The sequence below is a fragment of the Dermacentor albipictus genome, unplaced genomic scaffold (assembly GCF_038994185.2).
Source record: "Dermacentor albipictus isolate Rhodes 1998 colony unplaced genomic scaffold, USDA_Dalb.pri_finalv2 scaffold_59, whole genome shotgun sequence".
In the NCBI taxonomy this organism is placed as follows: Eukaryota; Metazoa; Arthropoda; class Arachnida; order Ixodida; family Ixodidae; genus Dermacentor; species Dermacentor albipictus.
This window is the reverse complement of record NW_027225613.1, coordinates 431604-503692: the sequence shown is the minus strand read 5'-3', so window position 1 is coordinate 503692 and position 72089 is coordinate 431604. Positions and strand designations below refer to the sequence as shown.

General features: G+C 46.6%; 1 long non-coding RNA gene across 2 annotated transcripts; it reads right to left on the bottom strand.

Annotated features, from left to right (window-relative positions):
• Nucleotides 1-29034: 29034 nt before the first annotated feature.
• On the bottom strand, nt 29035-55300 carry LOC139053042 (uncharacterized). 2 transcript variants are annotated; one of them, XR_011510182.1, is made up of 6 exons: nt 54839-55300; nt 51787-51886; nt 49068-49205; nt 46710-46984; nt 30473-30574; nt 29035-29170 (listed from the first exon to the last, which is right to left on the bottom strand). It is a non-coding gene; the product is annotated as an uncharacterized lncRNA (long non-coding RNA). The 2 variants fall into 2 exon arrangements; XR_011510181.1 differs by lacking the exon at nt 30473-30574 and having other exon boundaries at nt 54839-55269.
• Nucleotides 55301-72089: the final 16789 nt, after the last annotated feature.

The window sequence follows — 72089 nt, the reverse complement described above, 5'->3', positions numbered from 1 at the left end:
CGGTCGTCTTCTTCAGGCTGGGCAGCATCCATATGTTCCAGCGCACAGAAATGGCGTGGTGCGGTGTGGTGGTGTGGGGTGTGTTGTTGGGCACATGCACTACACTGATATTAAGATTGAGGCCACCTAATATGCCGGTCGCCATTTCATGATTGCATCTACTCTCCATTACGGGAGAGCCAGCAATATTTTATGCCATGCATGATTTTTGTTTATAATTTCTCTACATTTTTCTGTTGTAGATTCCTGTACTCCGTCCCTCAATAACTACCACTCTCGCCCCAGACAGAACTGTAATAAAACGTGTATGTAAGTATACAAATAAAATAAAATATTTGGTAAATAACGGGCTTATTTTTTTACCAGCGCCTTTTATGAGAAATAGTTTCGTACCTTACGACATTACATGCTATGTAATGTTTTACGACATTACATGTTATAGTATTTCGTTTTATTCGCAGACCTTTAAAAGAAATTTTATGTCGAGTTTATGTCGAATTTTATGACGACGAAGTGTCTTTTGATACAGCGCTGTTCTTTCTAGCTCCGGGTTATTTTTGTGAAAACCTAAGTTCATCCCCTGGTCCTCGCTCCCTGCTCAGTCGCAATGGAAGTGGACGACCCCGCACGTCTGCCGGCGACGGCGGCGTCAGCGGCGGCCGCCTCCAGGAAGCGGATCGGTCAGCAGAGCGACACCGAGAGCGTGGACACCCATGTCTACTCTCTCAGCAGTGAGGACACTTCCGATGACGACTTCCACCTTGTGCAGAGCCGCAGAGCGAAGAGACGGAACACCAGGACGTTCTCATCGTCAAGCACGCAAACAGTGAGACAGACACAGAGGCCGGACGCCAATACCATCATCTTTGTGCCCCTGCTTCCCAACGTCAACATGAAGCTACTTAACAGGCAATCTGTGTCGATGTCACTGGAAGCCTTGGTGCCAAATGAAATACCGGACATTCGAGTGAACACCCGAAAAAATCTTCTGGCGGTTGATGTCCAGCATGTGGCTGCTTTGACCACTCTACGCAGCGTAACGGACCTCGATGGCATTCAGGTGCGCTCTTACATCCCTCTGGGATCTGACGTAGTCACCGGCGTTATCTACGACGTAGACGTCGCCATCCTTAATAACGACTTGCCGATTCTTATCAAGCCAGCCAATGATGAGGTCATCGTTGATGTTAAGCGGCTCGGCAGTTCACGCTGCGTGAAAATAGCATTCAAGGGCAAACATATACCCTCGCATGTCAAGGTTGGACACTTCAGACATGCAGTGCGGCCTTTCATTGCGAAACCTCTCCAGTGCCGCAAATGCATGAAACTGGGACACGTGAGCAGCGTCTGCGAAAATCAGACAGCATGCCCCCGCTGCAGAGAGCCCCACGCTGCAGATAAATGTGGCGCGACTGTGGTGAAGTGTTCAAACTGCGGAGGATCACATGAAGCTTCATCGAAGAAATGCCCACATATTAAGAAGGAAATGGCCATCTTGAAAGAGATGGCGAGAGATCATTCATCTCATCGCGAAGCCGCCGAAAAAACCAGGAAGCGACGTTCACGTCACCGGCGCTCCTCAAGACAGGCTTCTCAAGGAAGGCGCATGCCACTTCCTACAACACCACCTCCTCCTCCACCGCCTAGGCCAGACAATGTGGAAAGGACCGCGAAGAGCAAGTCCACTGAGAAGGCCACATCTGCCGAATCTTGGCCGGCTCTACCAAAACGACAACATTCACCAACAGAATCACAGCAAACTTTCGCTGGACAACCCCCGACGTCTACTGTCGGCGATGTGTGCGACCATGACAGGCAGGTGGCTGATATGCTGCAATCACTAATTAATACAATGCGCATTATACTGAACAAGCTGCAAACACCAGCAGCTCGAAGCGCTCTGCAAATACTGGATGCACTAAATCCAGTGCTTGCTAGCATCGTTTAAGCACCTTGGCTCGACCAATAGTCCCCTTCCGCACTGAACTTAAAAGTGCGTCGATCTTTCAATGGAATGCCAGGGGTCTAAGGACCCGTATATCAGACTTTCGCCAATTCATTTTCACAAATCGCTTCCCCATACTGGTCATTTGCGAACCAAATACATCAACTCCACTCAGACTGTCCGGTTATGAATCTTTCGTCTCGTCGACATGCGGTGCGAGCACGAAAGTGATCATCTACATCCGCACGGACTTCACATATGTCGCTAACGCAATAGAGCCTCATGACGACAACCAATATGTCTGCCTAAATGTCCAAAAGAAGAATGTGTCATTTACACTAATTGGTGCCTACATATCCCCAGCGAGTCACATTGACGGCGAACGACTTAAGAAAATATTACTAATGAACAATGGTCCCTGGGTTATCACAGGTGACTTCAACGCGCATCACCAGCTATGGGGAAGCACTAAAATGGACTCCAAAGGCAGGAGCCTTGCCTCCTTTGCTGCCGACCATGATTTGTGCTGTGTAAATGACGGCAGCCCTACATTTCTGCGAGGCACGAGCTACAGTAGCTGCTTGGACTTGACTTTGGTGTCACGGTGCTTTGCCTCGAGCGTCCAATGGTTTACAGACGTAGAAACACGTGGAAGCGACCATATTCCAACATACATAACGATTAGAGGAATTGAGCAACGCTCCTCTACTGTGTTGCGTACAGTTGATTGGACAAAATTTAAGAAGGATATGGATGACACTTGTCGGGAAGGCCTCTCACACACTATCGAAGAAACAATCGCAGAGGCATTGAAAACGTCCATGTGCTCGCTTACAAGGTCAACAAGGCGAACAGACTTGGACGTAGAACTGGATAGGCTGCGTGCGGCACGCCGACAGGCGGAGAGGAGGTATCGGCGCACGAAGTCCGTCTTAGATCTGAGGGCTTCACGACGCATACAAAAGAAAATCCAGCGTCGCATGGATAAATTGGAAGATAAGCGATGGAAAACATTCTGTCAGTCGCTTGATCCCCGAAAATCGCTCTCACACATATGGACCTGATGGCATCACGTATGCTGCCCTATGCCACCTTGGACATGAGGCACGTGATGAGCTTCTCAACTACTACAATGAGTCTTGGCAGAACGGCGCCGTTCCTAAACAATGGAAATCGAGCCGCTTGATCCCCATCCTGAAACCTGGAAAGTCACCGCTTGAGATCTCATCATATCGTCCAGTTGCGCTTTCGAGCTGCGTCGGCAAAGTGATGGAAAGAATGATTCTTGCCCGATTGGAATGGTACCTAGAACGATTCAACATCTATCCGAACGCCATGACAGGCTTCCGTCGAGGTCGCACGTCCATAGACAACGTGTACACAAACTGGGGTACAACGTGACAAACTGACAAACGTGACAAACTGGGGTACACCAGTCCATTCTATGTTGCAGCTGTACAGGGTTTTGTTTCTCGGACTCCTACGTTACAGCCTACCAGTGTTGTCAAATGCATGCAAGACGAACTTTCGTACCTTGGAGAGCATACAAAGTCAAGCCCTACGCACGTGTTTGGGGCTGCCTCGGTGCACGTCAACAGCAGCAACAATTGCCATCGCAGGAGACCATACAATCCAGACACATGTGGCTGTCGACTCTCTCAGAGCGCACATTCGCCATCTGTCAAGGATCCCCGACCACCATTTGGCCTCCCTACCAGCCGAGAGACCTCAAGCGACCTTTTCACGAGTGATTAACGCTCATCAAGAGTACATACCAGCAAGTTTTACACCCGCGGCGAAGCCTTCCTCCCCCCTGTGGTGCCTGCGACAGCCTCAAGTGAATTTTGATATTCCTGGAATTACAAAAAAGTCCAATCATCCATCGCCGGCTCTGAAGCAACTTACGCTCCTATTACTGCACCAGACGTATCATGACCGCATACACATATATACCGATGGTTCAACCTCACCTACCAGCTCAACTGCCGCATTCGTCGTTCCAGCCAAGACCGTTACAGTTAAATTCAAACTGTCGCACACGACTACATCTACATCGGCAGAACTAGCAGCTCTCCATGCCGCTATGATGTACATCACCGAAGAGCCAACAGAGAAGTGGGTCGTATTTTGTGACTCTAAGGCAGCCCTTCATAGCATCAAGTCCGCGTTACGTCACAGAACTTACGAGCAAATGACATCTGAAATCAGGGAACTGCACCACCATGCTCTGGAAAGAGGACACCACATTGTATTTCAGTGGATTCCTGCTCACTGTGGCATCGTCGGCAACAACCTAGCTGACAAGGCTGCCCGGTGTGCCCACGAAGATACAAAGACGCGTCCAACACCTTTGGCGAGGTCGGACGCTGCCAGAGAACTTCGCCTACTTGCGCGCAAGAAGTCCCAAGATCTCTGGACATCAAGTGGCTTCAATTGCAGATTACGTCAACTGGACCCCACGCTACGGCTACAACTGCCACCTAGCCTTTTCCGCGGCGAAGCAACCTTGTTGTGTCGCTTGTGGTTGGGAGTGGCGTTCACGAACGCATACTCCTACCGTATGGGAATGGCCGAGAGCCCGATGTGCGACTCCTGTGGGTGCGAGGAGTCCATCGAGCACGTATTGTGTACCTGCCCTCGCTACGATGTCCAACGCCTCTCTCTGCGGGCAACTTTACACAGACTAGACTGGAGACCATTCACCGAGTCAAAGATACTCGGACCGTGGCCACAGCCGTCACTGGCTCGAAAAGCGATTCGTGCACTAGTGCGGTACTTAAAGTGCACGGGCTTAAGAGACCGCTTATAGTGTCATTGTATAAGGTGTCCCTCCCACATGTACTCAGTGCTGACTCTCTCCCTTTCTTCCTCTTTCTATTCCCCTTTCCCCCACCCCCAGTGTAGGGTAGCAAACCGGATGCTGTTCTGGTTGACCTCCCTGCCTTCCCTACCCTTGCTTTCTCTCTTCTCTCTCTTCTCTATGTCGAGTGCCAATGTTGGGACACTTCGCGCGTAATAGCCAGAAGGGTTTGAAAAACATGTGGCAAATGAGAGACAACGTTTTTGTCAGAAAACCTGAATACTGGGGTGGTGTGTAAGCTTTAAGGGGCGCTCCTTTTCATTATTGAAAATTTTAATATAAAAGTAAGGAGCTAGTTCTAGAAAATAGTCTCATGGCTTCTTACCACACAGAAAATTTGGCTTTCGAAGTTAGCAGTTTCAAAATGGTCTTAGACGAACCTTGCATCTCTCTTGTGGCTCAAACAAAACAGGGCGACATTATAAGCGCTATGAATGTGGCTCCGTCATATGGATGTCTCTCAAGTTGCTTACAGGCATGAGAACACTACTATGTTGGTCGTTTGATCAAAGAAAATCGTATAGGTAAGGAGCGGACGCTCCTGTACGGCCCTGTGGTCGAGCTGCTGCACTGCCGCCAGAATCATGACCGGCTGATCAGACAGCTAATTTTGTCTTCCGCAATTTTAGGCGCATGGTCTAGTTCTGTTTTAGTTCCAGTTTGGATAACAAACCTTTCGATTCTGGTTTTACTTTGGCTCCAGAAGTGTTCAGTACGTCTTCGCTAGTGGAGGGCACGAGCTTCAATAATCCATTTTTAAGCATGCCCTACAAATTGACGTAATGAACTTGGGGATTGCAAATATTTCACTGAATAGCCGCCAAGCTATCGAAGAACGAGCAAGGCTGAATCAGCTATGCAGACTAGAAAACTAATGCGACCAGGCCTCTGTTTACTGCATTTCTGTTACCGTTTCTGAGCCGGTTTTCTCACTTGCACCCAATAGGAAGCAGTCGTTCTACATAGAAAAGTTAATTTATTCTTGTTTACATAGGGTGTTCGACAGAACAAATACTGCATCACAAACTTCATTAATGCACAAAGTACAAGAAGAATGTTTTATCAATGACAAGCAATGCGTCAAGTAAAAGTGGCACATGCGATTCAGGCCAGGCGCGTTCACATCCTCCAAAAAATGGTCCCCCATGCGTATTACGCTTCTCGAGCTGTGACAAATGAAACGTTTGTGCGATGGTACGGGTGAGGCACATATAACAAGTTCTGTGCTTTAAACAGAAGGCCGTGCGAATGACTTTTAGAAAATTACGCATTGGAAGTAATGGAAATTCTCGTCCGGGAGAGACGCGTGCAAATACAAACGGGTGGCTGGCTGCACGGTAAACGGGTGCCACGGCTCAGGTTCTACGCTACACGTTCAAAATACGCTCAGCCAGCATAAAAACGTTTTGCTAAGAATGTTCTACACGCAAGAAAGTGCAAAATTACCTCTGCAGAGAAACAAAAATGCCGCACGAACGAGGCGGCACGAGGAAAATTGCGGTAGGGTGTCCGTAACCCGCGCTATAGCGCCAACGCAGCCTCAACGTCTCTATGGAAATGAAATGCGTGGACGCAACACTGTATAGACGTATGATAAGCAGTCTACCTTTGAGGTAATGTGGAAGCGCAAATCGCTATGCCTCCAGGAATGCGGTCAGACCCTTACTTGCTTGGCCACAAAACGACTCGAGTTTCCACTCTTTAAGAGGGGATGATTCTCTATGGTTTCAGTGTTTTAGCATAGAGCAAGAAATTCTGCAACAGCGGACAGTCGGAAAAAACTGGTAACAAGAAATACATTCCGCTGTACTTGTTTGCCTTCCTTCCGTGTGATGTGTTTTATTACATGACCGCACGTACTGCGTTAGTTGTTTCAGTAGACTCGGCTAAAACTGGCAACAGGAAATGCGTCCTACTGGTATTCACATCAGCTGATAGCGGACACGGGCATGCTCGCCCCCTCCCCCCCTCCCAACGAAAAGGCCTTGAAATGAAGTTACCAGACAACGTTTTATTTTACAATACGACGTGCTAACGGAGGGCTCCCTGCGCACATTGTCAACAGCGAACTTTGCAGCAACTCTTATTTTTCTGTGTTTATTATCCTAAGTTCCTTGCTTTATTCCCAGAGAATATAGTTGTAATCATTTTCAAGCGTTTAACCTATGTTTCAAGTTGTACAATAGCTGTTGGGAAGTCTTCGTGGGTCGATCGTGACACTAATACTCGACGCATGTATTTGACATTGTCAGAGTGGTGTGTTCTAGAAGATTAGAAACTGATCTGCCTACGAATGCAAAGGGCCTGCTCCGTCACACCAAGTACGTATTAGAATTGTTTCTAAATGGAGTTGTTACTGCGTCAAATAAACAGCTTTTATCATACAGAAAATTATCTAATCAAGAAACAAAATGAAATACAAACAAAATACAAAAATTACAAACAAAATTCACTAAACATACTCGTAAATTGAAATAGATAAGACACCGAAAACCAGCCCTGGGCAAGTCCATTGCGCTGTTGAGTGAATCAAATAAACATGCGATTTGCGAGCACCTCAATTGATTATGTTACGGTTTAGTGAAGCGAAATAGAATTTGCGTATAAAAATATGGAGATCATCCCGCATTTAAAATTTGATAGGTGTTTCAAAAGGTCATTCTGAAGAGAACTCAGGTAAGACTTAATAGCCTATCAAGTGAATAGGAGCTCGGGACTATTAGCAATTAGCGTTCAGAAGGAGTGAGGCAATAAATTTCATTCAACCAAGTCATCAAAGTCTACCTATTTGATGAAAAGACTAAATTAAAATGAGTCACGACGCAGTTTGCAGGCGCTAGGTCTAACTAGGCAATAACGCCAGATGGTGTTTAAATTCATGAGGCTTAATCGGAGACAACTGTGTGTAAAGAAGCTGCTGCGACGGCGTGTAAATGTGCACGATCACAAAGTGCACTGGCTGCTGACCCTAAAACGTCTTAGGAGGTCACTCATAATGTAGGTAAACGCTAGTATTAGGAATGCATATGCATTTTTTCTTGGTGATAATGACCTCGTACGTATGTACAACGTGCATACTTATACGCTGTTTCCTTTTTTCTTTCGTTTAACATTTTCTGCGTTTCTACTGGCGTGCTTGCCAAATCAATACTGTTTATCTTATGTTGTGTTTTTCTTACATATCTAACGTTGTGCAATACACTTCTTATGTGACTTCTGTAAAATAAAGTAACCGGCACCACTTGTTGATGCGAACGTCTGATCCACACGTCATTTAAATAAGAAATATGAAAACGGTAGGTGATCCGGCATCCGACGTACGCATTAGCGTTTAGAAAGCGTATTATTTCCAAATACTTCGAGCGTTGCTGAGTCCGCATCGAAGGCGTCTTTTTGTGGTTGCCGCCAATTCTTCCGAGATTTCATGTGGCCTGGCTTAGATAAGGACAGCCTGCGGTGGCAACAAATCTCACCACATAAACTGCAATTCACTTGTCATGCCTTGTGTGCCTTAAGAGGAAGCTTTAGCTCGGGCCCAACTCGAATGCAGCCTATTCAAATACATGTAAAACGCAAGAACGTTTTTCTGAGATAACCCTTGGCCAACTTTAATGAAATTTGCTTCATTTGAGAGAAAAGGTTAAATTCTAGTGAGTGTTGTAATCGTAATTTCGATTAAGGGCTTATATTTTCCTACAAGAGTTACTAAAATTCGAAAACTTGAAACAAATAGAAGCATGACGTTTACAAGCTAAGAAGTCTGCATCAAAAGATGTTGCGGTTCTGTAAACGGCATCCATTAGATCATAGAAAGCGGACAAATACAGTTTGTCATTTTATATTTTACATTAATTTCTTACGTTGTGTACAAGGGTTATGCAAAAGCTATATTTCCATATTACTAAATCTTTGGAGATTCATCTGTAACATACCGCTTTTGTCCTCTTTAGATGCACTATTAGATGCAATTCACAGAATTGCGGTATCTTTCTCATTGTTCAGTTACAGAGTTGTAAACTTCAAACTTCAACGTGAGGCAAAACGAATTGCATGTTAAAATTCTTCAAAATTTTTTTAATGTTCACAAAATTCACGAAAATGTCTAGATAATTGATTATTCATATTTGTAGCAGTAGACACTATAAATCCCAATTACAAGATACTTATTTCAGTTCAACCTAACTTATTAAAAAATAATGCTAATAGTTTCTTAACCACCCCCTTCATGGCCGACCCACCCAGATTGGGGTGCGCTATTTCCCTGACGAACAGAACAAGCTACCCACGGTGTTGCCAGGCTACAGTTTATGCTTAACAAACCACTTTTTTTTTATGCTGCGGGAGGCTTGCTTTCCTACAAGTGGTGCCGAAACTCACGGGAAGAGCGAACCACATCAACGACCCCAAGGTGATCGTCTTCATGTCTACCGACTGATCGTACCGACCTTTGGGTGCTCAGGGCGGAGTCAAAGCATCGAAGCACTTAAGCTCAAGCCCAAATCCGAGAGATCGCATATAACGCCACTTATTAACGACATCGAATCATCGCTTAGCCAAGACAATGATACGGAAGAACAGCTGGAAATGGAGTGGTATTCGAAATGGAATTTGCTGCTGATGTACCGCGCTCGCCGAGCGGGTGTGTGGCGTGGCGTTGGACGAGTCAGGAAGCGCTGCTTTACCTTCATGGAGGAAGGAAAAAGTTGAGAGAGAGCATTACGTCACGCAGCCATGGTTGGCAAACGAACGCTCCGTGAAACCGGACCTTTGCTCGGCGGCCCATCACGTGACCGCTTGCGTCGAGATCCCGGAGCAAGAATCGAGAGTTGCTGGGACGTTTGGCCGCGGCTGCTTCAGGTGCTTTCCTTCGTCTAACCAGGCAGTGCGCTCGGTCTCCCGGGAGTCTTTCACTGCCTGTCGAGTCACCTTCAGGCGATCTTCTTGTTCAAGCTGGGCAGCGTCCATATGGTCCAGCGCACAGAAATGGCGTGGTGTGGTGTGGTGGTATGGGGTGTGTTGTTGGGAACATGCACTACACCGATATTGCGATTCATCATCATCATCATCATCATCATCATCATCATCATCATCATCATCAGCCTGGTTACGCCCGCTGCAGGGCAAAGGCCTCTCCCATATTTCTCCAACAACCCCGGTCATGTACAAATTGTGGCCATGCCGTCCCTGCAAATTTCTTAATCTCATCCGCCCACCTAACTTTCTGCCGTCCCCTGCTACGCTTCCCTTCCCTTGGAATCCAGTCCGTAACTCTTAATGACCATCGGTTATCTTCCCTCCTCACTACATGTCCTGCCCATGCCCATTTCTTTTTCTTGATTTCAACTAAGATGTCATTAACTCGCGTTTGTTCCCTCACCCAATCTGCTCTTTTCTTATCCCTTAACGTTACACCTATCATTCTTCATTCCATAGCTCGTTGCGTCGTCCTCAATTTGACTAGAACCCTTTTCGTAAGCCTCCAGGTTTCTGCCCCGTAGGTGAGTGCTGGTAAGACACACCTATTATACACTTTTCTTTTGAGGGATAATGGCAACCTGTTGTTCATGATCTGAGAATGCTTGCCATACGCACCCCAGCCCATTTTTATTCTTCTGATCATTTCTTCTGTCAGTGGACGTTCCCTGTACCTCGTCACGGAGCTTCGCAGTGGACGGTCCGTCGAGCCTACCTTCATGGCTCCCGGCGACGCCAACCCGACCCCACCGGCTCCGACACCTGCTGCCACTTTGACGACCTACATCACCCTCTCCGCTCCCCGTGATCCTGCCGTATTATCGGCAAAAGATGGGGAAGACGTCGAGGACTGGATCAGCCTTTACGAACACGTCAGCCGCAATAACCGGTGGGACCCAACTATCATGCTCGCCAACGTCGTCTTTTACCTCGGTGGCACACCTCGAGTTTGGTATCGGACGCACGAAGATGAGCTGACCAGTTGGGATTCGCTTAAGCAAAAGCTTCGAGACTTGTTCGGAAACCCCTACGGTCACCAACTTGCCGCGCAGAAGGCGCTTTCCGGTCGTGTGCAGACGTCAACGGAGCCCTACGTCACGTACATTCAGGACGTCTTGGCTCTATGCCGCAAAGTTGACGCACACATGACTGAGTCCGACAAGGTCTCCCACATCCTCAAAGGCATTGCCGATGACGCCTTCAACTTGCTCGTGTTTAACAACGTGGCGACGGTGGATGCAGTTATAAAAGAGTGCCGCCGCCTGGAATTCGCTAAAAGCCGACGTATCGACCAACAGTTTGCCCGTCTGCCCAACACCCCAGCGACATCTTCCTGTGCCGACGCTCCTCGTCCCAACAACACTGGCGATGTTACCAGGATTGTCCGGCGTGAGATAGAGGCCGCCTATCCGGCTGCGTTCGACTCCAGCCCCTCCAATGCACCTGCATTCACTGTTTCCCTGATCCAGGCAGTTGTCCGCCAGGAGTTCGCCAACATGGGTATTCACACCATCTGCTCGGCCCATCGCCCTGATCCCCACCCGGCATCTTCGATTCCACCCCATCCCGCACCTTCTTACCCAGCACCTCCACCAAATATGTTACGTAGGAAGACACCGACAAAAAACTATTTACAAGTATATTTACAAGGCAATACGCCGCAGTTGACCAAGAGGCAACAGCCCGCGCTAGCTGCCAATCGTCGTCTTCGTCTTCTTCCTGCGCGGCTCTTCGTCAGTGGGAATACGATCCCGTAGCGATATCATCAGCGAATCGCAAGTTACTAAGGTATTCTCCATTAACTTTTATCCCCATTTCTTCCCAATTCAGGTGTCTGAATACCTCCTGTAAACACGCTGTGAATAGCATTGGAGAGATCGTATCTCCCTGCCTGACGCCTTTCTTTATTGGGATTTTGTTCCTTTCTTTATGGAGGACTATGGTGGCTGTGGATCCGCTATAGATATCTTTCAGTATTTTTACATATGCCTCGTCTACACCCTGATTCCGTAATGCCTCCATGACTGCTGAGGTTTCGACAGAATCAAATGCTTTCTCGTAATCAATGAAAGCTATGTATAAGGGTTGGTTGTATTCCGCACATTTCTCTATCACTCATCCAGTAGATCATTGAAAGCGGATCATTGAAAATACAGTTTGTCATCTTATATTTTACGTTAATTTCTTACGTTGCATACAAGGGTTCTGCAAACGCTATATTTCCGTATTACTAAATCTTTGGAGATTCATGCTTAACATACCACTTTTGTCCTCTTTAGATGCACTATTAGATGCAATTCACAGAATTGTGGTATCGGTTCTCATTGTTGAGTTACGGAGTTGCAAGCTTGGCAGTTTCGTTTTCTGAAAATTTGCGACTTATGCCAACCTTTAATAAAAATATTTACGGCCTAAATCGAAAATTTGAAACCAACATTCCCTAGAGTTTACGTTTTTCATTTAAATGCAGTAAACGTCACCAAATTTGGTGCAGTGGTCGCCGAGAAAAATGAATTCTCCTTTTACATGAATTTGGCTAGGAGCACCCAAGCTAAAGCTACCTCTAACTACTCCACACCGCTGAGCTAATATAGTGCCGTTGGGACACACAAGCTATTGCGTCTAGCAAATCATATAAATTACATCCCGCATGGACACAAGAGCGGGCTGTGCTTCGATGATTACCGCGAATCTACCGCGTGGTCCAAAGACGCATTGCGCTAAAGAATTTTCGCGATGGAAACAGTATTGTCCGCGCATTCCTGAACGTCGCAGTTTTGCCGATTCGGGCACAACACGGAATGTCAAACGATACAAGCGTGCACATAGTGCGCAAGTAGACGTATAACTGCGCGAAACTGCGTTGCCAAATGCGAGGCTACCATATATCGAATGTGCATTGCACAAGTAGGCAATACCCGCCGTGGTTGCTCAGTGGCTATGGTGTTGGGTTGCTGAGCACGTGGTCGCGGTATCGAATCCTGGCCATGGCGGCGGCATTTCAATGGGGGCTAAATGCGAAAACACCCGTGTACATAGATTTAGCTGCACGTTAAAGAACCCCAGGTGGTCGAAATTTTCGGAGTCCTCCGCTACGGCGTGCCTCATAATCAGAAAGGGGTTTTGGCACGTAAAACCCCATAATTCAATTTTTAAGTAGGCACTAGACGGCGCTCATGCTTTAATGCCTGCGATATGCGCCGGAAATGCCCACGATTTCCATGCGTTTCGCCGACCATGCGCGACACTTCTTGCAAGAAATCTACACTGATAGGCACCAGAAAAATGAAACAAACAAAATATCCATTGCACGGCACACGCTACAGGTGGGTATCCACCGTCGCTACACAAGTGGCATTCCTTTCTCATTCAAGGAGGAGTGTTTTGTTTTCTTTAACGCAGCCCTGTGTGCTCGAAATCCGATACACCATTCACGACAGCCCCGACGTGAGCTGCCAAGCGTGCAGCGATAGCAGTACCGCATTTTCCGCTTTACGATTCCGCTGCGTAGCATGCCCTGCGCTCATGCGTTCTGAGCGTCAACGCTTTGTTCTAGATGATATTGGTCCTTTTGTTTATCTCAAGTTCCTTGCTTTCTGATGTTCCACGTATTTCACCATCATTGTAGGTTTCTCTTCGGTATTCATTCTTGGTCCAAGCGCACCGCAACGTGTTATTCTTCAGATTTATTGTCACCATAGCACGGTATATGTACTATGTACTGTTTTGTTTCGGTTCGATAGTAAAACGAATTCCATGGAGCATGTAGCGGCGGTGGTGATGGCGGCGCAACCGAGCGAACGAGCACAACAGCGAAAGATGAAAGAGCGAACGCGGAGTGGCAGATGGAAGGCCGCGAGCCGCGAACGCCGGAGTCAAGTGAGAGCGGCCCCTTCAGTGACGTGCGCGCGCGAAACCGGTTTCACGCGGACCCACCCCACAGCTCGATGCGTACTTGTATCTGGTCTCAGCCGGACCGTTCGTTTCGTACTATCATCTGCTCGCGTGAGCTCGCACTCACGCTTCTTTTGTTTGCTTGGTGTAGTCTCGTTCACGTTTGCTTCGATTGTCATCGTTCGCCATTGTTTTGTGTGCAGACTGTATGCGCAACGCGAATTGTGCAGTACTTCCTGGAAGCCAAGTGGCACCAGCCATTAGATTGGAACATTCGGCAAGCCATGTATAAAAGCTGACGTGCTTGACACACAAAGCAAATTTTCGACGACTGCTGGCTTTGCTACATGTCTGTCTCGAATCCCTTGCCTCAATATATCACGAAATGAAAACATTTATAGAGCTACGCTCAAATTTTGCTATAGAGAATATCGTAATCGCCGATGAATTTTTGAGGTGCTTTACGATAAAGAGCTGGACGTTATTTTCTTGACAAATCGCAACGACAAGGGGAGCAACCAAAAAGATTCAATTATTGACTTTATCATTACTTGCTGTAGGGCAATGTTATAAATGCGAATTTCAAGGTGAGAAGTACTAAAATCAGGTCTGCTTAGCAGAAATTGTGAAGTTAACGCCACTTTAGATATATCCGTCCCCTGAATGAATGTGCGATGCTTAGTGGCTCAAGGGCCAGGCACGGCCAAATAGCGCCTTTCCAGTGTTAATGAGTGCGCAGCGGACTGATGAGTTTTGTGAAGTTGATGTGACGTGGCTGTAAAGCGGCCTAAGATAGTTGCTGCACATTGCTTGAAATCTACACTTAATAAGACTATGGCAATGGCTAATGACGTCTACTATGAGCATTAAAATGCATTGTGAGAGGATAATGCCATATACAAAATACATCAAATGCTGACATTGGCTAGAGCCCCACTGCCTCACCAGAGCCCTTGAAACATAAGGGCCTAGAGGCATGTGCTATATTAAACAACAATCATGGCTGCACCCTCTTTCCACAGGGCGCGCTACGAATTTATTGGGCTTATAACATGCCCGACAACATCATTCAAGAAAACGAGGACTGCTTCGGTATTAAAAGGCGGTTCTTTACCAAGAAACATAGCCGGATTAAGCGGGACACAATAGTGGTGTGCAAGAGGAAAATGTTTGTTCCGGTCTCTTTCGGCTGCCCGACACTCCAGGAAGACGTGGAGGATGGTCAGCCTATAATCACATCTTCCACAGGTTGGAGGCTCGTTTTCAGTCAAGCGAAAGTTATCAGTGCCAAATGTGTGTCCTACCCCGAGTCTAGGGAATGGGACATCTGTTCGTGTTTTTGCAGTTCGGTGCCAGAAACCTAACTTCGGCTTAATTACGTGAAGCTTATTTCTCGTTTCAGCATCCCACAAGCGTTGCCAGTGGCTTCGCAGTTTGTTTCTTAGGAGAGGCTTCATGTCTATGGCAGGGACAGCAGCAGAACGATTAACCTGTGAAGCTATTAATTTGGCCATCTCGTTGGCAAGCACATTACCCTCGATTCCTCTATGTCCAGGAACCCAGCATACTATTACATGTCTTCGAGAGAAATAAATGTTGCACAACATTGAGTAAAGTTAACTAAAAACTGAATTTGTATGCGTTTGTAAAAACATTAACGCTTTTACAAGACTTAACGAGTCTGAAAATTATGGCTCTGTCAAGTTTTATTTCTTTATATCTTTTACCGTAGACAGTACTACATAGGCTTCTGTTGTGAAGATACTTGTTAGAGGGTTCTATAGGTCAGATTTAGAAAAAGAGGGACGAGCAGCAGCATACGATACGCCAGCACGCGACTTTGACGCGTATGTGTATGCTAAAACATGCAGTTGCGTTTTTGTTAACGTGACCTGCCACTTGACGCAGGCTTGTGATATTGTTAAGTAGAACATTAGGATATTTTGTAGCACACTTTAAGGAGGATACTTTGAAAGTGATGCTAGCCTTCGTATTTATGCTAAGCAAACCTGATTTCACTGCAGATAGGTTCAATTTTGAAATTGCAAGTTGTGCCCCAATTTGTGCCCCAATTCACAGTAAATTCGTTAATTATTCACCTGGGCACTGCAATTTGTCGGACAAGCAACGTCCGACTCTTCAGGTAATGCACTTACACAGGCTGGATTATGTTGTCACAGGTGATCAAAATGCAACAAAGCGCGTTCGAACTGAAAAAAATCAGCTTCTATTTGATTTTAATTTGCTGGAAAAGGCCCTTCCACAGCTTTTCCCGGAAGCGTGATCAAATAGTTCCCGTTTGAGCTTGTTGTTTACATACTGAAACATTTTATGACGTCTCGTTACCAACTATGGCAAGTTGACGAAAAGCATGGCTCAGGCTAACGTAATGTTTCGCCAACACAGCACCTAGTTTCAGCAGATTCCGGCGCGTAAAAGACAGTGACCTATTGAGGCGTATCTTTTTGACTGCGTGAATATGACGCAACATTGCTTTGTCTTGCTGCGATAAGTAGTTAATTTTGATGTAGAATCGACTCATTGAAAAGCTTGAGCATTTAGGCGGAAGTGACCTACGAATGAAGAGTAGCGAAAGGTTGTGCGGTAGTCTTGTATAGCTAAGGATTCTTGACCTGTAAAGATTTACTTCTTTTATGTCGCTCGCCATACGATTTGGAGTTAACTTATAAAGTTCAGCGTTCCAAACTGACGGCCTGTATCAGGCGACGCAGTAAGCAGCTGCGGATCAATCTTGGCCACTAGGAGTTTGCTCCTGGCAAAGACTACTTGGCGCTACAAACAAGTGTCAATACATGGCCTAAAGACATGACACTTGTCCCAGGAATACACATGATGGCTTAAATAAAAAAAACTAAACAAGAAACGATATATTTTTTCATTAATCAGGGCCAAATGGCCGTTAGCCCTTTGTATTGATTGAATTTCCACCCAAGAAATAACCTAATGAGGAAACATGACAGAAAAATGACGAATACTCCTTTTGCAGAAACAAACTGGAAATGAGAACAGTATAGGCCAAGAATATTTGCATAGAATTGACCATCATCTTAGGAAGCGCTCCTGGTTGTCATTGTTGGCGCAAGCTTTTTTTTCTGTTCGGCGTCGCACCAAAATTGTCTCTTGCGTGAAGCAACTGAGTATTCCGGCTTTTAATGTGGCTCATGGATCTGCTTGAGCAGTATATTCAGAGCAAAGGCATAAAGAAGAAAGAGGACGGCAAGAAACATGTCTCGTGGTCCAGTCTTTTTTCTCTTTTGTCCTTTTAATTTTATTAGACTATAGAACGAGCCCAAAGTGTCACCCATCAGCTTTGTGCAGAGCGCACAGTGCAAAAAGTATGTGCACGCTTCTGTTTTATCATTGTTGCAGTGGGCATAAAGATAGGCTGCTGCTGGTGATGACGGTGGTGACGACGATCGTGATGATAATGATGATGATTATGCTAGGTGAAGCTTCGACAAATTATTCAGCTCCTAGTGAGCACCTTGTCTAGTGGTATTACTCCTTTCTTTTGTCATGCTAAAAAGTACTCACAATGAATGTCAACCGCCTAGTCCACCTTACGAGAGCAGTCTATAGTGCATTTATTTGGACCGACTACACTGCGTATGTTTTAACAGGCTTTATTTTTATTTCATTCACGTGACCTTATTGCTGGTCTGTTCATATGTCAAAAAAGGAGTAACAGGCAGCACCTTCAAGGGCCAAATATTGCTTGCCAAAGGGAAGAATGCCACGACGGAGAGATCAATACAAAATACAGCAGATACACTTAAAACTGCTTGCTTATGGGGATGCGAAAGCATTATAAACGCTTAGGCAATATGCTTTCGATTGATGTTTTCGATATGCATTAAAGTTCTTTCTCCTGGACCGGTATGTGTTTGCATATACGGCGACCATGAGGCTCGGAACAATGGGACTATTTTACTGCAGCACGGTGAGTTTTATTTTATGCCTAATGGTAGGTCTGTCGCGACTACGTTGTCTTGTGTGTTGCTTTGCTTCGTCCTGTGCGGCGTGCTTCGGTGGGCGACCACGTTTCACAGATACCGCTGAGGTAGACGCTTCGGAGTGCATCGCAATAGACACAGCACGGATAAGATCCGAAGAGCAAGTGACTCGCGGGAGGCAGAGACGTGACCTGTGCAATGACGCGGGCACTAGGCATGCCTCATTTTGTACACTCAGGATTTCACGTCAAGAGTACATCGCAGTAGTCAAAGCACCGATGAAATCCGAAGAGAATGCGACACGTGGGAGGTAGTGACGTAAAATGTGCAATGACACACGCACTAGGCGTACCGCATTTTGTACACTCATGATTTGGCGTCGAGAGTGCATCGCAGTAAACGCAGGACCGATGACATCCGAAGAGCGAGTGACACGTGGGAGGTAGTGAAGGAGGCAGTGACGTAACGTGTGCAATGACGCGGGCACTAGGCGTAACTTTATTCAGCCATAACCTGAAGACACCATGGCGTCCGGGAAGCTCACTCGTCTCCCACCGCCGAGTGCTGGGTTAGATTCGCCCCCCAACCATATTTACCTAATTTACTTTCCAAAGGCCTTAACTTGCTTTGTTTGCAGGAAACAGCCTGGTAAACTTGGCGTTAGTGCGAGCTTGTTTATTGCGTGTTTTTATTCTTTGCGCCGTCGGCCATTTATGCTATCGACGACAACGCCTGATTTTCGCGTAATGGAGCATATATAGCTTTCGCACTAAAATTGTGCCTGACTTGTTAGTTTTGCAAACTTAATCCTGCTCTCGCTGTGAAAAAAAACGTGCGTAAGTTTCTAGAAAGGCCAAACACATCGCTGATAAAAATGCGGTCTCTCCGCACTAAACACCATTCTTCTATGCAGCACGACATACGCGTAGTTCCTCACCGATACCGAGTTCTTGGTGTTCCTCAGATCAGGCGGCTAGAGCTCGGCTCTTTGTTTTCAAGTACCGTGGCACCGACGGCTTTCTGGCTTTCTGGAGACGCTACGGCGGCTTGTCGGCCGCCGTAGCGTCTCCAGAAAGAAGAAAGAGAGGTACACGTCGTCCCTCTACGTCGGCAGAGAAGTCCCCATTTGGGGAACTTTTTGCATCTCCCCGCGTCTACGTCCAATTGCTTGCGCGTCCTTTGTACCTGGGTCTCGTCCCCGGTGCCGTGGAACAGGCTGCGGTGGGTGGAGTCGAGAGACCATTGACGTCGCGGCGGGTTGGCTTTCATTACCAGTCTTTTCAGTTCACGGCATCTTCCACGCCCGTTATTCTCGTTTAGCTTTGACCTGCTTTGAATCCACGTGAACAGAGGAGCCTCGAGTCTTTTTGTGGTATTCAGCGTGCTGACATCTTGAGTCTTGTGGGAACATGGTGACGGCGACAACGACGCCGACGATGATGATGACATGACATGAGCAATGTTTACAGTAGTAGACTAACTATGGCCGCATAATTATAGCTGGGCAGTAGGTCGATCCTCTTTTCTCGGTATAAAGCTCGGGACCCGAACAAATGGTTGCAAATATCACACAAGCGTCATACAAATTCCTAAAAAAACTATTTACCTAAACTTGCATAACAAGCTTTCATAACACCGACCTATACAGGGGCCCTAATTCAAGCTGAAAGAGGGATAATTGTGACGAAACCACTGGACATGTCTACCGGTAAAATGTTGCTGTGAAGAAATCAGACAAAGAGAAAACACCCCTTTTCATTTAGGTACGTACAAGTGAGATTTACTGAACCAGATTGTTGTGGGTAGGGAAATAAAGTGGAAACAGAAAGCATACTGGGCATACGTACCAAACTAAATGCCGAATGAGGTATAGTGCGCCTCCTTTGTGACACCAAATTCAAGACATCCAGCATCTCTGCTGTCTCCCTTATGATTACTTCCTAAAGCCTTTTTTACCACTTCTCACGATGACTGAACTTTAATTGAGAGCAGACCAAGTGGTTCTGGTCGCCTTTCCTGCACGGGGACTTTTCAGACCGCGAAGTCATGTTACCTGACTACCTGCCTTATCCTGTTGACCAGCTAACGCTGGCCCACCGCGCCCCACTGCTCCCGTTTGGGGCGGGAGATGCGAGGGATATGGGCGTTTCTCAAAATATTCTTGTTCGAACAGTAGGAACGCAATGAGTAATGCATATCGGATTCACATAACAGAAATGCCTCCACTGCATTCGAAGATGTGCAGCGGTGATGCAACAGCACTTCACTACGATTTCGTGAAGCCACCTCGACGGCTCTCAACAAGAGACGGGGTGCCACGAAAAGAATTGTGGACTTCGATGCATTCATCAATAAGTACTGTGCTACACCAGGAGGGAGTTCTTTATTTACACGTTCGCGTGTTCGTAACTTATATTCAACGAAGTTTTTTTTCGGATGTGCTGACAAGCGGCTTCGTCGAAAATTAGCCCGTCGAAACATAGTGAGCAACGTGCACTTGCATATCGCAACCTGCCGACTGGAAAATACCCCGCGCTAACGACGTTCATTGGGTAACTGATTTCGCTATGTCACGAAATTCCAGCGAAAATGCCAATAAAAGTGTCCCATACAAGAAGACGCGTAGAAATAGGGTGAGAGCAGACTAGTAAAGGATTCTAACAACACAAAGATCTCCTCCCCTTACCCTCTTGCGAATTGTGGAGATTCAGCCTTATTCGCACGACATATTAAAATAATCTTTTTCTGAGGTATCTGTTTCATTAAAATAAAAAAGCAGCCTTACTAGATTGATAACTGAAGTAGTAGAAAATAACACTCCGGGTCCTCTGTGTGTCAGTGTCCCTCCTCTATCTCGGTCCAGAAAAACAAGTTAGTCTCCAAATGCTGCTTAGTGTGGGCATGCAGAATATTCTCCATCTCTATTCCGTTAATCGCTATACTTGTACTCTGTGTCGAAAGGAAACGTTTGTTTAAGTTGGCACGAGTACCATGTCCTTCCTCAGTCAATGTTTTATTGGCGACAACCCGCCGTGGTTGCTCAGTGGCTATGGTGTTAGGCTGGTGAGCACGAGGTCGCGGGATCGAATCCCGGCCACGGCGGCCGCATTTCGATGGGGGCGAAATGCGAAAACACCAGTGTACTAAGATTTAGGTGCACGTTAAAGAACCCCAGGTGGTCAAAATTTCCGGAGTCCCCCACTACGGCGTGCCTCATAATCAGAAACTGGTTTTGGCACGTAAAACCCCATATATTATTTTATTGGCGATAATCCTTGTGATTTATCTGTTTCTTGTTTCTGCCAAAAAAAAAAGCGCTATGATTATTTCGGTATACAATTTATGAGGCTAAAACGTGGAGGTTGCAGTTGCGTCCGAGATTTTTTTTTAAACGTACCAACGATCGTAAAAATTACACCATTGAAATAAAGAAGTCACATGGAGCACCACACAGTAACCTTCGAGTCGTCTTTCGCCCACTAGTCCTCAACTTGCACGACTACTGCCTCTTTCTTACACCATGTATAAAAAAAACGTGTCATTAATCAAATGCATCAAGTTTTTATAGAAGACTGGACGTACTGCGCGGAGATAAATAAGCCATATTGTTCCCAGTCGAGTATCCTAGCCCCATGTAAATTTTGTTGTTAAGTTCGCTCAATTAAACCATTACAATTATATAATTATTAAATTACTGCTTTGAATGCCTTCTGTCAATGAACACTTTGGAGGAAATTTGAGAGAAACTTGAAGCCGGCATATTTTCAGCCCTGACGTAAATGTTTTCCAGTTGTTATTGAAAGTCAACAAAAATTAGAAATATAACGTGACCAACCGTCCGCATTTGCTAAGTGCCAAAAAATCAGCTAATCCCAAGAAATTCTCACTGCATCAAAAAAGACGTTTGCGGGCGGCTGCACTATTCAACTGCGAAGAATACAATACGGGCTTCGTTATTTTCGCTTGGAATGTCCTGTGTGTGCGTGTTTTCTTTTTTTGAGGAAATACAATGATAGCTGGAACACCACGCATACGCACCCATAGATTGTGCGCCACATTCGCACATAACCAGAATATTTGAGGGAATACAATAATATCCCTCAAAAGAAAAGTATATAATAGCTGTGTCTTACCAGTACTCACCTACGGGGCAGAAACCTGGAGGCTTACGAAAAGGGTTCTACTCAAATTGAGGATGACGCAACGAGCTATGGAAAGAAGAATGATAGGTGTAACGTTAAGGGATAAGAAAAGAGCAGATTGGGTGAGGGAACAAGCGCGAGTTAATGACATCTTAGTTGAAATCAAGAAAAAGAAATGGGGATGGGCAGGACATGTAATGAGGAGGGAAGATAACCGATGGTCATTAAGGGTTACGGACTGGATCCCAAGGGAAGGGAAGCGTAGCAGGGGGCGGCAGAAAGTTGGGTGGGCGGATGAGATTAAGAAGTTTGCAGGCACGAGTGGCCACAATTAGTACATGATCGGTGTTGTTGGAGAAGTATGGGAGAGGCCTTTGCCCTGCAGTGGGCGTAACCAGGCTGATGATGATGATGATGAATGATAGCTGGAACACCACGCATACGCAACCAAAGATTGTGCCCCACATTCGCACAGAACTAGAATATGCCACATTTTCTATATGGAATACTTGTTTATTCGTAACGAACTTTAGGTTGAGCCACTTTTGCTCAGCACTGGTGAAATACGATGTAGCTGAGCCAAAACCTGCCGTTCTTTAGTCGCCCTTTCATTTCCCCGTTGAAACAGTGCAATGTTGCTCGTACGCAGTACACGAGAAGAGAGCACTTTCCAGAACTATCACATTGTCTTGGTCCCCTTCACAGACACACACACACACACACACACATACACACACACACACACACATACACACACACAAGCACACACACACACACACGCACACACACACACAACACGCACACACGCACGCACAAACACACGCACACACACGCACACACACACACACACGCACACACACACGCACGCACGCACACGCGCACGCAACACACGCACGCTTAGTCGGGACCCTCCGCCTTAGCCCATTGGATATGGAATTGTGCTGCTGAGTTCGAAGTCGCAGCTTCAATACTGGCTGCGCCAGTCGCATTGCGATGAGGGCGGAACGCAACATGGCTCGGTACCTTGACTTATGGTCAAAATAAAAAAAAACTCCAAGTCAAAATTTTTCCAAGAGTGCTGAGTATGGTGCGCCTCACTGCAATTCTGGTACGAAAAACGCCAGAATTGTGGTCCGTTCATTCTCATAAATTGTGTGAAGTGCAGGCTTTCCAAACCAACTATGTTCTTTTTGTCCTAAACAAGGATGCAGAGTAGAGACGCAGAGATGCAGAGTAGAAACGGACTGGACAGTAGAGACGCAGAGATTATATTGACGTGCTTTTCCGTTCCCTTTCAACTTAGTTGAACAGAAACAGCAACCTCGTAGTGCACTCGCAACCTAAATAAGTTTCGTCCAGTGTTTCTATTATTTGTGTTCTTACTGTTGTTCCGAAGGAAATCAACAACTGCCATCTTTAGTTAAGTTATGCACATCGAGAAAGATGTCTGTTTTTTTTTCTTGTCTCGTCCTTAAATAACGTTGCGGCACCCTATTGAAACAATATCAGTGTCGCAGTAAAGTTGCCGCTATATGAAATCGTAAAGAGATAACGAAAAGTTGCTATACGCGTTCCTTAGCCTCATTCTCGTAATGTCTCATTCGGTTCCCGACTGGTATTTTTCAATTCCGTGCATTCCCCGCCTATTATATCGACGATGCAATTATGTGCCATGAATGTCGTCCAGCCTATGACCTATATTCTCCTTCTCACAACGATTGTATATACTGCACCTCCACATTGCAGCTACGTGCATCGGCGTCAACAGATGACTCGCAATATGCACACGTGAGTTGCTTTTGCTATGACCTTTGAAACTTTGAAACCGACCTGTCATTGTTCCACCATCCTCTTGTGTGGGTGGACAAATGCCAAATGTTTGGAGACGAGAAACTAAGGTTACCTAGAGATATATCACTCAATGAGATCACCGAATCGGGCCACCGACATGAGTGCAAAAAAAAAAAAATAAGCCATTCTCTTATTTTTTCCCTCAGAGTGGTATCTTTTACATATTTGACGTTAGGTGTTGATGATGCGCATTTCTTTCCTTTCTCAGAGGGGCAGACTATTAAGAGGAAGCTTTAGCTGAATTATTGCTCCGATTTGAAATTTTTCGTTCAACAGATGGCGCAGCCTACGCTACTAAATCAAGGCACATTCTAGTTGTTTTAGGAACTCTATGCAGACCGCGTAGCAATTTATGCCGCTCGAGAAAGTAGTGCGCAGTATGAAGACCGCGTACAGGGAAATAACAAAATTTAGTATGACAGAGCCTTACAAGGAAGATGTGAATTGTGCTACAAAGCATCTTGACGTCGCTTAAATTGCCAAAAACTTTGTGTGCTTTTTCTAGAGTCGCCCATTGAAAATGCACAACAAAATGGCGGCCGATCAGCTGTTTAGATTCTGTGGTAGGTGTGTTTGTGAAAGCGGTCTTTCTGGAATAAGCAACGCGTTGTGTGAAAGGTTTGTGCAATATTTTGCATCGTCGCTGGTATTTTGTTTAAAACGAATGTGTGCCATCACAAAAGAAGCCTGTTTTTTCCGAGGAGGTGCTTGAAAGTGGTCGAGTACGCGCTGGTGTCGTTGTGCGGTTCTTGTGCACATGTAGTTTATTTGTTGCTTATATTTAATGCTGGGCTTACGACTGCATAGCTTATCGGATTTTAGACAGTTATAAGGTAGCGTAGCAGTACAGGTGTGTACCGTTGCGTCGTTGAGTGTAATTCCGTTCGTTCATAGTACGTAGCACTAGGCCTAATCTCGCCCAGCGGCTGCCGAGTCCGTCACCCTATCGTGCTGTCGCTAAGTTTTGCAAAATTCATTGGGCCCCTAGGAGCAGGTGGGTTGTTGTATAAACAATATCACAACGGCTCGCATGGCGGCAGTTTACACCTAACTGTACGACGTCCGGCGAGCAGCGTGCATGGTCGTGGAACGAAGAATTTGTCGTGCATTCGGCACTGTATACGGCGTACCTCGCGAGGTAAAGACTATTCTCAAATGAAAGTGGATACAATGCCAACGCTGTCCTGCCTTTTTGCTACACTGTGCTGGCAGTGGCTTGTGCCAATGGGAAATGGACTCGCCTCGCTCGTGCAATGACAAGGCGCAAACGAGAAACTTGACGTACGCGACAGGCAGCGTAGTGTCTCATGTCGCAATTCTGGGGTTTTACGTGCCAACACCACGATCTCGTTATTAGGCACGCCGTTGTGAGGGACCCCAGATCAGTTGCGACCGTCCTATACGTGACCCCAGGCGCTGCCCCACCGCGGCGGGGATCTCTTATGAAGTACCTTCACAGTTTTGCGCGGTGTCTGTACGAACTTATGTCTAGTAGCCTTCCCACTGAAGATCCAGCGGTTGTAAAAAATGCTCCACACAATGAGATAGTATTGGAAGAGAAACTAGCGTCTCCGCTACGATGGCAGATCTCTTGCAGAGACTTTTGAGGCTCTTTCCATAAATGACAACAGCCTTGAGCAGATTGTCAAGCATGCGCCCCCACAAAGCATGCGCCAGACATGTTGGCCGGTGCTCACTAAAATCTCACTAATGTTTTCGTGAAAAGGGAATTAAGATACCATCCGTCACAACCCCATGCAAAGGGAATATGACTAAATTGTACGAACTATACGTAGACTAATTTCCACGACGCCAATTGGCAAACACAATGGAGACCTGAAATGTGTTGAGAGCTACCGATACGGTTCTCAACCTGGAAGGAGCTATGATGTTGTTCTTGCCATGTTCACTGCAGAACGTGGTTGCGAGACATTCTCTTACAGAAAAGTCAGCACATCGCTTTGCCTCTGCTCATTGTGCTAGTTACCTTGAGGAACAGTGCAAGGACATACACTGTTAATGGTTTCAAGTGTTACATTTGGCATTTGGTGCGTTCCAAATGTGTGGGTTGGTCGCCTACACGTGTGGCTTTGATTTCCTTAGGAGCAGCGCGACCATTAACCCTGGAGTGTGTAGAAACGGCCCCTTTTCTGTTTTTAACGTTATCATTGACCATCATCTCGGCTGCTGACAGTACACTCATGCGATATTCTTGAATGCATGGGGACTATAGGACGGCAAGAAAAGTTGGTGTCGACATTGTTAAAATGCCCCCCAAAGCAACAGACCTGCCGATACTCAAATACTACAGCTGAAAGTGCGGTCCCTCATCCACCCATGCAACTCACCTCATCGCTCGGGTTGGTGCAATGTCAAGTTGCGTACATCACTGTCTGGTGCCGTCTTGTATGGAACACATGTCCCTACCACGAGCGGCAATGTTTGGTTGGTTGCGAATTGCTGAATTTCTGCCACTAGGTAGCCACAGTATGCTTCCTAGCGAGATTATTAGGGTCTAGATGCTGTCACTCTCTTGTGCTGAACTGCCATCAATAGAGTGCATTCCATTTTTAGAACCACAAATGCAATCATTGCTCACACCGTGTGCTTTTTTAGGGGTGGGGGGGGGATTTTGCCTGCCACTGTGCATCACCTTTGACTGATGCAAGCATTCTGCATTGAATGTACCGCGAAGTGACCACACAATTCTAGAAATTGACCTTAGACATGCAGAAGATTCGGAGAGTTTATGAGACATGTTGAAACAACTGTGCCGTACTGAAGAACGATACCAAACTGAAACAACACATAGGACGAGCGCCAACTTTAAGTGAAGTTTGTAGTCGTTGCTTGCCATGCATAATCTTTTTTAAGCGTCCTCATTGTTCAATGCTAGAGGTAATTCAACATTAGCAGAACTACCCATCGCAAGGGCTGTACATGAACGCTCTATAGATGTTCCCTTTTGTCTTTTTCATTTCCATTTGGGGTCATTACGATCACCCTTGGCAAGCTTCGCAGTGGCAGTCCGTAGCTGGCCAGCTTTCCTGAGGTGAATAAATGCAACTACTACTATAAGCTATAAACGACCCAGTACCACTCTGTGCAGTAGCTCACGTGGTAAACTTCACTTGCAGGAGCTCAGGTGACTGTAGTTATGCAACACATGAGCACAGGTTGGCGTGGTCGCCTGTGCAGTATTTGCAGACGTTTATCCGACTGAAAAGGGTGAGATGGGGGGGGCCCAGCAATATTACTTCTACGAAATGGTATTGGCACGGCGTGGAAGGAAATTGTTGAAAGCAGGTGAAGATGTCTAGTAGGAAGTACATGAGATATGTACAGGGAAGGCATACAATAGGCTCATGCTTTCAGTCGCACTGCGAGAATGGAAGGGAAGCAATGGTTCATAGAAGCACTCGTTTACTGCACAGCCGTCACATATTGTATAATAGATTGAGTTATTTGTATGTGATCACTGCATTACACATGATAATGCAACATGCAAGACCAGAATTCATGCGGAAAAAGTTATGATTGTGGGAAATAGAGATTGTTTTTTAAGAAAACGTATATTATTATGCGCAGACAGTAAGTGATAGGCCCCCTTTCACCAGAAAAGAGGGCTTATGGCAACACATGCAGAAAGTGCACTGGAGTTGTCAAAGTATATGTTGGCATACCCTCAAATTTCAGTTTGGGCACCCCGAAATGTTTGTAAGGCCACCCGTAAATTTCAAGTAGGACTACCTGCAAACTTAGGGTTGGCTCACACCGTAATGTCACGTTGTGCTACCTCTAAATTTAAGCTGCTCTGGCCCCAAACTTCAGTTGGGCCACCCATACATTTAAAGTTGACCGAACCTCAAATTTATGCTGGCTTACAACGAAACCTCAAGTTAGCCCACCCGTGAAATCATGTTGGCCCATCTTCAACTGTCTATTTGGCCCACCCATAAACTTGCAGTTGGCGTGTTCTCAAATTAGTTGGCTTACGGCGAAATGTCAAGTTAGCCCACCCCCAAATTTCAAGTTGGCCGATTGCCAAATTGCAATTGTTCTGCCAACGAATTTCACTTGGCTAACTTTTACTACAGGATTCCCCCCGAAATTCCTACGCAGCCCTATGTATGTCAAAGGGTTTGCATAAATGTGATCTCGGGGATTTCTGAGAGCAATTTAGTGTTGCTTCAATTGTTTCTTATCCCTTTTTAATATACTAATCATCAGCATGTGCACTATTGATTAAATGTGTTAAATTCGCGAATTAATTTTTTTGACATATGCAAAGTATATTACACTTTGCGCGTGACACAAGCACTTTGCCGAGGTACTTGGCAAAGCATACATACATATTGAAATGGAGAAAGCTGAACAGGGTAAAGAATTTACGAAAACATCATAGATGTAAAACGTTAACATACACCCATAACACAAAGAATGTGGAAGAAATATTCAGTAAATTTTTGTCTGTTATAGCAACGGTACCCAAGAGGAAAGGGTACGAGATCATGAAATAAGCAAGAAAATTCTACCTTGCACAGCTCTGCAATGTGACATTGCCGAAAGGCATTGCATGGATTGAGTACATGTACATAGGCTGCAGCACTTGATTTTAACCAGCATGCCGGGGCTGCATCATTCGTCTGCATACTTGTGGTTGCCACTGTACATGACCATTTAGTAAGCTCAGTTACGGAAATGTTTTATTGATGCGAGTGGACACTACCAATCATAAATGTGTTTCTCAGATAGACTTAAATTGGCTCACATGATACAATGCAGAAAAACATCTCTGAGATGATGCAACATTGTTTGCTTTCTATTTGTTAATATTCATGCAAAGGCACAAAAAAAGTTCAATAACTACCTTTAATTGCCACTTATGCGCAGACTGGTAGTGTTTAGATCATATCCTAATTCAGCCAGGTGACATAAGTCGTCTTGATGTGACACTGTAGCCTACTAAGAAAATGCAGTCTTGTGAAAGTGATTAGCCCTAAAAAAAGCGATAAAATATGTTACGTGTCAAGTACAAGTTATTTCAGTGATGATATATTGCTGAATTGACACGAACACGGTGACACATACCTAATTTTTAAAACATTCGGTGTGGCTGCTGCATGTACAGTTTGTCTAGTTTGTCATGCCCATGCTAATGCCTCATTTTTTAAACATCATGCTGTGTGTACCATCTTTGAAATGTCAGCTATACAGAGCCCTACCATTCCTCGCATAGAAGAAGTTGTGGCACAAAATACTGTCAACAGCGCAGTGCCACAGACAATTAGAAGTGATGACAATGAAAGTAAACGTGCCATACATGCCACAGATATGGTCACGGCAGCAGAATTTACATCAACTTTCTCTCATTACGTTATGAGCTTAGGCAAGTCGAAATGTAATGGCATATTTATTCAGTATTCTTGTCGTGGCACTTGTGTGATCCTTGTATATAGCGATGCGATGGTACAGGAATAGAGAGCTCAGGTGCTGTCCCGAAGTTGAAAGGCAGTCTTTCCATATTTGCCTGAAAAAAAGAAAAATGAAGGAGCATAAACAACTTGCAGTTGCTTCGATACGATTATGGAAGGCTGCAACAGAGGCAAGAAACGTGACAACTCAGGATGGTAACTTGTAACAATGGTTTGTGCTGAACGGTTCGTCATTCATCAAGTGTCAACATGGCGATTAGAAAATGCAGAAATGAGGTGTATGAAAGTACGTAAAGTAAACTTTAGCTTACAACAGCATTTCAATTTACACACTGAATGAATTTAATCAGACAGTGTAGGTAAACATAGCATTAAATAGATATACATTTGCACCTTCACATAAGAGATTGTCAGTGTAACAGATTCACCAATGGAACAAAATATTTAACTTTCTAGGAGTTGTCCCTCGAACATGTGTTTCAAATTTCAATATACTGAAGTGTGTTTATACTCGATATCAACGTAAGGAAATGTCACTTTCACCGCAAAGGTATACCGAGACAACATACCAAGCTTGTCCAGATGAAGATGGTTGAATGGTTGAACTATATGCAGCTGCTTACGCATGCACCTCTAAAATTGTGCGCTGCACGACCACTGAGATGAAGCACTGTCATTAACGATGAAATGTGTGAGTGAAATTTTTGTGCCTCACACGATGTAATGTTTGGCTGCGAGTGAGTAATGGGAGACGATGGTGAGTGGAGGAGGACGGTGGTTTGATAGCACCGTTTTCCTGTGCAATCACGGGGAAAGGGGTGGGGTGCGGTTACACTATCAAGAACGCAGAAGGGAGGGGGGGGCGTGAGTTGGCAAAGGTCGTTTAGAAATTGGCTAGATACAGCAATGGCAGTCATAGCAAGGATTTGTTGAAGCTGATGTGACATTTAGGACCAATGATAACTGCACCAGTCACCCTTCAGTTGCTCCGACTACAAGTGAATTTGTGTTCCTGGAAGCGGCTGGTTTTCATGGGCGGTGATTGCGCCTGTTCGGTGTGTGGGCCTACAAATACCTTTTTTTATAAAATAAACACTGAGTTGAAAGTTAGCACTCGTCATCTTGTCTTACTCGGCTCCGCGTTGTTTAGCACGAAGACCCCACTGCTTATATATTTTAAGCATGTTCGCAGTCGTAGGTGCATGTGGCTGAGCACATGTACCGCCTGTGCACCGTTTAAAAGTAATCTGCAGTGAGTGCAAAGAGTGGGTGCGCTGAGATGGTGTGGCATCATGTGCACTGTTTTCAGGTGCCTCAAGGTTTGGAGACTGAGTAAACTCGAGTTTCTGAGACACTTCGATGCGAGAGGCAGACAGCTCCCCACCGCCGGCACTTACAATGCCAGTGCAGTCCCAATTCAGGCGACACTGTCAGCAGCAGGGCCAAACCAAGCATGGCTGCCACTAGTTCGCAACGCCAATGTGAAGAACTTGGCAACACTGCACGAAAGCGTCTGCTGTCACCAACTTTCATATTCAATAACATTTTTATCTTTTTCTCATACAAATTTGCTTATTCCAATTGCATGATATTTCCGAAAATGTGGCCTCTACTGTGTAAAACTCATGCACTACTGCACTTATATACATAGTAAGTGAAACTGCAATATAAGACTTAAAGTTTCGATATAATGCACATTGGAGATTTCACCAAAATGTCAAAATTCACCTGCAGTTTGAGTGTTCTATAGAACAGCTAGCACCATTAAACCAGTTCTAGAGTGAATATTTTTGTAAGAGCAAGTTCATGCCTAAACGTCCAACTATTTACTGCTAGCTGTTGCCTGATTCCCACAGTCATAGCTGCAAAATATGGGGTGTCTGAATGAGAAATCGAGAAATTGTAGATAAATGTTGGGAGGATCACCTCGAATTGTATTATTGACGTCGCGTTCCTTGTATAGTGCAATAGTGTTTGTGTTAAATGAGTTAGCACATGATGTACTACAATGCTGCACTACGGGAAACTGAACAGTCTGCTCAATAAACAGCTTCTTTCAACTCCACGTAATGCTGCATGTATGACGCTCCTGCGATGTATTTCCTGGAATTTGCATTCAAGCTGTGAGAGACAAGTGTAGTCCACAAGAGGTCCTGTGCACTGTATTGTGAGAAGTACGGTTCGAAATTGAACTGGAACACATGGTGCACAATAAAATGATAGTGCATTCCACATCCCAGTTTCATCACTTCTAAAAAGTGTGCCTGATGAGAACAGTACTTTCAGGTTGTGCACAGACTACTGACATACAAACCAACAGACATATGTGTTTCCATTTGCTGTGCCACGAATGTATGACAAGTAATGAAAGTGGAGAATGTGAGTGCTTCTTGCACCTAAGTATGCGCAAAGTGTAATGCCAAAGTATTATCCAAGTAGAAAAAAGAAATGTGTTTAGCTTTTATAAGACTTTTCATGCGTACGAACATAATGGTTTCTCATTTGGCTGGAAGAGTTCGTGTGCCTGGTTAAAAAAAAAATTGGAACAATGTTCAAACTTTCGCTGGTCACTTTTACATCTACATGGACAATATTCCGTCATAAAAACCACACGACCAGCACGTAAGTCATGTATCGCACCCTTTTCAATGCAGTGAGGTACGCCAAATTGACGATGAGCACACAAAATCTCAGGGCGAAATGTTCGAATGACGACATGAAAAGTAGCGAAGGCCAAACCATCACAATTTGCATTCCTTGCGCGACTCTTTCTAAGTCCATCTGGACACTTTCCAGCCTTCATGCCACGCAATGCCAACATGAGGAAGTGCTTGACACCTGTAAGACAGGTGCACCTTTTGCTTGCAGTCTACATTCCTAACGAAAATATCAAGACCTTCATAAAATTACATCTTCAGGTGCTTGCTGCCTTGATAGTGGTGGGCTTCGAATAGCTCAGCGTGGATGCATACCCTTATGTAACTGCGATTGTCCTCTACCTACAGGAGATGACTCGCGGCCATCGGGGTGCCAAGTCAAGGTCGCATGTTATTACTCATACATATATACGAAATCCCACGAAAAGTACCCGAGTACAGAAAAGTAACTACCGTATTTATTCGAATCTAGGCCGATAGTTTTCTTGTTTTCAAATAATCATACTGTCACGTGGTGGTGACGTTGAAAAACACAGTAGCAATACTGTGAAATACAAACTAACTTTATTGGGCACACCTGTGCCCACAAAAACATGCTACACTTATAGCACAACGGTAGCGGTGCTATCTCATCAGCGGGTCAAGCGCATTGGCTTTTATACATCGGTCGTCGAACGTTCCAGAGTAATTGCTGGGACCCGCGTGCCTTCCACAAAATTCACATTATTTGCGTCGCGCACACATGCAATCAGATTACACACGGTTCGGCCACAGACAGCGGATGGAAGCATCGATGACATTTCCGACACTTCCGATATATGCAGGCGCCTCCTGCGCTGTGTGATAACATTGGTTAGGCAGTGAAACGTGTCGCATGATAAAAGGGTAACAAGTACACGTGTCAATATTCAAATCTCTAGGGTAGGCTTAGAATCGAGGATGTTAAAAAATGCGCCAGCTTTTCATTGAAACTGCTAAATATGGTGCATAGCTAGGGCCATCTAAAAAATTCAGTATTGCAGCCCCTACTAGCCGTGCCAGTAGCCAACCGTACACAAGCACGGTCACCATTTTGACCTGTGTCGTGTCAGCCGTATTGGTGTGCGGTGTGGTGGTATCGCGATGGCACCAAGCAGGATATGCCATTACAGTGCCGCTATCAAGCGAAAAGTTGTGATAGCCGCAGAGGCATTGTCAAACCTTCAAGCTGGGTGGGACCTCGGCGTCGACAAGAAAAATGTCCGTCGTTGTAGGGGACAACGACAGCAGCTTTTTGCGTGCACCACAACGAGGATGGCATTTAGCGGACTAAAGAAAGGCCGTCAGCACAAAGTGGAGACAGTTTTGGCCGACTTTGTTTGGATGCAGAGAACAGCTGCCCTTCCAGTGACAACAGAAGTGCTCCAAGCGAAAGCTAGGGAACTTTCGAGGGAGCGAGGCCTAATGCCAAAGCATTTCAAAGCCAGCCGGGGCTGGCTTCAGAAATTCATGCAGCGCTTCGGCTTCAGCCTCCAACATCGCACTTCAATCACCTAGAAGCTCCCAAACTATTTAGAAGAAAAGGCGATAGCTTTTCAGCACTACATGCTGCGAAAGAGAGAAGCGGCAGGCTACAACCTTGGGCAAATTGGCAACAGTGACCACACTGCTGTGTATTTTGATATGCCAGTGGCGTACACCATGAATGAAAAGGATGCCAAGGAGGTGAAGGTTCGGCCTACGAGAAGCAGCGCGCAACTGTGATGCTCTGCTGCACAGCTGATGGACATAAAGTCCCTCTTTATATGATATTTAAAAGCAAGACACTGCCTGCTCGAGAAACTGTCCCAAGAAATGTCATTGTGCAGGCAAATAAGAACGGGTGGATGACGGGTGTGATGGTGGAATAGTGGGATAAGACTGTGGCGACAGCGTTCAGATGCCCTTTGACAAAGAACTCACTTCTTGTCGTCAAATCTTACCGTGGGCACTTGACAGACGTGAAGGCAGCGCTCGCCCAGGCGAAGACGGACCTTCCTGTCATACCGGGCGGCATGATGGGCCAGCTGCAGCCACTTAATGTCTGCATCAACGAACCTTTCAAGGATCGTCTGCGGAAATATTACACGGGCTCGTTGACTGATGCAGCCCACACGCTAACGGCAACAGGCCGCACCAAACGTGCATCGCTATCGCAGCTAACGGCCTGGGTAGCTGCAGCATGGGGCGACATCACAGGTACTTTGATCATGCGCACCTTTAAATTTAAAGTGCAGCATATCTAATGCGCTTGACGGTACCGAAGATGGTGCACTGTTTGAAGGCGACAGGGACACGGAACATAGCAACGAGTCTAGCAGTGACGACGTTGAACGAGCTCTGCACATTCAGGCTAAATAAATGCTGTTTGCATTTTCTGAACGCTGTCCTCGGTTTTTTTTTGTTCAGTACATTCAAGGTAATATATATATTTTTTTTGTTGGCCTCGGACATTAGGCGGTCATCTTAGAATTGGGGTCGGCCTAGATTCGAGTAAATACGCTACTTGCAATGGCGACGGCTGTCGGGCATTTCCAAACATGCGCTGATAATCAATAGGTTAAACTGGCATGAGACACCGAAGCACTTGCCTACCTTTTCAATTTCACGCAACCCCACGGATATAATTGTTGTTGAAAGTCGCAAGCGAGAACCATACATTGTTGCACACGTGGTTGGGGGACCAACAAAACACGAGAGAGAGGGGGAGCCGGCAAACGGGCGAGGTGCGCCCCACTGCACCACGTACCGGCCGGCACATCTACTGACAAGCTGATCCGTTCCACCAGTTTTTAGGCGAACCGCCAACTCAGTGCGAGGCGCAGGCGCCCCCGACAAGGACGAAGGCCTCGGTGTGGCCAAAAGAGAACGTGGACTTTCTATAACTTCTCTCTTTCCATTCTCCTTTCTTCAATCTATCTTTCATAAATAAACCAGTCTCGAAACGGATCCCAACGAGTGAAGTTCCTTCCTTCGAGGCTCCTGCGTGCACGGCCAACGCCGTCCACCTTAGTTAACACGCAGCAAAAGTAGGTGGAGTCGTCCATGAGCGACAGCAATTAGAGTTAGCCCAAAGGCGCGAGCATTCATTTACATTTTTCGTGCCGAAACCCGGGAATACTTCGCCTGCTGACATCGAAAGGGCCATGGAACGACTACAAAAAGAAGCAGGCCGCCCTGCGACAAGCAATCGAGAAAATCATCGCAGCGGCCAGCGACCTACTGCTATCGCCAACCATCCAGGTCGGTGAGCTTGAGGAACGCCTCGACCTTCTCCTTGAACAAGCAGATGAGTTGAAATCTGTTAGCAAGAGCATCGAAAAGAAGATCGATCTTCAAGAATTAGATGCTGAATTAGAAGCTTGTGCAAAATACACCCAGAAAATCTGCTTCCTCAAAACAAAGATCAAGAGAGCTCTCAGGAGTCAGACAGCCAACGAGAGCCGGTCGGCAACTCCGTCAGTGACAGGCAACGTGTCAGAGCAGGAAGCATAGCACATTGTTTCCGTACCACCTGTGGCATTCCAGCCACTATCAGCAACCTCCGGAGTGATGCGGGTAGGTGTGACCACAGCACCCGACGAAATTTCTCGTCAACTAGAATCATTCTGGGAGATGGAGCACCTTGGGATCGTCGCCAATGCTGACTGCCAAACACGACCAGTGGCGTAGCTAGGTCGCGTGGCACCCGGGGCCCTTAGGTCTTCTGTCACCCCCCCCCCCGCCCCGCTGGGTGTAGCCGGTGGAAAGAGGGGTGTCTCAGACGTATATGACACCCCCCCCCCTCACTGGCCCCTCGCACCCGGGGCCCAAGGCCCCCCGGCCCCCCCTGTTGCTACGCCACTGAACACGACAGCGTTCTGTGGGTCTTTGAAGAAACCATCATCCACAAGAACGATAGATACCACGTAGCTCTCCCATGGAAAGAGAACGCGTCAGACTTGACGGACAATCAGAGCACATCATCGCAGACTTCGCTCATTAACGGCGAAGCCGCTGCGACATGAAGCCATTCTGGACTACGATCAGGCAATCAGGAACTACCTGCAAGCTGGACACACCGAGGAAGCGAATGAACTGGGTGAGTCCCCGCTGGGGCCAATTTACTATGCGCCATGCCACACCGAGGTGTGCTCTGGCCTGGTAGCAAAACAACTAAGTTGAGAGCCGTATTCGATGCCTCTTCCAAAGCGGCGGAAAAGCTGTCACTGAACGACGTCTTCTTCGCAGGACCTGATCTAAATTCAAACGCTAACCTAAGCCGAGACTGCCGTAAAATCTCGCCCACTGACTTTCGCATCTTCGGACGCGGGGGAGCTTATGCCCTTGATTCCAGCCCATTTCCTCGTCAGCCGCCAGCTAACGAAATTGGCTCCCTTCCGAGAAACCACCGAAGTCAAATCGGCAGCAGAGACACGCCAATGGAGACGACGCACCGGGCTTGTTCACTCATTCTGGCAACGGTGGAGACGCGAATGCCTACTGCAACTTCATTTAGCGCTTTCACAAAGCCAGGCAGTGGTAGAGGCTTCGGTGAGGGAGACATAGTTCTCCTCCGGGATGATCGGGCTACACGTCAGATGTGGAAAATGTGTCGTGTTTTGGAGACCTTTCCTGGAAGAGATGGCTGAGTATGCGCTTGCAAGATCCTTCTCCCGAACTAAAGCGAACTGCGACGACCCGAACAACCCTTGTACCCACTCGAGCCCAGGGAGGTGCCAGCCTGTGCTAACAATGGTGGCCGGGAATGAGCCGGCGCTCATTGCGGGGGAGGATGAAAGTCGCAAGCGAGCACCATACATTGTTGCACCCGTGGTTGTGGGACCGACGACGCAAGAGAGAGAAGGAGCCGGTGAATAGGCGAGGGGCGCCCCACAGCACCACGTACCGGCCGACACATCTACTGACAAGCTGATCCGTTCCACCGGCTATTCGGCGAACCGCCAACTCAGTGCGAGGCGCGGGCGCCCCCGACAAGGATGAAGGCCTCGGTGCGGCCAAAAGAGAACGTGGACTTTCTGTAACTTCTCTCTTTCCATTCTCCTTTCTTCGCTCTATCTTTTGTAAGTAAACCAGTGTCGAACCGGATCCCAACGAGTGAAGTTCCTTCGTTCGAGGCTCCTGCGTGCACGGCCAACGGCGTCCACCTTAGTTAACACGCAGCAAAAGTAGGCGGAGTCGTCCAAGAGCGACAGCAATTAGAGTTAGCCCAAAGGTGCGAGCATTCATTTACAATTGTGAGGTGGATTAGCGTACTGTAGAAATTAACATTTGAGTTGATCAATAGACAAATGGACAAGCTGCCAGAAGTTGATGCATTGTTAAAGGGCCCCTGAAACGGTTCGGACAAATTTTGTAGGCGCGTAAGGTACAGCTTAGGTAGAACATTCGCACCACAATTTAAGTGAAGCGTTACGTATTAATTGAGCTGCAAGCGATTAGAAGTTACCCTCCTCCCTAGCTATGCTTTTCCTCCTCAACTCGCTCGCCGAGCCAGCGGCGCTAAGCTCCGCTTTCACTGGTGCAGCGTCACGATGCGACGTCACATCGCTCAATTCCGGTTGTTTAGGAGCACGCCCCCTCCCGCGCAAGGCCGCTCCGCTAGCCGCTTGGCCGTCGACCGAGAGCTATCGAAGCAGCGTGCGTTGCGAGCATTCTGTCGTAGCGCCGAACGTGTCCGGTACTCCGCTAAAAACAGGCAAGCTGGTCATTTCGGCAAATGACTGGAGGCATAAACTCAAGCTGATGAAGGAACTTTAGCGTAGACGTACGTGAGCAGCCTGATCGGTCTGCACGGTCCAGACACTAGCTGGCGCAGCGCTTAACCAGTCAAACAAAGCGCTAATATTGCTCTAACCAAGTGTAAAGCATTTCAAACATTTATAAATCAACGTGCTGATGATTACACTTCTGCGAAAAATACACACCAGCAGCAAAGAATACACTTCGTTGCTGCTACTGTGTATGGTTGAGCTCTGTGCCACCAGGTGGCTGCACCGTGCAGACCGTTCACATTTGCCCTTCTGCTCATCTCGTGGCTCATCCCGGCACTGTCAAGCGGCCAGACCCTGTCCCCTTGCGCTTGCGTTTGCCCTAATACTGGACTCGCGGATTGCAGGTCGCTGGGTTTGCAGTCCACAAGGCAACAAAGTAGAATCATAGTGCTCGCGAAAAGACTGAGACCGACTCTGACCGCGGAGCTCTCGTCAAAATGGAGTACGTTGTAACACAAGCAGACGACACTTGCTGTGTGCCGGAAGTGCTGAACTGTACTAAAAAACTCTTCTTGTGTATTCTCTTTAATTTATTTTCTTTTTACAAAAACAAAGTAACTAACATTCCAACTATTACGAGCATCATTTGTTCACCATAAAGTTGGAAAAATTATCGACCACGCGCCCTGGTCAGCCAATCAGATAGCTCGCCCATGTGACGTAATATGGGTTATTTGCATCATATGGGTAGGGGCGCCTTAAAATTCCGCCGAGCAGTGCGCTGCGATTGGCAGCGATGTGTATTTTTAACACCTTATAATAAATTACACGCTTTACGCAGAGCACTTAGATGCATCAATTAATGATCAGAAGAACCTACTCTAACGACTCAGTAGGTTTGTAGAAAATCGCCAAAATCGTTTCAGGGTCCCTTTAGGGCTGGCTGTTTCACCAGCAACAAATACGAACAAAGTGGTCGCCAACGGCATCTTGGAGGGCACAGAGAAAATTTGAAATCAAATTCACCTCTAAATAGTCGTTACAACATAACAAGGGGAATGCAATTTCGAGGATGAGAGGTCAAAAGCCCTCTTGAGGCTTGACCGGCCCTGCATGTTATAAACTTGGCACAGGAGTGGTTGCAAAGCAAAAGAAAATGTTCAAAAGAAGCTCATAAACAAGGCAATGTAATAATGTTTCTAAATCAGTGTTGAGAGATAAGCTATATCAAAGATTTATTTAAAATATATTAAGGGAAGACCATGTTACATTTTGAATAGTAACACCCAAGCATAAGAGCGTAGAAAAGCCTTGAATTCTGGAGGGTTCATTCTTCCGATATCAATGTCTATTTCTTTAAAAGAATTTAATAACCTCGGTAAATAACTTTCAAGCATCTGTTTGCTACATTTGTCGTATGTCTCACAACATTCCATATTTCAGTGCGGCGGGTGGTGCAGGCAGGTACATTGCGATGCTGGTTGGCAATTTCCGCAAGCGTAACATTAAGTTTCTTTATACTTAAGTAACTCCCGTAGGAGTCTATACGTGTAGAAGTCATTAATTTTTCTTATGTGGTACCTATCGAAAAGAGGTGCGGTGTGTTCAATGTAAGATACATCGGTAATAATACGTAGCACCCTTTTCTGCATGACGAGCATATTGTTCAGATTTGTCTGTGTGGTAGTACCTCATACTAAATGACCGTAATTGATATGCGAGGCAAACAAAGCATTTATAAAGCAGTATTTTAACAGATGTGGGGAAAGTGTGTCTACTGTGACATGGCATACCAAGTGTGCTGCTGATTTTCTTGGGGGCTTAGCCTATGTGGCCATCCTATTGAAAGCTGTTGGAAAAGGTTACACCAAGAATTATAATTGTGTTCACAACCTCAATATTCATAGACTCAAACGTTACATTGTTATGCTGTGGGATTTGTTTACCTGGAGTTCAAAAAATTACTGTTTTGGTCTTATTGCGATTAACGTGCACACAATTCTTGTTTGGCCAAAAAGAAAGCCTATGAAAAGTTCATTTGCCATTCTCAGTAAATCTGTGTAGCTTTGAGACGATAAGAAAATACTAGTGTCATCACAATACATAACAAATTTTGCTTGTTGGTAAATAGGTATTAGATCATTGACATAAATGTTGAAAAGTAGCGGCCCGAGAATACTTCCTTGTGGTAACCTGAAATTATTTGTTTGGGTTGAGATTGGAATTCATTTATTGAGACAAATTGATGTCTGTTATTGAGATAGGAGAATAATAATGTGAGTGGCGTGCCCCTTACCCCATACCATTATAGCTTACTGAGGAAAATATTGTGATTGATGTAGTGAAAAACCTGCGTGTAATCAACAAATATACGGATTGCTAATAACCTGTTGTCAAAGTTTTTTAAGGTGTACTCTTTCTGAACTAATAGTGCCAGTTCTGTGGATTTGTGCTTCAGAAATCCCTACTGAGCTTCAGTTACAAGGTGGTATCTGGTACAAAATGATGACAACCGATTTTGCATAATTTTCTCCAAGCCCTTTGAGAAAATTGGGAGGATCGATGTTGGGTGATAATTTTGTACATTTTGTTTGTCACCTTTTTTAAAAGTGGTGGTTACTCTGGCAGTAGTCATTCTGTTAAGAAAAGTACAAGAAGTACACAAGTTGTAAATATACACTACAATTGGGGCGATATCATAAATGTCATATACAATAGGCTGTATGCGCAGGTCGTCTATGTCACAGCTATGTGAACTTTTGAGGTTCAAATAAACGTAACACACCTCAGCAGAGTCGGTGTGAGAAAAACGGAATTTTCGTTTCTAGGTGTTGTGATATCATTAGTGGGGCAATAATTTGGGTCAACATTCTTGGCTGCAAAGTATTGGTTAAATACATCACCAAGTTCCTCGTCTTAGACTAGGTGTCCGTTTAATTAAATTTATTGTGGTGACTCTCGTCTGCTTCTGCCTCGTAAGAGTGTTTATCTTGTACCATAGTTTATCAGTTTGTACTGTGCAAGATTCAAACTCCCTAATATAATGTGCATCGCTTTGCCGTTCGTAACTGTTTTGTTAATTTACTTCTGAAGGTCTTAAACACTGTAACATAAAGGTTCCCGAGTTTCTTAAAAGTTCGCCTACAACCAATCTTGTTTTCTAATTTTCGTTAAAAGCTCTTCGTTTACCCAAGGCTTTCGAATCTTTGTACTGATTTTTCGCTGTATGCTGCCACGACCGCGACGTTACTAATGAGGATATCGTAAGCCTTTTCTGGCGAGTTTTCTAGAAAAAGCTTTATCCCAGCAGGTCCCGTGTATCTCGATCTGAAATACTTCCACAGAGTTTCCCTGATGCTTTGCAAGGTTACACACATTTTCTTTGTTTTCTTCGTACTTTTCGGAGCGTTAAGAGACATACATATTGGCATATGGTCACCTACACAGCAGCTTAGAACGGCATTTGAGACGTTGGTTGGGTCACAGTTTGTGATAAAAAGGTCAAGCAGTGCAGCAGATGTGGAGGTTGATGTTTCACACTTTATAACACTCGTGTAACCATATGTGCAAGTAGTCTTTCAAAGTCTACTGTTTAGCGAGTAGCACCTTTCATGTCAGTCTTAAAGTCACCGCCAATCATAACTCTCTACCTATTCTAACTTGTAAAAATAAAAAATTTCTCAAGTGAAAAACGTGCAATAGTCTTCCTCAGGGGCACGATAACATGTGGCAAGATGCAAGCACTTGCTTTCAACAAAAAGCATTTCGTAGTCATTGGTAATACAACAGAAATCAGTTAACAAATCAGTTTTCCCACAGTCATCTATAAATAACGAGAGACCTCTGCCACGTCTTGATGTCCTGTTCAAGTAAAATGTGTTTTTGTTAGGCAATTTAAATACCGCAGTATCTTCATTGTACAATGTTTCACTAAACATAACATCACAGTGTCTGTATGTATCCACATTCTCCACTTTGTGTCTAAGATGTTTCTCTCTTTCTTGGTGGTCCTGGCGCTGCTGTATGACATCAAAGCGATCTTTTGAGAGTAGCTAGCTTCCAATTCCGGAGTGTCATTATTCAGCAACTGAACATTCGTACGTACACAGCTCAGATGTTTTCTACCGAGGCCTCGAGGAGTGAAGCATTTTTCCTTTGGTATATGTTGAAAACTGTGCATAAGGAAATGCAGTTTCAGAAAGCAACCAAACGAACAGCACGCCTACAAATGTAGAGCCTTCAAGTCATCTTCATGTTTACTCACCGCAGCAATTTCACCTGGTTCCCTACGCACGAGAGTCGTACCACCTGTGTGCCATACGAACTGATAGCCTGATACCTTCGCACATTCATTGGTGGATGTAAGCACTTTCCTAGACCGAGATGTCACATTTTCACAGATGTACCGCTTATCGTTGGGGCCATTTTGAGCCATTCTTTTAGCCATGAAAGCACTCTTAAGTTCACGGCGAGCACAGCACATGATAATCCCTGATGTCTATCCAGGCTTTGATGGCAATCTGTGGAGTGCTACTACGTCTTCTCTAGTTATCACTTTCGGCTCTAGCTCTCTCGCAAAGTCATTCACCTTTTCAAGAACATCTTCCCCCTTCGTTTCAGCAATGCCGTGGTCTGCGACGTTGAGGCTTGGACTAGGCCATTCAAGAGCCTCGATGTCAGCCTGAAGGTGGTCTAGCTCTTTTGTGGTGCTGCATTTCTCCATATTCTCCACTTTGCCCCTAAGATCTTTAGGTTCTCTATCTTGGCGGTCCTGGCACTGCTGTATGATATCAAAGCGATCTGAGAGTAGCTAGATGGCTTCTTCACTGCCGTTAACCTTAGTCAGTAATTCGAGCAGCATGTTGAGCTTGCGGTCCACATCTACAAGCCTAGTGACCACTTCACTGTTGTATGCTCTTGCAACTGTGTTCATGCCGTCTTCTGTCCTACACCTTTCACGCTTCCAGTGCTTGTTTGCGAACTTTTTTACCTTAAAGTGCTGCTCAGTGACATGCGACCATGCTCCTACGTGAAATGAAAATTCACACTGTACAGGTCACTGCAAGATCACCATCACTCAGCACCAGGGGCGTAGCCGGGGGGGGGGGCTTATGGGGCTTCAGCCCCCCCCCCCGAAATTTTTTCCTGCTGTCATGCGCCGCCGACCAAAACAACTCCCGGCGCAGGAAATCATGCTCGATTTTGTCTACAATGTCCTTAATTCACGCTCGAAAAGACATTGTAGCATGAACATTGCGAAATCGGGCTGGAATTTGCGGAAACGCCCATGCATCGGGAGTCACATATCGTAACGCAAGAAGCCCCACCGAGCACAATATTTCAAGGGCGTTTTGATGGCAAGGGAGCTCGTCTCGGCATCTCGCGGAGGCCGCGGAATCTACGGAGCGCTTGGATTTCAATCCTGAAACTTTGTGGGTATAAAGTTCTCATAATATTTTGATGCGAAAGGTGCATTGACATTTCCAAAGTCGTGCTTTAGATTTTCAATTCCGGAACTTTGTGGGTTTAATGCTGTTAAATATTTGACGCCAAAGGTGCATCGACTTTTCTAAAGTCATACATCGGGCCATACAAAGAGACAAGCGAAATCAACACACAATCAGACAAGTTGACAAAGCATGCACGAGGTCCGATGACACAAAGCGTTGGGGTGGTTCATTTGTGCCGTCGGGTCACAGAAAAGAATATGACCATTTTTTTTGCACCTGCGTCAAAGCATCCATGTCGGACAGTAAATCCACCATTGTAACGAAGTTCTTATTTATTTTTCTACGTAGACTTTTATTCGCGAGGATACATTGAGCCTCTTTCTCTCTCTCTTTTTTTTTGTTCTCGCAACACGGCGGGCTGCCAATCCAGCCAGAGCGCATGCGTTTTTCTCGTGCTGCATCGACAACCACGCGGCGCACTTGGATGCGCGTTCGTTTTTCTCTGGCCGACTGCATTTTCGCCTGGCAGAGTTTTGGACGCTTTCTGGCTAGCAGACGAGAATAAGAAACAATGCATAGTCGCTCGCCGCCAGTACGGCGGGGACTCGACAGATTGCAGCGCGTTCGCTTGAACAAAACCTCTCCGGAAAATTTTGTCTCGCCGGTGTAGCATACCGAGCAGTGTGCGTATGGTTTTCTGTGGACCCAGCGTCACACATTTTCTTCGATATTCCTTCGGTAGCCACACTAGGTGCCCAAAGTAGGCATTCGATTGTAGCCAACATGCTTTCCTTTGCGTTATTCTATTTCGCCGCCCCCCGCCCCACAAAAGAAAAAAAGAAGACATTGTTGCGGCACAGCGAATTGTCGCATGGTGAAAGTTCGATTTTGTAACTTGTTTTGCGGAAAGTAATGGGCCACGGGACGCTTCAGTTGCCGGATACTATTTTATTATTGCGATAGCAGCTATATGAAGACTCCAGGCGCATTCCTGCCGTTTCCCTCATGTTCTGTATAAATAAAGGCCAAGGGCGATAACATCGTGACCGCGCGTAGCATGCTCTATGTGCGAGTGAAAGCGTGGGGGGGGGAGAGGGATGGGGTGAGCCGACGATGGTGGCTCAGTCGTGTGTGCGCAAGGGAGAAAAGCGGGGAGGAAGCGCGCCGCCTTCAGTCGCACACAATACATTTTGGGAGTGGAGGGAGGGGGGGGGGGCTGTGAATCTGTGGTTGCGCAACCTGTTTATTTGCCTTGTTTGACTCATTATATATAGTGACTTTTTCTTAGGTACGTAGATTTATTGGAGACTTATACGTATATTTAAACATCTTGTTGCGAGGTTATGTCTATATGCGCAGTGAACTGTGCTTCCAGTGACAATTTTTTGCCCTACATCAAGCTGTATCTTCACATTTGTATATTCCATTGCATCTTCGCATTTCTAACGTACGAAAGCGAGTCAAATGAAAGTGAGACAACCCGCCCAGGGCAATAATGGTTCGGTTCATTATTTCCGAGGCAAGCGCGTAGCACATACGCATCTCATTTACAAGTGACATGCAGAGGTGAGGTTAAATGTTCTTTAATACTCTCATACACTGGGTTGAACATGGTTGCGTGACATAATGGACACTCCATAAGTTGAACAGCTTGGTGTCGTGAGGTTTTTGACAAATGAAGATGTTTCCCAAAAAGAAATTATCCGCCATATGGCTGCCGTATGCGTTGAACATTGCGTTTCATTGGCCACTGTGAAGCGTTGTAGCAAACTGTTCAAAGAAGGACATGAAAGTTACAAAGATGATCCATGGCCGGGCATAGGCCACCGTGCAATCACCCCCAACACAACTGAAAAGGCCGTGGTTGCTCAGTGGCTATGGTGTTCGGCTACTGAGCACGAGGTCGCGGGATCGAAGCCCGGTCACGGCGGCTGCATTTCGATGGAGGCGAAATGCGAAAACACCCGTGTACTTAGATTTAAGTGCACCTCAAAGAACCCCAGATGAGGGTGACGACTTTTTGTCTGCAATTGTGACCGGGGATGACTCATGGGGACGCTACTAGTAGCCTGAAACACTACGTCAAAGCTTACAGCGGAAACATTTGAATTCACCACTCCTAAGGAAAACAAAGGCCGTCATTTCTGCCGCAAAATCTTGACTTCTTTTTAGATCGTTAGGGGCCATTATTGATCAAATTTTCTAAACCTGGAGAGACTCTAAATCCTTTCAGATATTGAGTAAGGTCGGATCGGCTGCGTGTCACAATCAAGAACAAACGACGCGGAAAATTAGGCATTGGGAAGATCTTGCTTCACGACATTGCCCGTTCCCACGCCAGTGATGTGATTAATACAAAACTGGCAAAGTTCAAGTGGTAAACGCTGCAACATCCCTCATGCAGCCCAGACCTGTTGGTTTGCGTCTTCCACATTTGGTAAAATTTGAAAAAAACTGCTTAAAGGAACAAGATTCGTGTCAGAAGATGACGTATAATCATTTACAGATTTTTGAGGCAGCAACCCAAGGAGTTTTATGAGACAGGAATTACGCGACTCGTTAGTAGGACAAGTGTCTAAATACTTATGGTGACTAAGTTTTAATAAAGTACCCCGTTTGTCATATATTCGCATTGGCTCACTTTCATTTGACTCGCCCTCGTATATTTTGCAAAACTCCTGCTTTTTATATGTGCTCTCTGTTGCGACTATAATTTCGAAGATATTACTCGCAATACACAACCGGTGACAGCTGCTCCTGCGCAATACATTCTACCAAAGGACAGCGTCATTGAGATTTTCCCTTGGTCGTTGCATATGTACGAAAATGTAAACAAGGTTGTTGAATGACACACACACACACACACACACACACGCACACACACACAAACACACACACATATATATATATATATATATATAAACGAGAAGAAAGAGGGTTATCCGAAGGACCCGATATTTATTAGTCATATAATGAGAGGCCAACAAACAATGACACCAAGTACAACATAGGGGAAATTGCATGTGCTTAATAAATGAAAATAAAGTAATGATAAACTAATGGAAATTAAAGTGGATGAAAAAACAACTTGCCGCAGGTGGGAACCAAACTCACAACCTTCGCATGTCGCGTGCGATGCTCTACCAATTGAGCTACCGCGGCGGCGTTTCCCCATCCACTTTCTTGGAACACTCCCAGGGTTCTACCAGTACACATAAATACCCAAGAGAGTGGATGGGGAAACGCCGCCGCGGTAGCTCAATTGGTAGAGCATCGCACGCGACATGCGAAGGTTGTGGGTTCGGTTCCCACTTGCGGCAAGTTGTTTTTTCATCCACTTTAATTTCCATTAGTTTATCATTACTTTATTTTCATTTATTAAGCACATGCAATTTCCCCTATGTTGTACTTGGTGTCAGTGTTTGTTGGCCTCTCATTATATGACTACACACACATATATATATATATATATATATATATATATATATATATATATATATATATATATATATTTATATCGCTCAACTAATTCTATAAGGAGGAGGCCGAGCTGCAAAGTGAGCCCCCCACGAACGAAATTTCTGGCTACGCCACTGCTCAGCACACATTGCCATAAGTTACACTGCTCCATGACAACAAGAACACAAAAGATGACAGGATTATTGCCTCGACCTAGAACACTTTCAACCGTGAACGTCATGTTTACATCATCAGTAACCCATCACACTGGCAGCAAACAGCAAACGGCGGAGTGTCTATGTACAGTGCGAATAATACCAAAGAATAGTAACCAACCTGCGACGGTAGATAAAACAAGGATTCGGCGGGCTGCATGCGATGCACTTCGCCGCTGCTGCGAAAGTGAAGGGCACTGCCCCAGCTGTGGCCGTGGCCTGCATGTGGTAACAACAGCGCTTGCGTAGAATCTTTGAGGTGATGTGGCCGACAGCAATGCGGCGCGGATTCAAAAGGTCAGACCGCCAGGTCCAGGAAAAGCACAGGGCAACGAAGTTTACGGCACCTACGAAGCTTGCCGTTCGCAGCCTCCAATTCCGTGACAGGGGCATAGCCTGTGACAGTAGAGAAAAGGATTCAGCGGGCTGCATGCAATGCGCCCCACTGCTGCTGCCAAAAAAGTGATATAGTCAAGAAAGTCAATTTGACCGCAGGGCGAGAAGCATTATGTGCCAGACACCGTGCGGCCTAGCATCTTGGCTCTTTACCATGACAGCACCCTATCAGTTGGCCATGACAGATTCTGAAAGCTGTTCATGAGAGATCAACCAGCATTCCACCTCGGAAGCATAAAAGATGTGAACACTGTCCACGTTTGGCACCCACGCAAGGTGGCTAGAGCGAAATGCAAAACCCAAAGATACAAAATGTTCATGGCCACGTAATCAAGCGTACCCTTTCAACTTGTACAATAAATTTTATTGGATTTGAAACAATAGCAAAAGTTGAGTACAGATTAAAAAAAATACTACATTGCGCAAATTCAAAAATGCCATTCTGTCATTTGCAACGGCCAGTGCCATTGTCCTATGGCCACTAGGAAAGAGTGCACCATATGTGGAACATGCTGCATGGAATATTCTGAAAGTTTATACATAGTAACCAGAGCTTACCACTTTCATTAGTTGACCGTTCGACATGACATAACATTGTATGTATTACGCATACACCTTCCTTGAGGTGGTCAGATGCATGAAATGCAGAGGCGGTGGCCTAACATGTTACAGCAACTCAGACAAGCTCGTTAGTCGATTTTGGGCACTGCTGCAAAACAAGGTCCCATTTCTTGATGGTTAGTGGCATTGGTGACAGTGTGCTCATAGGTAGCACGTGTTGCTAATAGCAATATGAGTGTTTTCCTTAATCAGCCATGTTGATTTCTTTACGTCAAGTCACTGCACTAGATGAGCTCCTAAAGCGAAGTTTTCTTAGCGTCTTGAACGTTATAACTGTCTCAATTAGCTGCTAGCACACGGTACAGGTGCGCTACGACACCAAGTGAAAGTGCACAATAAGTAAAGGTGTTGCTAAATTAAAGGTTCGTTTTAACGCAGTATTTCCAGCACCAAGCTTGCTGCTTTAACCATTACGCCAAGAATGCATTCCCGAAAGAGGCAAAGGAAAACACCCTTGCAATGTTTCGTCATGCGAGCCAGCGCTTAATGACGTTCGGGATTGTAGTCATGTTAAATAGCTATGATAACAAAGAGTGAGTGCATGATTCTTTCGGCTCACGATGAATAGAGATGATACGGGATTCAATTTCCACTGAAATTCGCTATCACATGTCAGTTTAGTGCGGTTCTAAAGGCTAAACACATGGTGTGTTGCAAATCACGTCGCAGTTCACTCAGTGATAAAAATTATGCATGCTCTGCTATGTCCACATTGGTGACGGAGGGATTTCTCATCACATAAATCTTCAGAAGGTGTTTTGATTCAATACACCATTTACCTTTGCAGGCTCGTGAAAGGTTCTCGTACACCTATTCCCACAGTGTGAGATGTCTGCATAATTTTTCTCCCGTAAATCCAATCAATGCACTACTCTTTCCTAGACCTCTTGTACCTTAGGTGTTCCTTGATAGTGCCCTGCCATGCCTTCAATGGCCAACATGACTATTACGTCAAGAAAATGACACTCCCTTGTCATATAGCTAGGTTGCACTGCTATTTTTGTTTCTTTTGAGCTAACGAAATAGAGAAATGACTATGATTTATGCTTTCGTTGCATAGAGCGTGAACATACGCTATGCAACGTTGTAGCAGTTACTTGGCATTACGACACATTTCATCTCTCGACACCTACTTCCTCTGATGACCAGGATAGCAAGGTATTTGGAAGGATTTGTAATTGTATATAATGTTTTGTCCAATGCAGGGATCTGACATTTGAAAGTCATATTAACAGAACTGATACTGTTCCGCGTAACTGCTCTGTCATGTACATGCTCAATCTGATCTGTAGGTCGAACTGGGTAATAAAGGCAATGTTAAATACATTTTACAATGGGCATTTGGAGGATATGTCAAACCTGTGTAGCTGCCATAATAAATAATAAGTGTTAGATCACATAAGCAGATCACGTAGTGTTCTATACAAATAGCAGTAGTACGTAACTGTAATGAAATACATACAAAATGAAAGGGGAGGTGCTGTAAAGCTTGAGCGTCAAGCTCAGATGGGGTAGTGATGATGTAGTCAGCTCGCACACGACAGGGGTGACTGGAGATTGCAGACACGGCCCTTTATTCTGCAGTTGGAACAAGCAATTCCTGCCAATGGAAAACCACAGACGTTGTAGAAAATTTGGAAGTATGTAGTAACAAGTTTGCATGTGAATGTTTATGCAGCCGGGTAACCTCAAGAAAAGTGAAATACTTCAAAATTATGGATATAGGTGCCCATAAAAGGCACTAAGGCTGCCATTTGAGGCATACATAAGAATCAATGACTGTCCTTTAGGCTGCTCCCCCGACCCCCAATACAGGCTCAATAAGTTCTAACGCTGTGCATTTGAGGATAAAGTATGATTTCCTTCGCGACTCAATCCACTGACTCCCCCTTTATTGTGAAATTCAGATTGTTTTCACAATAGAATGGCTTGAGGCAGGTTGCATAGATGAACATCCCGCAATTAGCCCACTCAAATGCCCATAAGTTAGTAAGGTATGATAACGACATCACTTACATGAAATGGCACATTTCTAAGGTCTCACTCTCTGGTAATGTCACAATGTTAGCAGAGTGATGAGAAGAAGGCTTGGTTGCGGAAGTAAAATATGTGGCCATCGAGCTTTAAGAATTGGAGATTAAATATCTCAAGAAACGTGACACACGCTTTTTTGTTAGGCAGTCTGTAAGTAGCAAAGCAGCTGTATATAGTTCCTCTTTCTGTTATTTCAACGATGTCGATTTGTGTAGAGTGACAGAAAATTCTAAGGCATGTGTGTTAGCTTATGAACTTAATAACTTTTTAAGAAAGTGTTATGCAAAAATTTTTCGCCAGTGCACTAATTGCAGCTGCCACATTACAGCGCAAACTTTCATGAACAGCCTTACGAGCTCAACACATAGAAATTGTGCTCATTGTTGGAAGCTGTCAGCCAAAAAAAAAATATGTGGAGCAAGTTCTTGAAATGCCACAGCATCTTGGAAAGAAAGTGGAGATAGGTTAGCGCCAAGCATGTGATAGTGTCCATTAGGTGACCCTTCAGAAAGAATAAAAACTTGCCAGGTGTGACAGGTCACATGATTTGCCTTGAGGGACACAAGAAAACGTGGAAGCATACAAACATGCTGAGGCACTATCAGTTCCATAAGGTTATCTCAACATATAATCAATCACATCATAAACTCGCACTCACGCTGCGACGTTTTATTCACATATTCATCAGCTCACTCCCAGGTCTGTTCCTCCTTTGTGCAAATGACACTTGGGACAACTTACTGAAAGCTCATACTCGTCTGCTCTGATGCTCTGAGCAGCATGAACGCACTTGTGATAACAATATCCGTCCGTACTTACTGACACAAGTTTAAAAACACAGTTATTTCCATTCACCCATAATTAAGGTAGCAATAATTTCCACTAGCTTGCAACCACATACACTGTCACAAACACTGGAGTTTACAATGTGCTCATAGGCACACTGCCTTTCACTCACACTTATCTTCAATCATGCATCTTGCCATTACTTGCTCTTTGCACTTCTTGCATGCCACGGTGGTGCAGTTGGTTCTACAATGTATGTTTAAAGGGGATAACTGAGGGGCGATAATGGACGAGGTGTGTCTTTCATTGAAAACATCAGTGTGCTTTAATGAAATGTATGTGTTACTCCGTCTGGATGACGTGGACATTGTTACCTGGTAGGCAATGAAGCAAGGATGTGCAGCAACAGTCTGTGATGGTACCCACATATATATATATATGTGTGTGTGTGTGTGTGTGTGTGTGTGTGTGTGAAAATCCCGAAGAGGATCTGCTGTAATAAGAACAAATGTCATGCATCTGTCGTAATGTCACATAGTTTTCATATGTACGGCTTGTTTGGTACAGGAGCACAGTTCTTCCATAAATCACTTGATGAAAAGTTTCCCCAGCAAACATTGAATGTTGTTGCTTTGTCACAATAACTACACAGTTAATGCCGCTACATTAAAATGCATAATTGTGTCTATCATCACGAACACCCTAAAGGCTATGAATGTGAGCTAGTTGGTACAAATTCATGGGTGAAAAACAGTGCAAACACGGACAAGGGAAGAACACAAGACCACACGTGCTGTGTTCTTCCTTTGTCCGTGTTTACGTTGCGTTTTCTTCGCTCATGGACCACGACAGAATTCAAGTCCAAGCAACAAATTAGAAGCCAAATAATGCATACAACTGCCACAACAAGAGTCATCCAAACAGAAAACTGACTGTGAAATGCGAAGTTGAATTCAGCAGTTAACAAATAAGATTGTGCTGCTATTACCGGCCAATAAAAGTATGAGGCCGACAGGGAGTATGCGCACAGTCAGTGTCGCACTCACTGGGGATTTCATTGCAATCCACACAATCTTGTTAATCCATAGTTGCTTATATCCCTACTGACGTGTGAAACGTAGGTAGATGTGGATGAATGGGTGCATTTAAGCAAGTGCAATTTATTGTTGCAGTATGTACAGATTCCCAACTCCTTGACAAAATACACAGTTTACACAGAGTAAGCACATAGATTTGTAATCATTTCTGATACCAGAGATTAACATTTATGTGAAATCCTGCAACATTACTTCAACTACACTGTACTGACTCTACAAATTGCTGCACAAAATGGAATTAAAAATTAAATAGAAGTCACTCACTGCTTATATACCTGCCTTACTTAAGTCTCCCCGAGCTTGGCGTGCATACACGTAAGGTCCTGGAAGGTGGTCTCCAGAGAACGTGTGAAGGTACGTGGTGCTGCAAGCAAACGATGCAGCATTTGTGTCAAATGGTGCAACTTGTAGGCGAAAATGTACAGAGAAAAAGAGTATAATAAAGTTTAATTTGGCATTTTAAAATCGCTTATTGGCATTGCTCATAGGTGGACATTTATTTAAACAAGTAAAGAGTCGCTGCGTTAGCACTGCAGCACCAACATTAACTAGAAAAAGACATGACATAGTGGCACCTTCTTCAAAGAAAATGAGTGCGAATAATGCACTTGTGTTACAGCATCTTTCTCTTTATCAATCAGGCCAAAAGCGTGCCTATTATTAACAGTACCAAGCCATACTCCGTCTTTGTGCATGTTACCACACATTAAAGAAGGCACTCGGGCTCTTCTATGTTCACAAACTGATAGGAGTACTCAACAATCCATATGAACATGCATACATGTTGAAGCGCAGTGAATAAACGTGAGTACAACACCTGTAGCACAACAATATGCATTTTTCTATCAGCGTCATATTGCTTCTCTAACAGAGAACAGTACATGATTGCAGTAGCTGTCATGCCCCTCATGTTCGTTCTATTCATTACTTGAAATCTTCTTCCATTACATGTGCATGTGCTGATCAACAAGCAGTGCGATGTTTGGTAAAGGTGCCGTTTAACGTAAAATGCCTGTCGAAGTGCGCTGATGCAGGAATCTTGATGCGTGGTGTTTGCTTGGTAATGGTTTACTGTTGCAGCTATGTGCTACATTACATATATCGGGAATATGTGATGTAGAAGACCAGTACTATGTGGCACTGTTCTGATTGAGTCAGCCATCATTACGAGTCTGCAATTCCTTTGTGACACAGTAAGATCGTCATGCCCTCAGTGCTCGATTGAACTTAGTCATAAGGGTAGCGACCAGCGTTACTCCCACACAACAGTTATCATCACTAGAGTTACCTCCAAGTACGCACATCATATCTGTACTGTCAAAAGAACCCCGTGACATTCAGTACTATCAATGGAGTGCAACGATGAAAACTAGCAGTTTTGAGCATGCTCAGAGGATGAAGTGCAAATTAATTATTAACTTGTGCACAAGACCTCACATCATATTGAGCTCATCCTCTGCTATGCCAAGCTGTTGCAAACAACGAATTGAGTATTACCCTATGCGAAACGTACATTGTGGCGTACGACAGAGCCCTAGTGAAACAGCTATTTATTCTATCACTGCACAGTAGCGATGGGAACCTGTTTGTGAAGAGTGGCGATTGTGAGAGTAGACTCTTAGATGCTGCTTTGTTTTTTGTGCTGTCTCAGTCGCTCTCTCGGAATGTAACACATGTATGATTAGTATAGTACCCATGGTCTGAAGTGTTTAAACTTTTAAGAGTGTGCAATCTTGTATTTTATATATAGATTACCTGTCCTCCCTACTGTAATGCCCAATGAGCGAAGTAGGTATGTAAAGAAAAAAAAGTCCGTGCGTGTTGTGTACAATTTACTCCCAAGCAGAATCACCTAACGTTAAAAAAATCCAAGGGAGTGTACTGTAATTCATCGCAAGATGCTGGCGGAGCGTGAAGTAAAAAAAAATATGGGTTTTTTACGTGCCAAACCCACGAAATGATTATGCGGCACGCCGTAGTGAGAGACTCCGGAATAATTTGAACCACCAGGGATTCTTCAACGTGCACTAAAATCTAAATACGCGGATCTTATCGCATTTCGCCCCACTCGAACGGAGGCCGTCGTGGCCGGAATTCGATCCGGCGACTTCGTGTTGAGCAGCCCAACACCACAGCCACTATGTAGCCATGTCGGGTCGGAGCATGACCTCGTGGGGTAATGTGGAACAAAATTGGCGCACCTAAAAATTGGTAGACAGCAGTTTTATCGGCTGCGTAAACTTGTAAGCATGCGCTTACTAAGCAGATTAACAGACACGGTGTCAGGCGCGCTCCGGAATGTCCGCGGTGTCGGAAGTATGGTTTGAGGAAGAGCGGTAGTAGCAGCAAGCGACCCTCGTATTGCCCGTCGCTTCAACGCGAACAGCGAGAACGCAGCGCACAGGAACCCTCGCTGAGCGCAGCCTATCGTAGACCGGCATCCAGATAGGACCTGCGCGGCCGCGCATACGCAGTCGCCGGTGGATGCGGCTTGCGGCCACGATGTTATCGCACTTGCACTCTGCACAGAACATCACGCGGCGATGCCGACGGCGGAAATCCGCCAGAATTGTTCATATATGTGTGCTATCGCAACACGGAAAAAAAAAATGAGGGGGGGCGTTCGGTAACGGTTACGCCATAGCCGGTTACACCATGGAGGAAGTGTAGGTGTGCGGGGCGGAAGATGAACATGAAAACGAACCAGATGCAGCGATTCCTAGGGAATGAGGGGCGGAACAAGATAGTCATTTAAAGTGTTCGAAGTTATGCTGCCTTCTAGTGGCAAAAAATGTTATTAATATTTAGATGAAGCATTATATCAACAATGAAAGGTAATTACATCAGAACTGCCCGTACAAATGAGTGAAATTCGCTTATGCTAAAAATGGGTCCAGTCATTTGTGCGTTTAGTACATTATTTTATAGAGTTGTTGTTACAGTCTCCAATCCGATTGCACCTTTCCGAGGATGGATGGTCTCTCTTTTTTTTTTTTTCATACGCGCAGCCGGAGGCAACGGGCGAGAGCACGCGCTTGTCGCCTGCAGAGCACCAATGGCGCACTGTGAAGCGGCAAACCTGATGTTACGTGGTCCCAAGCGACACAACCCCACGTAACACGACAAAGGACTAGCAATCGTTACAGCTACGCCTGGAAGTAAAGCGAGGTGGAACGGAAACGTAGCAAGCGGCTTCAAAAGCGCGTCGCCGCTGAGATAAAAGAGAACCTTTTGTTGCAAGCTAAATGCATGTGCACTTTTTTTTAACTGCGCCTAGACTTGCTACTTCGACAATGCTGCTATCACATACGCATACCTTTCCCGGACGTTTTCGTTGCAATGCTTCCACACCTTGCGTTGTTGACTTGCTGCGGATTTCGCCAGAACGCAGGGCGCGCGAAATAGCGTGTGACGAAACAGTAGGTATTTCCATCTGCCTCCGCGAAATAATTATTCCACGAAGTTGCGACACGGAACAGCACGTAGTATCTGGTCAACACTCAATACGTGTCCGCCGTACGGGTGGTCTGGTGAGGCAATGATTCGCAGAGAGAATCACCTGTAGCACAACATCACTGGTCTCATGCCACACGCACCATAGCACGCACCACGACACACAACACGCCAGCGCGCAGTAAATGGCAGCCACGTGAATGCAACAATACTTTGGCTGCGGCTATTACCGCCATTGGCTTGTAGCACGCCCCAAGGCACTTTCGAGTTTCGGTTTCGAATGACCGCGTATGATGTAATGCGTGCGAGCGAGAGGGTTAGGAGCGCATTCCATCGGCGATGGAGCGAGTGCTTGAGTGAGGTTGCGGCTAGAGTTACTGTATATGCTACCGTAGGTAGCTACCTGCGGTAGCACATACAGTAACTCTAGTTGCGGCAGCAGCTCGCGCAGGCGCAAGTGCTCGAGGGGCGGGTCTTGAACGGCATCGTTTGCTACGGCGAAGCGCGCTGGCCGCATTGTCTGCAAATGTGCTACTGTCAGGGTGGTGCGCTGATGTCATCGTGACTGCGTGAAATGAGGCGGTATTCTTTACTAAGCGTTGCGCAACGCCTACTAATATGCCTCGACGGTAAGTTCATCGCTGAAAGGTGCAGGGCAATCATAGACGATGTAGTGATTCCGTACGTTATTGACAGCCCATTCCCGGAAGGCGACTATATATTCCAACACGATCGGTCGCCGATTCACATTGCTCGTGCGTTGCAAGGAACGCTCAAGGAGCGTGCCGTCACTCTCCTGAAGTGGCCGCCCCAATCCCCGGGCGTCAGCATCATTTAAAATGTCTAGGGAGTATTGAAGGCATCGCTGACTCACCACCCTCTCTATTGTTTGCCCGAGGGATAGGCTTTGTGCCACCATCGTCATGGTGTGAGACGTGCTGCGAATGAGCACATCGCTGTCCAAGTCACTCTGCACTTCACTGCCTTCCAGGAAGTGCGCTGTCATCGCGGCCGCTGGGGACATGACGAGATACTGTACTAAGTCAAGTTCGGAACATGACGCGTCTAACTCTCCGCCAGCGAGCAGGGTCTGTTTGGTTTAGGGAATGATTGTGGAAAGAAATCACTTCCAGCTCATTGTCGTAACCTTTAAAAGATTCCTTTATTCGTATCCGTTTATTTCATCGTGTATGGCCCCCAGAAGTTATCATTATTGAGTGCCTCGTTTTCTTTTCGAGTCAAAGACAGCACGTTGCGCGCATATCTTGGTGCGTCTTGTCCATACATATTACATAGCACACGTACTGAAGAAATGTACACGCACGCACTCGGTACCTCGGCCTTTTGAAAGAACAAACGAAGCATGCCGCCAAAATAAGTTTGTTGAACTCCATCATCGCCAATGAAGGCTCAGAGTTTGGCGTCGCACAACGTTCAGTACAGAATGTCAGCTCAGTTCCCGCAGTTACGATGAAAGCGGTGCCCCGCCCCTGACAGTAGCTCGCTTCCCAACAATGCTAAAACAATGCAGCCAGCGCGCGCCGCCGTGGCAGACGACGCAGAACACGACTCCGCCCCTCCTACGGTGCCACTCTGCGGCCACGCGAGCTGGCGCCGCCAGCCGCTTCGGTCCTTACCGACTCCAGCGCTCGCCGCATCGCGATACATGTGTGTTCCGAGTTTTCCCCTGAGTGAGAAACAGACTACGATGGTGCATGCGTGTGTGTTGACACGTGTGTGTGTGTTGACGTGTGTGTAGACAAGATGACATTCTTTGTTTCGATGTTATTTACACGAGGCAGAGAGATAACAGAGCCCAAGTTACTACGTGTCACGCACTACATTCGCTTGTGGTTCTGAAACGCAAACGCTGCGCGTCTAGTTTATCGGTTTGCTTTTGCCATAGCTTTTGCTCTTGCCATACGGTCATCTCCTCTTTCGCTCTTTCGCATATGCTTTATTTATTGTCCAAGTGTTCGTCCCGCTTTTCCTCTTTCATTAGCCACATCTCTGTCGGCGCCCAGGTGACGGAGAGCTGTTTGTTTCAATGTGAGCAATATGCCCCACCCTCGGTCCCTATAACCGGTCCCACTGCGATGCTTGCGCGTCACTGTACAGTATACTGCCTGGACATGTCCCAACGCACCGATACTCTCCTCATACTCAACCACACATCCGAACAGTGGGAGGCCGCACTGTCCAATTCGAACCCGCTTGACCAGCAACAACTTCTATATGGTGGACCCGACAGGCAGCCAGAGCCGCCGCAATCTCTTCTGGCTTGTATCTGACGTGTGAAAGTTATAATAAAAGGAATCCTGTTATAACACAATTTGTACTGTCTTCTGAACTGAAGTGTCGGCCGGCTGCAAACGTCTCTCCGCTGCCCGCAGCAGACGCAGGGTACGCGCCGAGCAGACGACAGAGCAGATGCGCAAGTGGACTCGGGCGTATTCCATCCGGTAGCATGGCCCAGCAGCCATGGTTGCTATAGTAACGGCGCAGGGAACCGAGCGCGCGTCCTAGATTTTTTCGTGGCAGCAGCAGAGCAACACTACTCGCTTACGACCTAATGCGCCTAATAGAGGGGCACCCGGACTTTGTGCTACGTGTCCTCGGTGTACTAGCATAACAATAAATGTTCCTGCATTTACGAAAGCAAGCCTGCAGTGGCTATGGGAGGTTATCTCATTTTTACGCATCTGTATGACAGGCAGTGTCATCTGCACTCGTGACGCTGAGAGCACACGCATGTACGTAGACGCGTAGTGTGTCTACTTTACGGCTTAGCTGCTACAGACGTTGGGTGCTGGCTTTTTTCTCTCAATGAGAGAAAAACGCTTTCGAATCAAAACTTCCTTCGGGAATAGGTGGTTATGCTCAGACCGAAGTGCCTGTTTGCGACCTTTTCCGACTTCGGTGGTTGTTGCTGACCATAGGCGCCTAGGTGCGCGAGCCCCCTCCGGAGTTTTCCGGGAAAGTCTGAGCCACGTCACCCCCCACCACCACCAAAAGTTCCAATACCAGAGCTTTGTCACCCACATTATGTGACGTTTCTTTTAACTTTCCTCGACGTTTTCACTTGAAATTCTACAGGGGCAACCTTGTTGGCGCGGATGAGAACGGCTTCGAAGTCATACTTTCGCTTTCGTTCTTCAAAAAGAAAAATTTAATTATGGGGTTTCGCCTGCCAAACCACGATCTGATCATGAGGCACGCCGTGGTAGGGTACTCCAGAAGTTTGGACCACCTGGGGTCCTTCAACGAGCACCTAAATCTAAGTACACGGGAGTTTTCGCAATTCGCCCCAATCGAAATACGGTCTGCCTGGCCGGAATTCTATCCTGCGATCTCGTGATTTGTAGCCCAACACCATTATCACGAAGCAACCACGGCGGGTCGCTTTATTTCTGCAACTCCTGACATTTTATAGGAGGACGCGCGCATTAGAAGCACTAGCGGCTTCAGCGTCATCCGTATTTTCTCACTTCAACATTGTTTACATTTACACTGTAAACACCACGAACGTATACAATGCATTTCAGTATACGTGCAGCACAAAGTTTATTTCATTTTTTGAAACAGAAGGATGTACCCAATTATCAATAATTTCAAAAGGTATGGATAGCTCATACCTAGAGAATTAATATGTAGCTGCACATTCACCTCGCTTTAAATTTCTTTGCGGGATTTTTTGACCATGACAGAAAACTTGACTTCAGTGACACCTTCGGCAGAGTCTTTTATCAATGGCGTGCGAAATGCAAGTAAATGTTGTGTCTGTTAGTAATGCTTCTCTTTCCAGTAAGCAATGATAACGACTCAGAGAGAAAGGAAACTCTAGTAATCTACAACATTTTGTAGAGATGGAAACATCGCTACTTGCATGCAAAGGTCATAAATATACACGGTGTCCAACATAACGTCAGCCAAGAATAGAGAGAGGAAAGGCGCATCGGACGCGACATTGAACCGAACGCATACTGTTCGCACTACACTATATAGTAACTCACACAATTTTTTCTTGCTTTCCCCATAACTCAGTAATTAATGAAGTTTCATTATCCAACTGTTTAAATTGTTGGTTGAGAACCCCGTGTCTGATACGCAGATTTGTACAGCCCCTTCAGAAACCACCGATCGAGTTGTTTCCTGTGCGATACTGCTCATGTAGTCCTTGTCTCCGTGTAGCCCAGAAGGCCCGCAAAATATGGAAAAAAAAAGCCACGTGACAGCGCTTGCGCAGTGATATCATGCTCCTTGCTCTCGAGCTGGATCTTTATTCTCGGTCTACCTCAATGACTTTCGGAGGCAGGTTCACCTACGCGAGATTTCGCAAACGCGTCCAGGTATACTGCCGACAAAGCTTGGCACAGTCCCAGAAATGAGGACGCGCTTGGAGAGTGCAACTCCAAAGCGAAACTATCTGATCCGCCCCTTTCTCGTGTTTCCTGCTTGGATTGCCCGGCTCGAGCTGGTTGCACGCGCTCTAGGAGGGCACGCTATATATATAGCTGCGTCAGCACAGAGCTGCGGGCCGCACTGAGACAGAGAAGGGAAGGCCATACCATCTACGCCGACGACATCACCATCTGGTCGTACCGAGGCAGTGATGGTCAAGTGGAATCAGCCCTCCAAACGGCGATTGACACGGTAGAAGCCTATCTCCAAGGGACTGGACTGCGCTGTTCGCCGGCTAAATCGGAGCTTCTGCTATACAAGCCCATTCAGCGGGGTCGCCCTCCCAAACACCAATCTGATCACCGACCCTGTGACGCCATCACCCTACGCCTTCAAGATGGCAGTCCTATCCCAAACGTCCCTAGTATCCGGGTTCTCGGTCTCACTATCTCTACCAACGGCTCCAACGCCTTGGCTCTCAACAAGATCTGTGCCCAATCTCAAAACACCCTACGACTTCTTAAACGTATATCTAACCGTCGAGGAGGACTCAAAGAAGAAAGCCTTCTCCGACTCGTCCAATCCTTTGTCATATGCCACATCACCTACGTTGCTGCGTACCTCAACTGGTACCGGGCTGGGCAGAACAAGCTCGACACCCTCATACGAGGGGTCTACAAGCAAGCACTTGGTCTCCCACATTGCACCAGCACTGAACTCTTCAACCAACTGGGAGTTCACAACAACCTTTCCGAACTCATTGAAGCCCAACAACGCTCTCAGCTTGAACGGCTCACCCATACTGAAACGGGGCGCTTTATTCTGTCCACGCTTGGCTTCACCTACCATCAGCAACAGGGCCCCAAACAACCGATCCCGACCGACATCCGTAGCTGGATCTACATAGACCCTATCCCTAGAAATATGCATCCTGAATATAACAGGGCCCGGCGCCAAGCTCGGGCCGGAGCTATCATAAAAGCCCTTGCCAACGTACCTGGCGTCACATTTGTTGATGCAGCCCCATACTCCCATGGCACACGATTTGTGGCCGTTGCCACACGCGATGGAGCCCTACACCATGCCTGCAGCGTCACTACCCCCACTGCAGAGACGGCTGAAGAAGTGGCCATCGCCCTGGCCACTTTAGATCCCACCTGTCACACCATAGTGTATGACTCTCGCTCAGCCGTTACTAACTTCAGCAAAGGGCATATTTGTCCCCAAGCTCTTCGCATCCTCTGCCAGGCACCACACTCTAAAAACAGCATAATCTCCCTAACATGGATCCCGGCCCATGCGGGCCCTGTCCACCCACACCTCCCCAATCTCAACGAGGTCACCCACTCCATTGCGCGAGGCCTAGTCAACCGCGCCGGAGTCACTGGAGATGAGTTGGACACCAGGGACAGCCTGACAACTTATAACGATCTTGTTAAGGCCTTTTACCTGAGTCGCCGAATCTTCCCCCCGCCTCACCCAAAGTTCAGCCGGGCGCAGGCTACCACCCTGCGTCTACTACAAAGAAACACGTACCTTTCACCCGCCCGCCTCCACCTTATATTTCCGGACGTCTACACTACCCCCAACTGCCGGTGCTGTGGAATTCACCCGGCTACGCTTTCGCATATGTTATGGGAGTGCCCAGCACAGTACGCACAGACTAACACCACGACTCTCTCGTCGAGGTTGCATGAGGCTCTGCGGAGCTCCACCCTCGACGACCAAACCTGGGCGACCCAGCACGCCCGCGAGGCGGCGGCGAGGCAAGCCCTCGACGTCCCTTCGTGGGAGGCGTAGGCTCGGCCATCATAAAGTGCTGGTTCTGCAATAAAAGTTTATTCCTCCTCCTCGCCCGCCACGCGCCGCAGCTAGAGGGAGGTGCGAGAAGAAAGAAAAAAAAACATTCTGCTTGCGCGCGGTCACGTGCTATGGTGTGAAGAAGCACAGCTGCTCGACGCCCTATTCGAAGGGGGTGTTTTTGATAAGCCGCGCCAGACAAGTGCGGAACCCGGTGCGGCTCACGTGGCGCAATTCGGTCGGTATTTTTGGTTCCGGGGCCGAATGCAGTTCATCATAACCATTGGCAGCACAATTTTACTACGTGAATTGGAGGTGTCGAATAGGTGTATATCTATGGGGTTTTCAAGGGGAGTTGCACTTACTTCGTTTTATTCATTACTTCATTATAAGCCGTCTTCTTACAACCAGGTTCAAGATTGATCATTTTGACCGAGTTACGTCACGCTATATCTTGGTATATCTATGCATGTACGCTTTACGTAATTGCAGGATTCATTTGCGGGATTTATGGCGATAACAATGGCGCGGACGCTCGAGGCCCGTTTGCGCCGTCGGTGTGTGCCTCGTTGTCGTCGGGCAGTCCGGCTATCGGCAGCTCATGCGCGGCCACCGTCTGTAGTATCATACGCATTTCCATTCTATCCTTATTTATTTCTTGTTGATTTTGTAATAAACGTGCCTTTTTCTTTCGATCCTTTTTATCCAATAAATGCCATCTCTGATTCTCTCGCTTCCTTTTTTATTATTCATGTTTGTCTATACACACTCTCAATTGTGCTGCACGTGGTTGCCTACTTTCTTGATATCTTCCTCTATTCCGTGTCCACGCCTTTCAGGCGAACATATTTGTGCACAAACTCCGGCCATTTCTTTCCATCCATGTACATTACAGTGTATCTTCAAAACTAGTCTTGCCCTGCATGAGCTTCTCCAACATCAACAGAAGCCCAAGCCATGTCCCAATGCATTGCCTCATTTATGTTTTTACCATGGCCTCTCAAAGCCAGTTGTCCCACCGCCCTCTGACATACAACCTCGGTAATATTTCTGATTTATAGCGCAGATTTATTTTTGCGACCGCTAGCACTGGCACCATTAAACATTTCCCAATTCCTCGCGCGACCTGGCATTTGTCCCAGCCCCAAATTCCTGTATTATAGTATGTATTCGTGTATTCCTGCACGAGCTCGAGATTCCTGTATTAGTCTGCAGGAGCTCGTGTTGTTGTTGTCTTCTTTCCCCTAATAGATAATGCTGTTCTTGCTTTCATGCCTCTCAAACATAATTTCCTTTATTTTAATCATTCCGGTCAAGAACTTAATCAGCAGCGCTTTTCTCCTTGGGCCCGGCTGTTTGATTACAGGTATGGGAATGTCATTGGGTCCTGCGACATCATTGGTGGAAAGATTTCCTTCTGCTATCTGCCAATAGCACTATTGTTACAACTGTAGGGTAATTTTATTTCTCTCGGGCTTCTGCGTTGCTGGATCTGCTTGAGTCAGGACTCTTGAACAGTATTAATGTGAAGCTTGGGGCTCCCATTCAAGACGCGGCAACGACACATGCAGGTGGTAATCTAAAGCGGCCTTGTTCATATTTGTGTGCACGTTAAACAATATTCCAGTATTCCCCACTACTAAGCACGTCATTATCAGATGCTGGGTTTGGCGCTGAAAACGCAAGGCTTTATTCAAACTGCCAGTGCACGCTTTCACGGCAATTTGCAAGCCGTAACCTCTGCAAGTACGAGCATGCGGACTTCGCGGCATTCCTGCTGTGTGGTTTCCGACTCTCGCGCTGGTTGTGTGGAGCCATTGCGTTGCGTTGCCGGGGGCTCCGTGTCCCTCTCCTCCTTGCCTGGACGGGGTGGCAGCGGGTCATAAAACACTGTCACTCTGCTGTCCCCCCGCCCACGCGAAGGTCAACAGGCTTTGCCTATTGGCCGTCATTTTGGCGGGATTCGGGCCCTGCTTGCGTGCACTCCGGGTAAGCGCGCGCAAGACGGGCGCCCGGGGAGACCACATCGGGGCGTCGGAAGGTGCGTACGTGTTCCTCTCTGCGGGCGGCGGCCCCCTTTGTCCGCCGCCGGCCGATGGTTACTCCGGCTCGTCGGGGTCCCGGCCTCGGCGGGCGTGCGCGCACTCTTCCGTCGTCTCGATGTCCTGAGGCAGCGTCTGCCGATCGTGCCCCCGTCTGTTCGTCTGTCGTTTCTCTCTATTTCCCTTTTCTCTGCTGTGGGGCGCACGATGGCGGGCGCTGACCGAAGGATAGGCAAATTCTTACCACTCGGGTTCTTTGTTCTTTGTTTCTCTCCCTGTCGCGGTGCGCCGTTAGCGGCCACCGGCGACCATTCGGCTATGTTTTGTGTTATGTTAGGGCGTGTTTCTGTGTTGAGTCCAACCTTAATAAATGTACTTTCTGTCTTCTCGAGAGCTTTGCCTAGGGTCTCCCTTGCTGCGCGCGCGCGGTCTCGCCTTCCCCTAAGCTGTGGGGCCGGCGGGGCGCGTACGCGCGCAGCTGCGCGTCGGCACACGGAGCGGGCTGGAGTAGGCTCGGACGCGTGGTGCCCTGCGCGCGCGGCGGCTCGGAGTGCTCGAACCCGCGGTGGTGGTCGTCCGGCGCGCCATGAGCGTCGCGGGTGAACACCACACTGCTTACCGATAAGGTATGTGCCGCGCTGATAGAGGCTTCCGAAACGGCTGAAGGAAGAGACGAAAAAAAAGCAGACGAAACAGTTTATTTACAGGGTGCAGAGCTACCTCATTAAAAACTCGCAAAAAAAAACGCGCATTTCCAGATTACGCTCCATCTCGCACACTCCGAAATCAAAGAACGGCAAGGAGAGACATACACGATGTAACACATGTACACTTGCAAAAGAACCGCGTGCAAAAGTTCCCCAGCCCCCTCACCTCTCGTGATTATCACCATGAGCTGCTGCTCATGGTGATAATCACTTCCCGGCGCAGACGCAATTCTTTGTTGTTGAAGGTCTGTGTGCCTGCGCGTGAACAATTTCCTCGATTAGAAGCGACGGCTCTGTTGCGGTGACACTGTGGTTCAAAACCCGTCGCTTTTTCTTTATCAAACGGAAGGGCAACAGAAATGGTGGTTGATCATAATTCCACGAACGCGCGAAACTCCATCTATCCTTGGCTGTATATGTATAGGCAGGAGTGCTGTTCAGCCAACTCGCTTGACTACGCGTTTGCCTCCTCACCGCGTTGCCGAGCGCCGGGCGAAACCTCTCTTGGGAAGAAAAAGGGGCTTGCCCACCAAAAACTTTGGTTTAACAAAAAGTCTACACTAGTCCAACAATTAATACACAAACGGGTACAACTTTTTGATCGAAAACAACAAATATCGAGAGGGGTTTCATGGGACTGGCAAGTAACACCCACTGATTCCAATCAGGAGAGCTCACGTGCACTAGGGTGTGTCGAAGACAGAGACAGCGCTCGTCGCACTCTATCTATAGAGGCTGCACTGCGAGCGCATGATCCGCACTATGTACTGCATGTGCCACGCTGGCCCCCGAGCAGTGCTTCCGAGCTATAGTTGGTTTCGTGTTGTACAAACAGAAGAACGTAAGACAATAACTAAGTTTCAGCTCACACAGGCGGTACGAAGTCATCGATGTAAGGCTTATGGTTATAAGCTTCCACCTTATATAACAATGGCTTTCGCAGGGTGCCATATAAGCATGGTCCGCTGTCATGATGTGTCCGCAGTGGCGCTCTTTTGTGGAAACTCAATACAGCCTCTTCGTCTTTCGCACTTCCGAGCAGCTCTGTCAGGTTACACATTTGAGCTCACACGAACCGGTGTCATATATACTCTCACAAAAAGTGGTCTTTGCACATTCATTCATCACTTTTTTTATTTTATTTTATTTCGGACAACAACACATGGTGTCCGCGAGGAGAGGCTAAAGGAGGCTAACATGTCTCCTGACGACGCCTAACACCCGCATTACACGTCGGTGCAGATGGTGTGGAGTAACATATCAAGGAGAACAGTGGTACATCAAACACAGCGAGACAAGAATTCAACATAAGCAATCCGCGTCTTTCATGTTCCTGTGCTGCCCTCTGACGCACGCCGCTGGAAACGTTTTGGAAGGGTGTCGGGGATTTCGCCGGTTGATTTGTGTACCTGCGCCTATGTTGGCTTTACGTCCGTCGTGCGGTTCGTGGATCACGATTAATTATTAACGGTTTCTCTGGGGCAGCATGTCGTTCACCCATTGAGTATAGTGGGTGTACAGGCCCGAGTGCGCTGTTGCGGAAACAGCGCGGCCCATAAAGGCACGCTGAGTTCCGTCTGCCGAGGAGCCTGCCTTGAGTTCGTTGTCGCTGATGTCTGCAATTGCACATTGCTTTTTGTATTCCTTTTGCACATTCACTAAACATTTCGCATATGCAAGAAGCCTTCGAGCGCAGCCTTCCAGGTGGGATTTGGCTGCGGTGCATTTGTTTACCTCTACAGCTTCAGATCGCTGTAAGCTTCGGTGTAAACGGCGCGTCGCTGGTGTGAAATAATCTCAAAACGTAGCAAAACATACAGACGAGCCAGTATGACCGGCCGAGTCCCTTAAACAACTGCAACTGTGATCCAGACACATATATATTACGGGCTGTTACTGCTGATTCTCGCTTTTGTTTAACTTCATCGTACTTACAGTTCGCGCGTGCTAGTATTATTAGAGACAACTGTGCTCGGCGTAAGTCCCCACTTACATGCCGTGTAGTTCTCTCGCGCAAAGGCGGATGCCATCGCTGAAACCGTTGGCAACTGAGCGAGTTTATGCTGCTGTATCGAATGCGCTGTCTCTCCTTTCCGGTTTGACGCAGAGGTAAACAATGCTTCTTTGGAATTAAGAAATGTAAGCATAACAATACACTCAGGCCCACCATGTACGGGGATTCGGCCGGCAGCGTTCGGGAACCGTGACCGAAATACAAAATGTTGGCACAGGGCTGTGTGACCGCTTGCCGCTTATTATGTGCGTGCCGTGCGAGGTGAAGAGCAGTTATGAAATCGCTATAGGGCTGCAACTAAGAGCGGTTTCCTTCGTCCTGTCTGCTTATTTTTTTAAGTCCAGCTCCATCGGTAGCAGGTGCACGAACTCGAAGGGGTCAGGCCTAACTCAAACTTCACACGCAGAGCTTGAGAGGAGTGAAGCTCGTGCATTTCAACTTCGAAGGCATATCGGGGCATTTTGAGCGCGAATAATTTTATTTACAAGTGAATGAGCTGCAACATTGGCTGCAGCTATCGCGTTGTCGGTTCGATATCACGTAGGGTTCGGTCAAGCTATCACTGTCGGCACGATGATTTTGTCGGTGCTGTTGACACGAAAGCCCGTCGCGCTATATGACAACTCGCACCCGTCGCCTACGTGGTTGTCGGCCCATTACGATCAAATGGTCTCAGTGATACAGTGCTGAATAGTCGGCCAATCATCGGCGCCAGTGACTTGTCGGTCTCGTGTCGACCCAATGTTACCACGCCTTGAAACAGTACGTGAAGTCTGGCACGCGCTGCCACTACCAGCAACAGTGGGCTGACGCTGCAAGAAGACTGCGTCAGCAACGTGTTTTTGAAGTGTTGTCCAAGTGTAACGCAGGGGTTTATCGATAAATTTGACAACTGTTAATTAAAGGCGGCAACTACGTGTTTCACGGTGCAGTCCGGACGAAGGACTGGCCCAATTCTGTTTCAAATTGAAGTTGCAGTCCTACGCAGGTTTTCGGCACCGAACCGACGTCGAGCTACCAGTAGAGCTTCAACGCGGTACATAGCACGAGCGTTTGCAACAGCGAGCGTCCAAGTGTTTTTTTTTTTTTCGGGGTACTTTCTGCCGATATCTGGCCGCGCGGCCTCGCTAGCGGCCCTTCCAAAACATTTCGCAATTAATCCGCTAGGGCAGGGCGCATGCGCCGTCGCACCGTGAAAGAGGCGGATTATACACGCACTGGTCAGGCAGAAAATAACAGTGAAGAAGTCATCAACAATGAGCTATGGTAAGTGGTGTAGAAAGAAATAAAAAAAAACATAGACGTGCTTTATCGCCGCATTTTAAACCACGAAATTGGAGTCATTCACAGCGTCAACTCGCCAATTCAGGGGAAAAAAAAATAGAGAGAATTTGTTCAACTTTCGTCAACAAGCTGTGCACAGTAGCCGTTTGAACAGGCGATCGAGTACAATATGCGGACAGCCTCATCACGGCAAAGTTCTCAATGCACAGCGCATACAATGAGCACTGCCGTAAACATGGCGCGGAAGTTTTCTCTTTTTTGGTTATTATTCGTTCGCTGTTCTTACGTACTGTACCGTCTCAACTCCAACAAGGGTGTTCATTGAACGTATGCCACATGTCAAACCACAGCAGCTCCTATCTACTTTCTGCAGATTCCAACCTAGTTTCTCCGAGGCGGAGTTACTGCGGGTTATGGATAGCATGGGAGTGGCATCGTAACGGAGTCGACGATGGTGATTTGCTGCCATGGATAGCCTTCAGATTCCCTTGCCGGCTCGCCTAGAGAGCACGAGGGGATTAAAAGCAGACACTTTGCGAAAGTGAAGACAGAGGGTGCTGGGGCCCTATAACGTAAAACCATTCCAATATGTTTCGATTCCAATCTCCTGACGTCAAATTTGCGTCAACGCAACCACCGGGCGGTCACCCGCAGCGTTGTCTGAACATACCAATCAAACGCTCTCCTCGTTTATAGGGGTTCACTTTTGTTTGCTTGAAAAACGAATAACATTGCCTACACTAAGTGGCTTCTCGTATCTAATTGGCTGACAAGAGGCGAGGAGAACGCTCTAGTGGAGAGGGATTCGATGGGACCGAGCCACTGCACTGAAAGTCGATAACCGGATGAAGAGGGTGGTGCCGGCGTCTACGATTGGTCGGCTTTGCCTTAGCTTGCGGTTGCTGGTGGAAAATCGCGGCGGCATGAAACGGAAGCTGGAGAATGACCCTAAAACGGACCTTCAGCAAACAATGTTTGACAGAATGAGGGGGTAAACGTGCCCAAAGTGCTTGAAAACGTTGCACGGCCACGCAAGAAGATTTATTATACGCAAATACACCCATGCTCTCCGGCAGGTGCGAGTAGCCAGTGTTTGAGCGATCGGCGGCAGCCATCTTTTATTCCATTCGGAACGGGGCAGCCTGCGGCTATTCCGAAGAAAGCTCAGTTTTGTTCGGCATAATAACGAATCTTTAACGCGTGCACGTCTCTTTGACGCGGTGAGTTTACGTGGTTCTGTGACGTCGCGTGACAGGCAGGTGAAGTGGGTTCAGCGCGGAAACTCTTGACCAATAGCCGAGGGCTAGTGGTGAAAAGGCGTCTAATCAGAACTAACTATACTTGTTGTGTTCGGTGAAATCATGCATAATCAATGTGTACACGTATATCGGATGGAGAGGTATCGCGGTTTTCGTGACGTCGCGTGACACACAAGTGAAGTGGGGGTGGTTGAAAAAAGTTTTTGGCCAATCATGGAGGGTTGATAGCAGAATTGGAATGGAAAAGTTTGGAATAGTTTTACGTAATAGCGCCCCTGATGTGAACTGAGACGGTCAAATTGCTCCTGAATTGAGTGGGCTTCCGCACTGGAGCCGTGTAACTTAGCTAAATAAAGCCTTTTTCCTTCATTTTCTGCAACTTGACGCCGCAGTCGATGGTGGATTTCATGCCCTGAACGCTACCCTAGCCGCAACAGTACATCGCCCAACTCAAGCATGATACAGACCATGCTTCCCGAGGCGCATAACTACTCGTCAGGGCACGTGAAACGTAAATATAATGTAAGCGCATACGCAAGCGTGTTTGTTCATTGATTCGCCCGCTTTGTCCTCTGCCGTCGTCTTCGAAGTGACTGCTGCGCGATGACGCGTTAATTTCTATTCGACTGCGTACTGCATTTCTCTTGCTTACTGGTACCTTTGCTATACGAACAACGGCCGCATGTTCGAAGTGTGTTGCAACTGAGTGATCACCTCCACGCTGAAGGTAATAAGGAAACTGCTTGTGAAGAGCATATGTGCGTTGTTGAACGCGAATGTGAAAGAAAGACTCGCTAATAAACCGATGAGTAATATGCTATGTAGGCATTCTGTGACAGCGCCCACTCGCGCGTAAGAACATGTCCGTGTGACCGAATGCGAAAACATTGCGGCAAGCGCCAAGACAGCCAGGAATGAGAGAAAATTTGAGGACCGTCCTTATTACCTTAACGTCTACTCAGTATAGTGCGGTACCCGTATCTATTACTCATTTGCAAATGTGTTGCTACCGGATTCACAGGGCTTCGGTTGCATTTCTCCTTTTTTCGCCGTCGATACCGACATGCGTGCATGATCGACATTGGGAAAGCACTAGCGGAGTGCAATATGCTTCTTCGGCCACTTGAACTATGTTTTCGTCGTCATAACACAGTGTAAAAAAGCTAAAGGAAACATGAATAAACTGGAAAGGCTACATTATTTTCTCTTCTTTTTTTGCTGTATACATTTCACGGTTGAAACATAAGCATGGACATGCTACGTAATGCGCAAGCACGCGGTGACATCCACGTCATTCGTGTAAACGTCACATTGGCGGCATTGCGTGCCACTCATAGGACAGCTGAAGAATCATGCTGGACAAGGTCGTTGATATGTTCCGTTTTCCTTGAAGAAATTGTACACATTGATGTGATGAGCACGACTGTTTGCGTTGGACGCAGTCATGTAATACCGCTGAAAGTAGTTCCGCCGACAGTCACATTTCGCTTGATAACATCCCGTCACCGCTCTTGTCGGCGACGTACCCGGTCCTCCGCGTTGATCACTCTGCACAGCTACAATGACGCTCGCCGTCATGGTGTCTTTGAAGGCAAGCTATTAGTTCTGCTTGCTCGACATGTCTGCGTGTGCCGCGGTTTCCTACAGCTGACACCTCTGACAGCAGAAATCTTGGCACCTAAGCTCAATCACGAATGTGAAAACTGTGTCGAACGTTCGTCGGTAATCTATTCGGAACAAAGTAGCGGCTCTACTATTTGCTTGACAATCCGACAGTTGTCTGGAAACTGTAACCTTACGATGGACAGCGAAGAAGACGTGACGGCAGTCTACACAAAATCCAGCAATCGAAAAAGAAAAACTTCACGGTGTTCACGTGCCAGAACCAGGATCTTATAATGAGCCACGCCGAAGTGGAAGATTCTGGAAATTCGGCCCACCTGGGGTTCTTTAACGTGCACCTAAATCTAAGTATACACGGTGTTGTGCCATACTACGAGCACCACGTGGCGACCACGTGGCGACGGGTGCTGCCTTACCACATGCACCACGTGGCTACCACGATGCGACGAGAGCACCCACTTCTCCGCGACGAATGAAGAATTCGACACGGGAGGCGAGTACAAGTACGCCAAGCCATCTCCGCGGCGCCCAGCCATCTCCGCGACGAATCAAAAATTCGACGCAGGCGAAATCATCACCCTGCCCCGCCTGGTTCCTGCCGACGAGCACTCGCCCAAGCCGGTTCCTGCCGACTAGTGGTCGCCGGGAGAACCGTTCCATTGCGAGAACACAGAGTCGCTTGCAGCCGCCCAGTCGGTCCGAAGCGCTCCTACTGCTACCTGTGCGCTATCATCCACTATCTGTAAATATTGTACGACGTTTTTCGTTCCTTCTTCTTCTACGGAAGGAGTCCGTATTTCGTCCTCCACCCCGAAGTAAAAACACCGGGTGCTCCCGCATTTCGCCCCCATCAAAATGCGGCCGCCGTGGCCGGGATCCGTTTCCGCAACGTCGAGTTTAGAAGCCCAGCAATCGAAGAGACTTAGAATGCTTTCCTGCCTGCTTTGTTTCAAACATCGAAGTTCAACCAGACCACAACTATGACAGTGACATGCGTAACCGACCCTACGGACCGACATGTGCACCACCGTGCCTACAGCATTTCTCATATAGCAAGACGCCATTCGAGACCGTACACTTGCAGGCGACGTCCTACATCTATCTACTAATAACTGGGTGCCACCTGCGGGTTTAGTGAAATAGAACGGTGGTATACGATGCCTTTGGTGTTGAATGCCTCCAGCTCAACAAAGTGACGAAGAAGGACGTTCATATCCTTCCACGCGTCCAGGACTGATTGCACCATTTTCGGCACGTCTCTTTCTTTTTTTTCCCCTCATCAACACGTATCCGTAGCAACTGGTAGCTTGTAAGAAATAGTAACCGCAACCTAAAACAAAAAACGGAATCATTTCGTCTGAGAGAATGTACGTACAATACGAAATTATGGCGATTCCATTCGAATTATGCCCAGAGCCTAATGCTTTTGAGTGTGTGATGAACAAGTTTTTATGCGAGGGCTGGAGTGGCACTAACGCCCTGTATGTTTAGCGAGACAGTGGTGTTTTCCAAACTTTTCAGCATGACCTCCCCAGTGACTACAAATGTCATACCTAACACAAATCGAAGGGCCAGGCCGTTTTTAGGGCCCTAAAAATGCCTGCGCCAATGTGAACGTTTTGCGAACTGTTTGGTGTGGGGTCATTCAAGGCCATACCTTTAAAGCCATACTTGTTGCCGGCTTTCCAAGACCGACGAACAAAAGTGACATTCGGCAATGTTACTGTATATCTCCGTACTCTACGTACGCTTCGCAGCAATTTCTTTGAAGAAAGCCGTACCGCGAAGAACGAAATTCTGTTGGTTTAGGTAGAGAGCCAGTGGGATGCGTTCTACGAGCTACACAAAGGTTAGCTAACGCCTTGCGTTCTGGAACAGTTCGACGAATATTGCGCTATTGCATTTCACACGGATGCCAGGAACATTGTCCTCGATGCATTACTCGTGCATTAGCAAGAAGGAGCTGAGCGAGTGTATGTGTGCC